At 41.1% G+C, this 72,089-nt stretch overlaps 1 long non-coding RNA gene and 13 other non-coding genes across 14 annotated transcripts; 1 reads left to right on the top strand and 13 right to left on the bottom strand.

The window, feature by feature from the left end:
• Positions 1 to 26,717: 26,717 nt before the first annotated feature.
• trnas-gcu lies at positions 26,718 to 26,799 on the bottom strand. Its single transcript has one exon. It is a non-coding gene; the product is annotated as a tRNA-Ser (tRNA).
• A 456-nt stretch (positions 26,800 to 27,255) lies between these two features.
• On the bottom strand, positions 27,256 to 27,337 carry trnas-gcu. Its single transcript has one exon. It is a non-coding gene; the product is annotated as a tRNA-Ser (tRNA).
• A 2,453-nt stretch (positions 27,338 to 29,790) lies between these two features.
• Positions 29,791 to 29,872, bottom strand: trnas-gcu. Its single transcript has one exon. It is a non-coding gene; the product is annotated as a tRNA-Ser (tRNA).
• Positions 29,873 to 31,286: 1,414 nt separating this feature from the next.
• Positions 31,287 to 31,368, bottom strand: trnas-gcu. The gene has a single exon. It is a non-coding gene; the product is annotated as a tRNA-Ser (tRNA).
• Positions 31,369 to 32,047: 679 nt separating this feature from the next.
• On the bottom strand, positions 32,048 to 32,129 carry trnas-gcu. The gene has a single exon. It is a non-coding gene; the product is annotated as a tRNA-Ser (tRNA).
• A 570-nt stretch (positions 32,130 to 32,699) lies between these two features.
• trnas-gcu lies at positions 32,700 to 32,781 on the bottom strand. The gene has a single exon. It is a non-coding gene; the product is annotated as a tRNA-Ser (tRNA).
• Positions 32,782 to 33,309: 528 nt separating this feature from the next.
• Positions 33,310 to 33,391, bottom strand: trnas-gcu. Its single transcript has one exon. It is a non-coding gene; the product is annotated as a tRNA-Ser (tRNA).
• A 912-nt stretch (positions 33,392 to 34,303) lies between these two features.
• On the bottom strand, positions 34,304 to 34,385 carry trnas-gcu. Its single transcript has one exon. It is a non-coding gene; the product is annotated as a tRNA-Ser (tRNA).
• Positions 34,386 to 35,746: 1,361 nt separating this feature from the next.
• Positions 35,747 to 35,828, bottom strand: trnas-gcu. The gene has a single exon. It is a non-coding gene; the product is annotated as a tRNA-Ser (tRNA).
• A 2,824-nt stretch (positions 35,829 to 38,652) lies between these two features.
• trnas-gcu lies at positions 38,653 to 38,734 on the bottom strand. The gene has a single exon. It is a non-coding gene; the product is annotated as a tRNA-Ser (tRNA).
• Positions 38,735 to 39,215: 481 nt separating this feature from the next.
• Positions 39,216 to 39,297, bottom strand: trnas-gcu. Its single transcript has one exon. It is a non-coding gene; the product is annotated as a tRNA-Ser (tRNA).
• A 1,416-nt stretch (positions 39,298 to 40,713) lies between these two features.
• trnas-gcu lies at positions 40,714 to 40,795 on the bottom strand. Its single transcript has one exon. It is a non-coding gene; the product is annotated as a tRNA-Ser (tRNA).
• Positions 40,796 to 41,323: 528 nt separating this feature from the next.
• Positions 41,324 to 41,405, bottom strand: trnas-gcu. The gene has a single exon. It is a non-coding gene; the product is annotated as a tRNA-Ser (tRNA).
• A 14,383-nt stretch (positions 41,406 to 55,788) lies between these two features.
• Positions 55,789 to 59,007, top strand: LOC122990710. Its single transcript, XR_006405453.1, has 4 exons — positions 55,789 to 56,451; positions 56,524 to 56,596; positions 58,344 to 58,441; positions 58,536 to 59,007. It is a non-coding gene; the product is annotated as an uncharacterized LOC122990710 (long non-coding RNA).
• Positions 59,008 to 72,089: the final 13,082 nt, after the last annotated feature.

Here is a 72,089-nt window from a genome sequence, read left to right as displayed (position 1 = left end):
TAGAATCACATGATCTGTTCAACTGAGGATGTGGGTGATTTTACCAGAGGTGACATCATGAGGAGATGAATTTAGGCAAAAAAAACCCCCCATTTTTGTCAAAAAATTACTCGGGCCATTATTTTAGGAAGGTGACGATATTGAAACACATGCTGTTATAGTTGTCTCTGGGTTGTATTTCTCCTGACTTTTACTCCGTCTGTGTTTCACTCACATTTACTGACCAATTAAAGCTTCCAAACGTAGCTGAAATATAAAGAATCCCAGCGATAAACAAGTGATACATGGAAAAAAAAAGACAAAGCCACTTACAAAAGCAAGTGAAAGCAGGTAAGTTATGTGTCAGTTTCCATGAGAGTTATATTCTTGTAATGCAGCATCAAGCTCAAGTATCGTTGCTATGGTTACGTTTGATGTAAGTTTGATGTAACCTATTGATGCTGATTTTTTTTCCAACAACATGACACGTGAAAGATCTGGAGATCAGATGCTTTAATTAAGGGAAGTTGAAAAGTTATTTTTCCTTCAGTTGTGAAATGTTTCTGGACTCTTTAATTTTTAATGACGTAACGTGAGGAGTAAAGTGTTGGTGACATGTTTGGTGGGAAATGAAGGTCTAGTATGTACAGTATGTATCTGCTGCTGAAACACGGTGCATGTGAACAGATGGTCTGGTCTATTTTTGTTGATGTTGTTTAACCTTTACTCAAAATAAATGAAAACAGACAGAGCCATCTGTTCGCAGACTCTGTCACTAAAAACCTCCCAAAAACTCCCAACAACACTTTATCATCACAGGTTCAGACTTCAGCTGCTGAAGAGACGCTTTACCCAACATCTAACTTTTTTTCTAAGTTTTTCAGGTTGTTTTTTTTTTTTCCTCCCATGATTTTCATATTGTGATTTCAATGTTGTTGTTTTTTCTACTTTTGTGGGTATTTTGAACAGTTTCTTAAGGTGCTAGATCCAAACAAAGATGACAAATAAACTGCTTTCAATTGTTTTGTTGCCGAGTTTCCATCTTTGTTTTGCTGAAGGGACTCATGTTGACAGACAGGTATAATTTTCCTTTCAGAGACTTTTTTTTTTTTTTTTTTTTGTCACAGCGGGATGTGAGTGTTTGGAAGTTATGTTCATGTCTTTGACAAAAATGTAGCTCTTTATATCATTGGAAATAAAAAGCTTATTATTGGAAAACTTCTTGGGCCTCATTTATAAACGTTGTGTAGGCAGAAAAGAGAAAAGAAGGCATACGCCACTTTCTAAGCAAACTTTGGGATTTATAAAAAGAACAAACCTTACTGCAGAATATGTGGTCCTCCATGGAAACTCTGACCCAGGCGTATGCATATAAACTGGATAGTTTTATATAAATCAGGCCTCTGAGCAGCAGCTAGCACAAATGAGGAGAAAACAGAATGATGCTTCATTCCAGCTTTTTATTTGACGTCACCCTCAGTGGACTTTGTTGCTCTATTATTATCTATTACACCTCCGGGGCTGTAAAATGAAGCTGATGTAGAAGTGCCAAAAACTGCAGTTCCTTGAATGGCTACTTGAGGCTACAAAAGCGAGTCATTCCCCATAGATCCCCATGTTAAAATGTCCAACTTTACAGCAGAAATAAACATGTTTACAGCCTGGTACAAACAACGGTTTTGGTCTCTGTAGCTAATTTCCTCTTTCATGACAACTGTACAGGGGGAATTTTTTTATAACTCACCTGTTTAAATTTTATTAAGCAGTAAAGTTATGCATAATGGACATGGCTGCTTTGAGTGACAGGTCCACCAGCCGCTAGGTGGCTTGTTTCTGCCATTCGGCCCCGCCTCTTTGCCTATTTTTGGGTGGCTGGGAGTTAGGCCGAGTCACGCACTGCCAAGATGGCGACGGCCAGAGCGGCTTGCTTTGAACTTCAAAACTGCTCTTCAGAAACCAACAGGTGACGTCACGGTGACTACGTCCATATTTTTATACAGTCTGTTTTTTTTATTTCATACATCCTCCTCCTTTGTCAAAACTACATTACCCAAAATTTAACTGGACCACGGACAGGTGTGTTATGCTAGTAGTGGCTAATGTAACCTGGAGCTGCAGCCTCCAGCAGAGATGAGCAGCTACAGTTGTCTGATAACCTCACTTCTTTCTAACTTCACATCCCCCAGATTTTTTTTTTTTTTTTTACCTTTTTTCAAACTTGTAGTCTTTAGTCCCAACCAACGCTGACTGAAGTGACATCACTTGAGGCTGTTTATCAGATTTCACCGAGCTCCCTCTGGAGATACAAACGATTTTATTCTACTTTTTTTTACACACAAAACAGCTGGAAACACACATCAAGTCAAATGATTCCATGAAGTACAAACAATCTTCTGGAGATGCCGATTCCCAATTGTAAATATGGTTTTCTTTAATATTCAGTCTTTTTGTATTTAAATGCCTATAAGTGTATGATTAAAGGAAGGTTTTGTGTTTTTTCTCCCGCTCAGGTCTTGTTCTGGTTGTTTGTTGTGTTTCTTCCTCAGCAGCTTTTCTTTCAGATGTGACAACACATACGAGGTCCACGTTTCTGACACATAGATAAACACAAATCCTCATATATGCAATTAATTGTTCAAACCTAGATGAAGAAAACTAACTGAACTCCTGAGCTTCCTCATCAACCTGAACACTTCACCCATCAACATAATGAGTCAGATCCTGAGAACTGCGTGAAAATATTTTCTCTCGCTTGTCATCTTGGCTGACATGTGACAACATAAGAACGCCAATTACAGTTGAGAAAACACGCCGCTTCCTCTCTGATTGTTTTTTTTTTTAACTCATTAATCACGGGTCTTTTCCATCTGAGACACATTTTCCAGATCAGAATGTCACCTGAGGAAACGTTGCTGCAGGGTTTTCTGTGCTGACAATACAAATAAATTAAAAAAAAAGTTTGTGCAGCAGCTTAATTTGAGGTTGTGAGCTTTTTAAAAACTTGTCTGCTGGAGAAATGTGTGTTTTACCAGTTGAAATCATTGATTCATCCATAACTCTCTCTGTTCTTTAAGACGGAAAGAAAAGAGGAGGATGGGAAGAAATACAGTAAAGGGAAGAATGAAGTAAAGAAGTGGGAAAGGAAAGAAGTGACGGAGGAATAAAGTGAAGAGGAGGTAGGGAAGATATTCAAAAAGCGGAAAAGGAAAGGAGGAAGTATAAAAGACAAAGATGTGGTAGGAAAGGAGGTAAAGAAAAAGGAAGTAAGGGAAGAAAAGAAGAAGGCAGGAAGGAGAAAAGAGTTAAAATACACACACTCCAAAAAAGTCATAATGTCACATTTCTGATGCATATAATAAATAATTATTGATCAGAGGAACCGCAAACTGTTATTACTGTGTGAGAGCGACTCTGCAGTTTGCAGTCTGGTAGTGTGATAATGTAGTAAATATGGCGATGAAACCACAGACGCTATATATAGATGGATATATCAAGTGTAATGTCACCCATTTGTTTGCATTGGAGCCGTTTGGAGACTAGAGTTGCTGCTTATCTGCGTTGCTGTCGCTGTTTGGAGACAGGAGCTTCTAAATAAGAAGTGCAGGGTTTTGTCTTTCATAGTATCAGTATCTTAATCAAGTCATATTCAACTTAGTGAAATATTGTGACAATAGTCTGACTCAGTGTGAGTCCCGGAGCCTGGAGAGCAGCAGGTGAACCAACTGTCATCACAGACATTAATCAACACAACCCTAACCCCAACCCTAACTCCTAACTCTAACCCCAACCCCCTACCCCTAATCCTAACCCCAACCCCCTAACCCCAACCCTAACCACAACCCTAACTCCTAACTCTAACCCCAACCCTAACCCCAACCCTAACTCCTAACTCTAACCCCAACCCCCTAACCCCAACCCTAACCCCAACCCTACCCCTAACCCTAACTCCTAACTCTAACCCCAACCCCCTACCCCTAACCCTAACCCCAACCCTAACTCTAACCCCAACCCCCTAACCCCAACCCTAACCCCAACCCTACCCCTAACCCTAACCCTAACCCCAACCCTAACTCCTAACTCTAACCCCAACACTACCCCTAACCCTAACCCCTTAACCCTAACCCCAACCCTAACTCCTAACTCTAACCCCAACCCTACCCCTAACCCTAACCCCTTAACCCTAACCCCAACCCTACCCCTAACCCCTTAACCCTAACCCCAACCCTAACTCCTAACTCTAACCCCAATCCCCTAACCCCAACCCTACCCTTAACCCCAACCCTAACTCCTAACTCTAACCCCAACCCTAACCCCTTAACCCTAACCCCAACCCTACCCCTAACCCTAACTCCTAACTCTAACCCCAACCCTACCCCTAATCCTAATCCCTTAACCCTAACCCCAACCCTACCCCTAACCCCTTAACCCTAACCCCCTAACCCTAACTCTAACCCCAACCCTACCCCTAACCCTAACCCATAACCCTAACCCCAACCCTAACTCCTAACTCCTAACGCTAACCCCAACCCCCTAACACCAACCCTACCCTTAACCCTAACTCCTAATTCTAAACCTAACCCCCTAACCCTAACCCCCTAACCCCAATCCTACCCTTAACCCTAACCCCAACCTCAACCCTAACTCCTAACTCTAACCCCAACCCTAACTCCTAACTCTAACCCCAACCCCCTAACCCCAACCCTGCCCCTAAACCTAACCCATAACCCTAACCCCAACCCTAACCCCCTAACCCCAACCCTGCCCCTAAACCTAACCCATAACCCTAACCCTAACCCCAACCCTAACCCCGACCCTAACTCCTAACTCTAACCCCAACCCCCTAACACCAACCCTACCCTTAACCCTAACTCCTAATTCTAAACCTAACCCCCTAACCCTAACCCCCTAACCCCAATCCTACCCTTAACCCTAACCCCAACCCTAACTCCTAACTCTAACCCCAACCCCCTACCCCTAACCCATAACCCTAATTCCTAACCCTAACCCCAACCCCCTAACCCTAACCCCAACCCTACCCCTAACCCTAACTCCTAACTCTAACCCCAACCCTACCCCTAATCCTAATCCCTTAACCCTAACCCCAACCCTACCCCTAACCCCAACCTTAACCCATAACCCTAACCTCAACCCCTAACCCCTTAACCCTACTATAAGACTTCAAATCTTATTAACAGAGAAATAATTTCCAAAATGACCACCAGCACACTTACTAGAGGGACTGAATTTATAGATTGAGATCAGAATGACTCTTTGAAAACAGTGACTGACTTAGTATTTCTAGAGAGAAGTTGAGGCTTTTTGAATGGGAGTCAGTTGGAGCATCTAGCAGCTGTCGTGGTAGTCGCTGCCTGGTCAAAGTTAAACATGGTGAACTCTGACCTGTAAAAATCACGCTCGAATTTGTCTGTTGGATGAGCTTTAATACAAATGAACAGGAAACACAACAAATATTTGTATGACAGAAATATAACATGACCGCACCCTCAGGAAAGAAAAGAGGAAAATGGAAAGGAAAGAGGAAGGAAGAAAAGGAGCTGTAGGAAAAATGAAGGAAGACAAGATGGGAGAATGTGTGAAAATAAAGGAGACAGGAAGGAAAGGAGGTTGTTGGGGATAAAATAAAGCAACAGAGGGGCATAGTGAAGAAGAAAAAGAGGAACTACTGAAGGAAGAGGGGAAAGTGGTCAAACAAAAAGATGAGAGACAAAAGTAAGTAAGGAGGAACGAGAGAGAGGAGGAAGTGGAGAAGGAAGGAGGGAATAAAAAGAAAAAAGTTGTGGTAATGAAAGAAAATGAAGATAAAAAAGTAAGGAGGTTGGAAAGGGAAGGATGATGACAGTGATATAATAGGAAAGATAGGAAAGATATAAGAAAGGAAAAAAGGGAAAAGGTAAAGAAGAAAGAGGAGCTAGGGGGAGAAAGAAGGGATTACAGAAAGAAGGAAAGAAAGTAAGGAGGACTTAGGAAAGGAAATTAGGCGAATGGCAGGAAAACAGCAGTATAATTAGGTCTATGTTTTGTATTAAAGAGCTGTCAATCAAATTTGGACTCACAGCAGGATCCAATCACACGCTGTGAATGTTGGTGGTGGGCGGGGCTTTTTTTTACAGCAGAATAAATGTATGTCATGAAAATTTAACCAATGAAGCAAAAATAGTTTTAATGTCATGACACACAAAAAAATCATATTTCTCCTGGAGATGTGTTTGCTTGAGTGGGAATGTTTGTATGTGTGTGTGTGTGTGGGCTTTGTGGTCTGGGGGGGTTTCTGGGGGACCTCCAGCCCCCGTCGATGCCGATTATCAGACCTCCTTCAGATCAGCTGAGAGTAATTTGATTATGACGTCCCTGGGGGGTTTTCCAGCAATCACTGATTTACTTAAAGAAAAGAAAAAGAAGAAGAAAAAAAAAGGGTTTCATTTTATTTCTCCCTGAAGGAAGCGTTCAGTCTAATTTGATAACAAGCAGGACAAACCTTAGGAGCTGCGGGAATAAACGCTGAGATGAGACGCGCTCTGACGGCACAATTTATACAGAAAAGCTAAAGTTATAAGCTAAATATCATTTAAAGGACCAGCCCACATGTTTTTTGGGGTTTTTTTTTTACCTATTTCATTTCAACTGATCAAATTTCCAAAGAATATCATCACTTTTAGATTGATTTCCTTCCTTCCAGGCAGCTTTTGGTTCAGTTCATATCTAGATAATCCATCACAGTCAATGTTTAGTCATGTTTGTTTTTTGGTAAATCTGTCAAGGATTCACTGGCATTTGAGTCTTAAGACAGGAAGAACCAGAAAGGGGGGAAAGTAAAGTAAGAAGAAGCAAAACTAAAACAAAGTAATTAAAACTGTAAAGTTTATCCTGATGGATGCGCTGGAGGGAAGGTCCGACGGTCCCCAAAAATTGATCATTTGATTAAACACTTAGGAGCATTAAAATTCTCTTATGTGAGCTGCTAACAACAGCGGAAGGTCAAGACGACGATGTTGAGAAAACTGAAAACACAATCTGCAACTTAAATCGATTCATTTTAATATTTTGTGTCAAATGTGGATGAATTCAGTCATTTTCGATGCGTACGTCTGACTGGTTTTGTCTCCATAGCAACAGCAGCCGAAGCTCATGGGTACTGTAGTATTTTTAGCCATATAAGAAAGACAAAACACAATTTCTCGGAAACAGTATTGAAATAATTAAAATGTGTGTCCATAACAAAAACATATATGATTGTTATATCATCTGTTTACATTTTCAGAGCAGATCATTGAAAGTAAAAACGCTTCAGGAGCAATTCTGCAACTCTGTTATGACTTTCCTCTCTCAGAAGCCAAAGAGGTGAGTAGTTGGGATGTTCTTAAAGAGGAAGTTGCACTGATTGTTTTTAAAGCAAAGTCAGTGTTTCTCGTCCTGTCAGGTTGCAAAATCAATTCACAAGAAACTCAGATATTCTGACTTTTATGTTGCGTTCATGTCATTATCTACTTATTGTACTTATGAGTTTCTGTCTTGTAAATAGTGTTGATATCAGCATCCAAGTCCCTGTCAAAGCAGGGATTAAAAACATGAATCATGGCTGTATTCCATTTAGGTGAGCTAGTGTTTAGGGCTCTGGTGTTGTGCAGGCTCACATGTCTTACTGGGACGATTAATGGAACGGAGCCGTTGTTAATGCTGTCTGAGTTACAGCTGTGCTTTTCCTGCTTTGAAAGGTCAAATTGCCTGCCATGAGAAGGGTCTATTATTACTGGGAAACTCAGATTTTCCTGAAAGTGTTGATACATCTGACTTAATAACACCAAAGTGCCTGAAAACCAAACAAACACAGATGCCTCACATCAGCCAGAGTCCAACGTTCAATGTGATCAAACACAAATATAATGGATATGTTGTCATATTGTCAAATTTAATCCTCACATGACCAACTCTGGTAGTCATACAGCCATCTTGATGATGCTTGCAGGTCATAGGAATCTTTCCCATCCCTACCTTTATCACTTGAATGCAGCATCAGCACCAAGCAGGGTTCAAGCTCCAAAAATGATTCTACATTTCTCATAATTTTTCTTTTCTTTACACTCTTTCTGATACACAAACTCCATGAATCCAGTTGGTAAAACAGACTTTCTGTCTCAACATTTGTATCTTTTGATGAGTAAAATCAGTGGATTTGACCTTTTTAAGAAACATTGTTAGATTATTTATATACTTCCCAGCATGCATTGCATCTGAGTGAACTCTCCAAAAAACTGTTCTTTGAGGCAACAGCAAGCGTCGTTCCATCAGAAACAAAACACGCTGAGCCAAATGCTACCAAAATGCCAAAGTACATAAGCCCTGCCAGCACGCCCAGTGAGTGTGTGTGTGTGTGTGTGTGTGTGTGTGTGTGTGTGTGTGTGTGAGCGAACCAGGAGGTTGATGTCTGAACAAGGCTGTACTTTGATTAAGAGCTGGATTTCAGAAGCTTTGACAGTAAACTTTGTCCTTGAGCGTTTGCCTGCGACTGCTACTGAGCGAGCAGGGGAGGTTGTTGGGGCTCTTCCAGAGTCCCGCAGGCGTGCAAATGAAGCGCACCCTTGGCCGAGCACTGATTAGTATTTGACGATGGCCATCTCTCCCTGGGGCAGTTTAGATGGCTGACCTACTTCGGACTTGATGGTAGACGGAGACGTTTGGTCCTCTGGCCTTAAAAAAAAAAAAAAAACTCCATCGTGGTCGGACGGCGTCTCAGAAACATCTCAGTCCTTCAAAGGACAAACACGGCAGCTGGAACACGAAGCCGAGACGGATTGTGGTTTACAGAGTATGTGAGCTCAATGCTGAAATAGTATTTGCAGCTTCCTGGCAGCGCTTTCTGTTTGTGCTTTTGACAAATGATGATGTATTTTCACCTTTTGATTTTCCTCTGAAATTGCTTTTGGTAATTTGGGTCTGACAGCAGCTGCATGTTCTGTGTATGTATTTATGAACAGGGTGCAGAACATTCAGTGCTCAGACGACAATAATAAATGTCCATCTTTAACTAGACAGCAAACTGACTAAATGAAGTGAGAATAAGAAGATACAGGATGAGTACAAAATACAAACAGCAAGAAATAACACCCTGCATGTGATTTATTATAAACTGCATTGTTAAACATTAGCTCCCAACTTTTTTGTCTTGTGACCCCTGACAAAAAGCAAGTGTTGTATCTCTTGTATAAAAGCAGTCGGGGTCACATTTCACATGTCTATGAGTTGTTAACAGCTCCACCAAATAGTGATTTTTCCCTCTAAACTTCTCACATGCTTTCATTTCAGTAAATGTTCAAATGATCCAATATTTCAGCAAAAATCAAAGACTAGAGAAAAAGTCCAAAAAACTGAAAACAGATTTGTGTATCAGAACTTTGTTTTTCCCTCTTTCCTCTCCCATTAATCATCTCACGACCCCTCAGATTTATCTGCTGACCCTTTGGAGGGGCCGGACCCCTAGGTTGGGAACCACTGGACTAAACTAGCTAACTGTATATAAAGTAGTGAGTCGTATTTGTGACAGTGTGTCTTCAAAGTTGTACTTGACTGCAGCTCGTGTTGCAGCCAGCACAGGCAGCAGAATGTGTTTTCTGAAATCACACTGACAACGCTGGTCATTAACACTGAGACCACAAACGGCATAAAAGACTTTCAGCTCTGTCAGAGAAAACTCAGCTGAGTTCAGACTGTTTACTTACAGCACAGCTACACTCTGGCGGCTGCTCGCTCTGCCTGCATGCTGCTGCTGCTGCTGCAGTTCAGAGGCTAACAAGCAGAGCTAACTGCTTTCAACCACCGCTGCAACCATCAAACTCCACAAATCCAATCAACAGCTCCACCATCCACAGTCAGACATACACACACTGCTGCTTATTTACCATCAAATTACAGCTAAAAACTTGTGCTAACAGCTGACTCATGTGATTGTTCTGCAGGCTAGCAAAACATCCGGGTGCCGATTATTTACTGGCATTACTGGCAGCTCATAACCCCCCACCCCACATTCAAAAAAATGATCAACTTCTATAAAGATATCAACAGTAATTTCTACAAAATTCTTGAAAAAAAAGCAGAATCTCCATAAGTCATTGCAGTGGTTTTGAGAAAAGAACTCAATAATGAACAAAACTTAGTAAAATGTAAAGTTTAGCAGAGGCCACAGTGAAAAGGTCATCTCAAACACTGAACATGGAAAGATTTCTCAAGGCAATTAAAACATTATTAGTCATTATAAAACACTTTTAAATGTTTTTTTTTAAGTCTTTTTGGGGACATTCTGAATGATATTTTGGAAATAAAGGGCAACAAGCCTCTGGATGATATTTACTCACCTTCAGCTTTGTTTCAGCCTGTTTTCTGCCAGATTTCATGCTTCTGTGACTGAATGATGTCGCAGCAGCTCAGTATTTGAATGAATACAGAGTTCCGGGCACATGTCTTGAAAAAAGAGGATTTTAACAAACAGCCCCAAGATTAACAACAGAGATAAACACTCAACAGCAAAACAATCTTTAAAATCCATTACTTAACCTAATTATATTTCAACTGCTGTTTTCCAATACTGAGTCATTTACTCTCATTACAGGACTTTAGGACTCAATAACAGGCCGAGTTATTTCTTTCAGTGTGCATGAAAACAAAATTTAAAGTCCCTTTAATGTATTTATTGCAGAGACTCATATTGTTCCATTACAGTGTACATTTGTACACACTTGTACACACTTTGAACACTTGCACTCTTTGCATACTATTTACATTTAACAACATTAAACAGACCTTTAATCTGTCTGTAAACTCAGCAGTAGGGAATGATTCACCAAGTTATTTGCTGACTTTTTTGCCGCAGGTTTCAAGTGAAAAGAAAACCTGCAGACACTATTCAGGGCTGAAAAAATACCTCCACCTCCTCTGCATGTCTGTATTTTTAGTTACAGTTAATATTCTCATAAAAGACTTCAACTGTTGACAATCAATCAGAAGTAAGATAGTAAAGTATTAAGAACACTTAATATATAACACTCAATATAAAGTACTGCAGCATCACCACCTGCTTTTACCTCAATAATAAAAGTAAGTAACTTATTTATTTTTATTTTTATTTATTAATAACACCTTTCGAGAGCAGAGACGTCACAAAATGCTTCACAGGAGAAATAAAGCCTAAAGATACATACAGACATAAAACACAATAAAAACAGAATTAAATAGAAAAATAGAAAAAGAACACAAAGGCAAGTCTAAACAAGCTGCTTTTTAAAGGTGTCAACAGATCTTAAATGCAAAGAGAGAAAGTTCCAACATTTAGGAGCCACAACCTCAAAAGCCTTGTTCTAGTGACAACCATCAAACCCTCATCAGAGGACCTTAGAGACCTGCTGGTGGTGCAGTAGATCTCTGATGTAGGCAGGAGACTGACCATGCAGAGCTCTATGGGTGATCACAAGGACTTTGAATTTGATGAAGAGCAATCACAATCAGTGTCACGTGAGACCTTTTGGAGGACCTGGTTAAGACTTTAGCAGCAGCATTTTGGACAACGTCTAAATGAACCAGGGGTGTTTTGCTGATGCAGGTGAAAATAGAGTTACAGTAGTCAAGACGTGACAATATAACAGCATGAATTAACATTTCCGTCTCTGCTTTAATGGGCCTGAGCTTTGCAATGTTTCTCAGCTGGAAAAAACAAGAGAATCAGACACTTGACATGTTGGTCCAGAGTCAGAGTCTGGTCCGTAGTGACACCTACATTTCTTATGGAGGATTTAACTGACGAGGTAAGACACCCGAGACCATCCTTTACCTTAAGGACAAGACCAGGAGGGGCAGAGATGAAGGTTTATGTTTAGTCTTCATTTAGCTGTAAGAAATTATCTGCCATCCAGTTCTTTTAGCATTCAGGTAGTTATTTAAAACTGACAATTTAGTTGTTTTGAGGTTTAAATGAGACTGAATATCATCTGTGTAGCAATGTCTAAGGGGACGCATATACAACGCAAACAAAACAGGACCGAGGACTGAACCTTGGGGTACACCACAATACAGAGTTTCAGATTTCAGGAGGTGAAGCTGCAGCAACAGAACCTGCAAAACTCCTATCAGAGAGGTAGGAGAACCACTGCAGGGCTGACTCAGAGATCCACTGTCCAAGTCTCTCAACCAAGATTTGGTGGTCCACAGTACCAAAAGCTGCACTGAGATCCAACAGCACCAACACCGTCACCACGCATCAAGATATCATTCGAGACTCTGAGAAGAGCTGTTTCTGTTGAAGCTGTCAAAGATATCCTCAAAAACAAAAATAAAGTTAAAGAAACAGTTATCATAATAATATCATTGTACATCCTGTATACTGTATGTATTCATATTTATTTAAGCCCAATTTAATCCCCAAATTACTCAGATTACTGATCTACAATCAGGAGGAATTTCTACCAGATCAGCTGTTGTCTGATGTTTGATAATATTGGAATATTGGTCAAAACATCCATTATAATCTGTAGTGAGCTTGTTTTAATATTAATGGCATATATTGGACATTAGGGATGTGCAGAGGGCCCATTATTTGTATCTGTATTTGTTGAGGCAGCAAAATTATTTGTATTTGTACTCGAATAAAAATGGAAAGAGGCTTAAAAATAATGTTTTTGTTTTTATTATGCTTATAATTTTAGAAAATTAAAAATGATAATTAAAGTGATGTCCAAATTAAGAAATGTGCGTCATGTAGCAGGTGGATGTGACTCCCCTCATTGAGACCTGCTGATAGACGTCACAGCGGAGCAGAGGAGAGACACTGAGATAGCGACTATAACTGACGTGCTCTCTGGTATTTGTTTTGTGTTTTTCTTCCCAAAAACAAATAACTTTAAAAATATTTGTATGAAACAAATATTTGTATAAAACCCACTATTTGTGCTTTGCCGAATAACATATTTGTATTCGGGCACACCCTTATTGGACGATACATGCGACTGCTGTGATATAAAACTGAACTTCAGATCAGATTGATGCATCGTCCAGATAAATTATTTCATTCTGTTCTTATGTTTTTAAAACAGATTCATTTACTTGGTGAACAAAGTCTGATTCTGATGGTGAAAACACCTCAAACATGTGAAAGTGCACTTGAGACACGTTGAATGATTTTACCTCACAGGTAAAAGGTTTGTTTTCATGCATGAAACAGAGTCGGTGTCGGATGTTGAATACGAGGCTGAACGACACGTCAGGACAGATGTTTTCTTCAGCGAGTCTGTCTGTCAGGACGCCGATCGTCCGTGCAACTGCACCGCTTCGTGTTTTCCTCCATATGTTCTTCCTGCGTGGGTCTGATGTGAACGTGCATGACCGCCTCATCGGCTCTGATACAATTGCCTCGGTTAGCGTTGTTCTCCTGTTGTGGGTTTCTCAGCTCGTCCTGTACACACACACGCTACACAGAGGACTTCCTCCCCTGTGGGTTTCTGGGAAACGTTACAGTCAGCTTTGGAAACCAAGCATTTGATTGGCTGAGTGAATCATCGTCTGTGGAGCTGTAGAGTGAGTAATCATGTTGCGTGTAAATAAATCACTTGTGATTTTGCTGCTGCCATGTTGCATTTCATACTGAATACATATTTGGGTTTTGGGGTTTTTTTGTTTCTTTTGAGATCATTAATTGGCCTCTGTATGTTTTTTTTTATTACTTTATCAGTTTATAATATTTCTGCAAATTTGAGGGTTTATAATATAAAAAGAAATTGAAATAAATTCTACACTTACACTCATATTATATATATATAAACATGCACATTTTTAAGGTTGATAACTTAAATTAAAATGAGAGGAATTTAATATTGCATACCAGAATTACAAACCTGGCACCAGATCATTATGTAGTTAAATGAAAATTACAAAAATTTACAATTTAATAGTTACATCAACTAATAAAATATGATTTTTACAAATGTACATTATATATTTGTAGATACATAGTTTTACATTTCAAAATATTAAAAAAATTGGACTTGTGACATCAGGATTTCTAAAACTTTGTCCAGTTCTTAAATCTTCATATTTTTTTATAATCCCACCGTCTGTCAGTATGTAATGTCAGAGAAGTGACTCTGCAGCTCCTCTCAGCTTTACAGAGCTTTATAGTGAGTTTCAGCTCATTGTTTATCTGTCCGGCTGCAACTTTACGATTCTGGTTCACTCTCAGCGCTCTCATAGCGTCGTTTTGGGCCGCAGCAGGCAGCTGTTTTCAGAGAAAAATCTCTAAAAAGCCGCTGTACACTTCCTACCAACCATGAGGTCAGACAAAGAAAAGCCTACATGTAACCTCTGAGGCCCGGCCACAAGACTGCCTCTTTCCTTTGTTACCCTGAAACACAGGAGCAGCACCAAAATGCTGCTCACAGACTCCATTTCCACTGATGCATTGCAATTTCGCACCTAGGTGTCAGGCTCTCGTCTCTGATAGAAGCATCAATATCACAGGGAGTCATGGCAACACAGCCGTGACACATACATACACCTGTTTACCTGTTTTACCTTTACACAGCTGCTGTTTTTATGTGTGTTTTTACTTAGTATTAGTTGGTAGCATAGTGTTTTATAGCTTTAAAGAGAAGTCGTCTTGTCATTATTGTGCATATTTTATTGTGGCTGATTGAGAGAGTCAGAGCTCGGACTGTCACCTTCACTGTTCACTTAGTGGTGCTGATATTTCAGGTATTAGCTTGTTTATGAGACTACTTGACAGTTTGGTTATTGGTCTCGGTTGCTGGGTGGTGCCTCACACTATTAATTAAATTTAATAATTTCTTAACTTCATAATTCTTAATTATATCTGATAACACTGCTCAGCACCAAACGGCAAACAGACACAGTTAGCTGTAGACTAGCTGGTGAACATAGTGGAGCATTTAGCAGCTAAAGAGCCAGATATTTCCCTCAGGAGTTGGTAGAGAGTAAAAACAGAGCTAAAAGAGAGAGAATATTGGACTTACATTCACCAGGTGGACAGAAACACGACTCCAAATGAATGATAATGTTGCTCCGTAACTGCTGGATGTGGAAATAAGCAACTGTTTGTTCAACATATCAACTTAAAAGCTGATGATATGTCAGTGTTGTGTTCACTACTTTGTCCCCAAGTGGCCCAAAAAAAAACCCTAAAAAGCACTTTTTGCAGTTTAAATAAATCAGTCACCCTAAAATGTTTTAATATTACCTCACTTGAGGAGGACATCCAGGAGCCAACATCATTAGCCATCACTGAAGTCATCGGCCATTTTTGTTCAGTTTCACTTTCTTATAAGATAGTTTTGTTGTTTGTAAAACTTATTGTGAGATTGTTCTCTTTTAAACAGTCATTAGGATTCAGAATCTGCTTTATGTGGATATTATTTCTGCCTTCACTGTTCAGCAGTACATAATACTTAACATACTTTAACTTAAGGAATATTTGAAACAGACTTCTCCTCCTCCGCTGCTCATTATGTTGTCGGAGTATTTCAACCTGGACGACAGTTATGTTCACAGTCATACAAAGTCTGCAGAACAGTGAATTCATGTCGGGCATCCACTCATCTTATATACCCAGGCTCTGTTTGCTAACAGTGCTAAGCTAACCACACATTATCAGATAACACACACACACACATTCCACTCCCCACTGAGTCAGTCAGGCAGATCAGACGCCACAACAACAAAAGGCAGCAAGATGGAAACAAACTTGGAGAGCATCTTAGGGCAGCTCTCGCTCTTTCTATCCACTGTAGGTCCTCTGATAGAGTTATAATCAGAAACACACTTCAGTCTGCAGCTGTCAGTGTCGACTGGAGGAGTCTAGAATAGATCCCACTTATCCTCAACCTTTTCTATTGCAACGGTGCACTTTTGAATATTTTGAGTAACTGCTTCTGTAGCGCCGAGAATCAAAAAAAGTCAGTTCAGCTCAGTCAGATTCTCCTTGAACAAATGGAAAGTAGCTAAAACTCAGCCTTGCGGTGCTGGAAGAGGAACTCTGATCCATTAGTGAATTTAAAGTAGCAATACCACACTTTGAAAGTATAACAAGGAAACGTCCTGCATTTCAAAGTAAAAGTATGGAAGTATTAACTTATTGACTTATTAGCTAAATTAACTTAATGTATTAGAAACAAAAGTACTCGCTTTGCAAAAAATCATGTTAAATATCTTTAATATAGTACATTATTAATACTGAAGCATCAATGTGTTAGCAGCAGTTTGAACTACTTTATATACAATTAGCTAGTTTACTCCAATGGTTCCCAACCTAGGGGTCGGGCCCCTTCAAAGGGTCACAAGTCAGTTGTCTTACATCCCCTTTTCGTAGTTTTAATTTCCCTGTTGATCTCCTCATTTTTCCCTTTAACTTATTCCTGTTATTCCTACATACATAAAATTATTATAAGATAAATCTGAGGGGTCATGAGATGATTGATGGGAGAGGAAAGAAGAAAAAAATAAAGTTCTGGTGCACAAATCTCTTTTCAGCTTTTGGACTTTTTGCTAATTTTCGGGGTTTTTTGTGAGTATTGAAGAGTTTCACCTCTTTGGGTCTTGAATAGATATCTAAATGACACCATGTGAGAAGTTTAGAGGGGAAATGTCTCATTGGTGGAACTGCTGGAAGTTTATTTGTCAATACAAGTTTATACAAGAGACTCAACTACAACTACTTTCTTTTTTGTTAGACCGTTCCCTTTGTAGATATAAAAGCTCATTCTAAGGTAACGAACACACAATGATTCTTATTTTCAGGTGATTATACACTAATTAAAACATACTTATGAATATTATATTCCATTTCTGCTGGGTCTGTTCTGCTTGATGCCACTAAATTCTACATACTGGTCCTTTAACTGTGTTAGAAGACGTTGCTTTCTGACGTTTTGGGTTTTTCACAATGAGAGGAGAGGAGAGACATACACAGTGAAGCTTTCCCTCACATATCATTATTCTGCAGACTAAGACATATTTTTAAAATGCATAGATTAATTAATAATCAGGATAATTGTTCATTTTAGCCGTGTTGTGTCTGTGATAGTTCCAGTTTGAAATATAAAGCCCCCCATGACGTTCTCTCTCTCTCTCAGTCTGTGTGGGTAGCAGGTGGTGTGGTAAGTGTCCTGGTGTTGTTGGCTGGCCTCTGCCTCCTGCTTGGCCCAGGTTCATCCCTACACCTCCACCCTCCCCTCCACTCCCCCACCCCCCACTCTGGAGTCACTCGGGGTCAGGCAGGTTTAATCACATCCAGCTGGGTTGAAGCAGAAAACATCTCTGAAGCTTCGAGCTCGTCCAGCTCAGAGTGTCAGGACGGTTTACAGTCTGTAACAACATCAACAAGTTCTCAGTGTTGAGCAGAAAACAGCTTTGTGGTTTGTCTTAATTAAAACTAATGTACTACTTTTGGTTGTTGGGCCACTGTGGCTGTGACACTGTCAGAAGTTGCCATATTTCTCTAAGTTGCCTTTTATTACGCCTGGACAATTATTAAATCAGGTTTTTCTTTTTTTTTTTAATGAAAAAGGCTGAAAAGACAAAGGTGAAATCCATTAAGGCTATGTTGATGAAATGTTGCGTGTTGTGTAGTGTAAAGTGGCTTTTTAGAGCTTTTTCTGAAGTGACGCTATGATTGACGCTCTCAGCAAAGACACAACACATTACACACTGACATTTCGTACTTTATTATTATTATGAAAAATATTGATTTTAGATTCTCTTTGAACTTGAAGACTGACTTCTTACACTGTAGAGAGAGAGAGTCTGGTCAGTGGTTGTGGTTACTAGGGAAGTGCAGAGATCCCAGTATTTGTATTTGTATCTGTATTTGTTGAGGCACCAAAATTATTTGTATTTGTATTTGTATTTGAATAAAAGTGGAAAGAGGCTTAAAAATTATTATGATTACTGAGCTAAAACTTTACTCATCGCCTCATTGCAGCCAGACTTATCTATTTATACACCCATAACACACAGACAGTACAGCGTAGAACGTGTAGGGAGGAACTTCAAAGGCAATTATTGCTTTGCACTTTTCATTTATTGCCTATTTTTACAACCTAACTTTGTGGAAAGAAGAAGGGGAACAACAGGTTATGGAGAGTCTTTAAGAGCACTTTGCTTGTGTCGGCTTTATCTCTGGGGAACACCCCCAACAAATACTTTTTAAAATATTTGTATGAAACAAATATTTGTATAAAACCCACTATTTGTGCTTTGCCGAATAATGTATTTGTATTTGGGCACACTCCTAGTGGCTACTGTAAAAAAAAGTGTATTTTCAGGGACGTCCAGCAGCCAAGTGGCGAAGACACGTACCATAAAAACCATTTCTGGTCAACTATTTCTGCTGTCTGTCAATTAAAGGTGAAATGTGTAGTTTCATGCCAACAACTAAACTGTAACAAGTCAAATTTCCTCATATCAGACTTTAAAACTACAATAAGTGTGTTATTTGAGGAGGGAAAATGTGTAGTGAAAAAAATAAAATAACATTTTTACAGTGAAAAAATGTACATGGCAGATGATTAAAAAGAATTTTGCTGGATCTTCTACTGCTGTGTGTGTGTGTGTGTGTGTGTGTGTGTGTGTGTGTGTGGTGTCGGTTAGATAACTCGCTGCCAATCACTGCACCACGCAGCGAAGGGATCGATTCAACACCTCCCTCCAATTATTCAACCCGCCTCACAGCAGGTCGCAGTGAGAGCGCGTCATCGGGCCTCCCGCCGCCTCTCCCGCTCCTCTCTGCCATACGGTCATTAACCCGGTCGCCCAACCGGAAAACGCCGGCGAGGGACGAGAGAGAGGAAGGAGCCGCCGCATGGAGGCGGAGAGGCGGGGGGGGACCTTCAGCACCCCGGGGATCCTGCTTCCGGGTTCCTTCCCCTCATCGCCACCCCCTCCCTCCCCGATCGCATCCCCAGGCCCAATCACAGCCTCCTGAATAATTCAGCATGTTCATCAGCTGTAATCTGATTATTCACCGGCTCTGAAATATGAATAATGAAGGAGCAGAGCGGCGGCCATTTCCATATTCTCGCTCTGTCTGTGTCTGAGTTTTTCTGCAGACGAGGACAGATGGACAAACAGACAGACTGATGGAGAAGTGAGAGGTTTCCTCTTTGTTCTCCAACAGATATGGCCAAAAGTATGTGGACATACTTCAGTGTACTTTTGGTTTTTCCAGGTTTGTGCACCATAGTTCCCATTTACTCAGGGGCCTTGACCAGCATACAGTAGTACACAAAGCCAGCTCCATGAAGAAATGTTGTTTTTTTTCCAATTTGGTGTGGAAGAACTTGACTGGTGTGAACAGACTCATGATCTTAAAACCTATCCAACACCTTTTGGATGAACTGGAACACTGATTATCACCCAGTATCAGTGGTGGACTTCAATGATGCTCTTGTGGCTGAATGGGAGCAAAATCCCTGCAGCCAGGTTCCAACATGTGGTGGAAAGTCTGAAACCAGAGGAGTGGAGGCTGCAGATTAATGAACATGGTTTTGATATCACATGTTCATCAATTACATACAGTATAGGTAGAATAATTGCATGTCCACATACTTTTGGCCATGTTGTGTAAGAATGTGACAAGTGGAACTAATAATTTATAAGGACAACAATCTAATCTCTGGCAAGAAGAGTTGAGACTAGTTTCAATACTGGTGAGTTTTTCATTTGTTTGTGTCTTTTAAAGAACAATGTAAACAGACAAATGCATCAACATTTCACCACAATTAAATAATTATAATATTACACTTGTTTACATAGATGTTTATCATGTTCTGTTCCACTCATTATTACCTATCCCAGTATAAAACAGCCAAACAAGAACACTAACCCTAACTCTCCCTGAAGAGCTGAGAGCTCTTAAAGGTAACTTTCTTTAAAGGCTCTTTCTCTGTTTTTATTCTTAACAAGGTGCAATTCTGATTTAATGTTTTGATGTTCTTATCATGGCTGAGCGTTGTGTAGATTAGATTAGTGTAGAAAGTTATTTTTATTTTATAGCCTATAAAGTTACTTATAGGTCACAAAGAGATTTGTACCTTGTTTTGTTTAAAAAAAAAAAAACTGTCAGAGAATGTGAATGTGTCACAGTCGGCCATTTAGCGGCAGCCTGCGCTTGTGTACACTGATAAATACTTCGCTGGATTTTGAGAGACAAAAAACAATTTTTTGTCTGTTGAGACGCTGTCCATGGTGTTGAAAGGTGTGCTTGGTAGATGTGCTAAGCACTGAAATAACTGTCTCCCATCCTGATGAAAACGCCTACAGAGCGTGCATAAGTGCACATGCATGAACGTTCGGTACACTTAACGGTTCCAATGCGCAGACTTGTTCTATGGTTAGCTAACGCAGTTAGTTTAGCTAACACTAGCTAGATGTTAGTTTGCCAAGTTGATTATGCTACTTAATTTGGCAATAGTTAGCTAGGCGAAGGCACATAGTAATCTTGCTAACTAGCGCGAGGTCGCTAACTGACTTCAGTTGAACATGCTTGGGTAAGATGTAGTAAATGTAGTAGAATGGGATAGACATACATACGTGTCTGTGTGTGTGTGTGTTTTACATCAAGTGTCTAAGTAACCTTTTTAATTCATATCCCACTCATTAGTATGGAGAGTGGTCTAGCTTGGAGTTTATTATATTAAGTTAATATTTGAAAATGTTAATTAACATCTTCCTTATTATTATTCAGGTCTTCTTACTCTGGAGGTATATTTACTCCTATTGATAGTGTAAAATCAATAAAGCCAATGACATGTTTCACTTATGTTGGTCTTTTGAATTATGAATTAGAAACTTCTTGAAGGAGAGAGGCGCCGCAGCAGTGTCTGGATGGATGGACGCTACATAAAGTCCAAGTTGCCTTGTTATTAAGAGTCTATATGTTTGTGGGTTAAAGCCACACAAATAATTAGTAAAATATTTAAATGTATTATGCTTAAAGATGGCGATCCTGCCGTGGTCCAGCAGGAGCACATGGAGAGCCTCAGGGGGGCTACATGCTAAATCAGCTGATTTGGGCACAATTACAGAACTGATTTGTTAGTCTGTCTGTTATCTCACTGTTTTAACAGTAATTTTGCTTATTTTTTGAACAATAACATTCGGTGGGTCCTCCTCAAAAATCCCTCCACAGGTGGGTCTCTGTGAACCTGTGACCTTATTACATCGACTCCAGCCTTTCTTTTAACCATCCCTTGTGATACAATTTTGAATATAAACAAACTCAATTTCCATATCTCGTCTCCTACGTTTTTTTCAGAGTATTGTGGCAGATGTCTGCTTTCTTCTGTATGAACAGAATTTACATACATATTATCAAAGTTTCAAAGGTGAGTTTTATAACCTGAACTTGACTTTATCCATTGGTTCTTGTGACATACATGATTAAGTAATAATACCAAGGCTCTGCATGTTATGTGCTCGCAGCCGAAGGCCAAAGTGTGAATATAGTGCTCCTTTGCCATTTTCATGCAAAAATGACTCATAATAGCTAATACAAGGTATTCTGGGTGTTTCTAGTATCAGCGACATACATTTACAGAGGCTGTAGTAATAAAACTGAAACTTATTGATGAATGAAGTCATTACTTCACCAAATCAAAGCATGTTTACCATGTAATAGTCAAAGTACATGTAGATGGATGCAAATAGGATGTGGGTGTGCAAATTTCATACGATTCAGTTCATTCACTTTATTATCCCAGATGGGAAACTTGACTTGCAGTCAAGACAACACAAGTACAAAAATGTTTGCTGTACATACAATATGTAGAACACAATAATACTAATAAGATTGAGCAGGGCTATTGCACAGGGAACAAAGGACTGTCTATTCCTATTGTACTGTGTAGTCCAGTATGGACCTGGCCCTGCAGAGAACCTGCTGGTCAAAGATAGCCATCAAAGGGGTCTGTGGGACACCACCTTACCCGCCACATTCATAATATAGCACAGGTAGTTTTTGTCATTGATGTTCAGGTTACCAAGCAACCATAGAAAAAGTAACAGATACATACAGTACAATAGTATACAAACACCCAGATATAAAGATCCACATTGCTTATTCCACCCTGGGTGCAAATAGCGTTGTTGGCTACTGACACCTGGGTGCTAATAGCATCTGACAATGTTTTAGGGTTGTGTTTAGACTCTGGCAGCACTTGGCTATTGTTAGAGAAAGATCATGATCTTACAAAAAATTAACTGGCAACTATTTTGATAATCAAATAATCGTTTCAGTCATTTTTTAAGAAAAAATGCCAAATGTTAGCTGGTTGCAGCATCTGAAATGGGATGATTTTAAGGTATTTTGTGCCTTAACATGACAGCAAACTGAATATCTTTGGATTTTGGACGGTTGATCAGACAAAACATGAGATTTGAAGATGTCATCTTGACTTCTAAGACATTATAACGGGCATTTTTCACTGTTCTCTGATATTTTATAGACAAAAGGATGAATTGATAATGAAATTAATGGTTAATTGCAGCCCTAATTATGTAGGAACACAAATGTTTGTATAAAATTGCACAATAATCCATTCAGTAATAATTGAGACATTTCAGTCTGGATCCAAACTAGAAAGAAATCATTTTAAACTCTATGATGACATGTCTCCAGTTGGTAATTGCTCTAACTTATTTATGTCTTTCTCTTCATTATTTTTTGTATTTTTGCTCACTCTTCTTCCAGTTTCTCCCTGCAGGAGCCTCTATTTCTCCCGTCTTTATATATTCTTTGGCCCTTTCTGTCTTTCATTCACTTTCTCTGTCTTCTTATGCATTCTTTGTAGGTACCCCCACCTCTCTTCTTCCTCGTTAACATTCAAAGCAGCATCTGAATAATTCCCATTGAAATAATTGATTTTCTTTTTTTTTTTTTTTGGCTGCTGGACTGCTCGGTAAATAATGGATGGCTTCATCATCAGGGACTCCCAGACCCTGCAGGCTGAGTGACGGCTGTTACTAATAAAACACACACACACACACACACACACACTGATATATACCTGGACATCTTGGCAGGGTGAGACTGTGTATTTACAGAGGAAGCAGACAGTGAAGATGAAGAGAGGACGTGACATAATGTACCAGAGGAAATCCAGATCCCAGGTCTGCTGAGAGGAAAAAAGGTACATTAGAGAAATGTGATGCCAAGATTGTATTCATAAACTTGATTTGTTAAAATGTTAATTACTTTAATTTGTTCATTTTATTTTTGTTCAACTTGAAACAGCATAATTTAACTTTCCTCACATGAAAAAGTGTGTTTTTTTACTGCCAACAGGTCAGATGAATGTAAATATATTGTAAGTGATGATGTTATAATAAACTGGCTTGTGACCATTTGCTATCAACCAATAAAATAAAGTATGGTTAACTCAAAAAGGTTAATTTTGCTGCTTTACAAGTTCTGCCACTAGGGGACAGGAAGGCTCATCAGTTTTCTGCCATTTATCCTGGACCAGATCATGTTAATGGGTATTATTAGGAATTATTGTTATGTACACCCAGGAAGTACTGACAAAAAGTGTGATATAAATGTCAATAATTTCATGTATTTAATACATAATTTAAAGCTTTATTTTCCACGCTGTTTTTGTCAATCTTTGTCTGACATGACAGTGAAAAGGGTATTAAATTATATTATATGTGTTATTTAAAAAGATCTCATAATGTCTTAAAATTAATTTGGTGAACACTGCGGAAAGCCTGGCTACAGATGTTTCGTAGAAACCAATTTACACTTTACTAAGGTATTTACTAGATTTCTTAAGCTTTAAAGAGCTGGTGTTGTGGACAATAACAAAAATGAGATTTGGGATGGATCAGGATTATGGTGGGGCCTTGTGTGCTGTAAAATTACTCAATTCTATGTCCTCAGTCTTTTGAAGTTATTTAAAATTTGGAAATTTGCGGCACAAGAGCGAGTGTTGTTGAGGTGGAACCAAGCGGCAACCTCTGAGGCTGTAACATGAAGCCAATGTGGAAGTGCCAAAAACTGCAGTTCCTTGAATGACCACTTGAGGCTCCAAAAGCGAGTCAATCCCCATAGACCCCCATGTTAAAATGCCCAACTTTACAGCAGAAATAAACATGTTTACAGCCTGGAACAAACAACAGTTTTGGTCTCTGTAGCTAATTTCATGACAACTGTACAGGGGTTTTTTTTATAACTCACCCATTTAAATTTTATTAAGCCGTAAAGTTCTGCATAATGAAGGACATGGCTGCTTTGAGTGACAGGTCCGCCAGCCGCTAGGTGGCTTGTTTCAGCCATTCAGCCTCGCCTCTTTGCCCATTTTTGATTGGCTGGGAGTTAGGCAGCGGCACACACTGCCAAAATGGCGACGGCTGCAGCGGCTCACTTTGAGCTTCAAAACCAACTTCAGAAACTAACAGGTGACGTCACAATAACTGCATCCATATTTTTCTACAGTGTATGGGTGGAGCCTGTTACTACGTCACACCAGGAAGTCAAATCAAATATTCAGGAAGCTTTAGCATGAGCCCACCCCTGTAGTGACTTCTGTAGTCAGAGTTTGCATCACAGCCACATGACGAGCAAAGCAGCAGACTGGAAGTGTTGCTGGTTGTTCAGCAGCTAAAAAGTCTTTACAGCCTTCCGGAGGATGGAAAGTGACGTCAGGAATGGCTGAAAATCATTTTTGGAGACAGTCTTCCCTCCGTTATCGGTTAGTGATTGTGTGTGTGTTCGACACATTATACAATTGATTGTCTGCTCAATGAGATTCAGCAGGCCGCAGGATTTTCTACTGTTTCATCTTCAATCTCTAGATGTAGTTTTAATACATTTCTTTCTGTTAATCAGCAAAAGGAATATGATATACCTGTGCTAAAGCTAAGCTAGCGACCTCCAGCTTCATTTGAAAAAATGACTTTTACGTTGTGAGGAAACTTAGACACAAGCTCACCGTTCTGAAACATCCTGTTGAGTCTCAACTGTGCAACAGGAGCTTCTTCCTTCATTCAGGATCAGACTCTGCTTCATAGACGCTATATAATGTCTTACATCTCCGGCTGCAGACGTTACTCCAGGTAAACATGCTGCTGTAGTCGTTAGAGCATATCCCGATTGACTGGGGGTGAAGGTAGGGGCCACATCTCCTGCCAATCAAAGTAGGTGCTCATTAATTTATTTATGATTAGTTGGTAAAATCCAGTCCTGGGGTCTTACTTTACTAAGATAAGCTGTTGCCTCTTGAAACCAGCAGTCTACCAGCTATTAAGATTAATAGCTTAATTAATGAGGTGTTATAGTAACTCAGTTATCTGAATAAAACAATCATCCAAAGAGAATTCAGGATGCTGTGTGAACATGGTTTGAAGTTATCTATATAGTATGTCTATTATGTCTAAATTTCAACATGTGCAACTCAAACTTCCAGACATAGATTCTCATCATGGAGGAAATATACAAACAAACAACCCCTGTATTAACCAGAAGGTGAAAAAATGTCTATACAGATGTATCGACATAACACCAAAACCACAAATTTCCTTTTTAACCCCCTATGACTGCATTTGCTTACTGTAATCATGCTTTCAGCTTCAGAACACAGTTTATTTTTGTGGACCCTTATTCTCCTCTTTTTTTTTTTTTTTTTTTTTGCCTTTTCTCAAACCCTTTGAACAACTTTTGAAAAGCAGATCCAATCCCTCAGTACGACCTTCCTCCATCACTCCACCAAAACACGTCTGGATTCAGCTCAAAGATTTCAATAGATGCTGTGTTACTTCAAAGAGCCGTAAAATGTTTAATGGGACTCATTCCAGAGTCATCCAGGTTACATAACAGGTGTTTTTTTCTATCATCTGCTGGAAATCTTTTTTAAAAGAAAAAGCCAGGAGAAGAACCCAGCACGAAATGACCTCTGACCCCTCACTGAGATTGAGGTTTGGATAAGTAGTCTCCTTTAATCTGACTGGATGTCCTTTACTATACATCGTCAGACCATTTTCATTTTGTAAATAAAGAGCTCTTGCTTTAATCAACTCAATACCTGCTGTCAGTGTGTTTGGGGTCGGGCACTGCCGCCTCAGATCACCATCGCTGCTCGTTTGGGTATTTTTCCTGTTAAAACATGTCAGCAGGCCTCTGCATGAATTCCTTAGAAAATCTAACCTGCTGCTGCTGGTTCTGAGTCAGAGCTCGCATTTCACTCTAACACAGACAAATGCCTTATTTCTTAAAAACCAGTGGACGGCTCTGATGTGAGCAGAGTCACAGCTGCTGAGAGGAGACGACTATCACAATGGTCATCAGTTTACAGAAAGTCATGTATGAACATTTTCCCTTTCAAAGCAGCAGTAGAATCTTCCCCCGCAAACTTTATTTAAATAAATTACTAACTTTACAACTGCAGGAAGTCGATTCTCTTGGAGAAGTTGCCTTTTCAATATGAGTAGTACATTTTTTACCCCATTAACTTTATTTGAATAAGTTAACAGACCAAGCCAGGAGTGCTTTTCTGCATCCCTGTCATTTCTCAGTTTTACATTAACCACTCGGCCACCTTGTCTGTTGATGGTGATCAAACATCCATAAAGTCGTGGCATTTTCTTGACAATCTGTGAAACACAGTGAATGCTTTAATGAAGGAGCCAGTTACGTCGACAATATGTAAACACCACAGACCAAAGTGAAGTTAACTCGACGAGGATGGGATTCGAACCCACGCGTGCAGAGCACAACGGATTAGCAGTCCATCGCCTTAACCACTCGGCCACCTCGTCTGTTTACAGGGTTTAAATATCCATACAGTCGTGGCATTGTATGGACAATCTGTGAAACAGCGAGGTCTGGTAACATGGCAGTTGTGAGAGTGGTCAGAGTCACATGACTGAAGGTATAAATAGTTGCATAACTCCTTTGGAAGGATTGAATCTTAGCTGACAGTCTAACAGCCTATTCACACATACAGACTTGAACACTGGAGACACAACATAACTCATAACCGAGTGCAAACCACGTCTCTGTTGTGGAGTAGCTTTTCTCTGACAGAGGAGGGTAAAAAAGCAAATAGTGCAACACTTCCAACACACTATGATAACATTTTGGGCTCTCTGTTCCCTCATAGGGAACTCTTTCAAGAAGGGTAGCGATTACTGCTTTAAATGCTGCGAGGCTTTAACGATGGAACCGGTTAGCTCGGCGATATTCTAACACAGCAGATCAAAGTGAAATTAACTCGACGAGGATGGGATTCGAACCCACGCGTGCAGAGCACAATGGATTAGCAGTCCATCGCCTTAACCACTCGGCCACCTCGTCTGTTGTTGGTAGGTAATTGTCCATACAGTGATGGCATTGCATGGACAATCAGACAGCAATAAAGTCTTCTGGAGAACGCGGGCATCGATCCTGCTACTTAGCGAGCGCTCTACCATTTGAGTTATTTCCCCTCTGATTGTAGTGACGTAAAGACAGAAGATTGAATTGAACATGACTTGACGAGGATGGGATTCAAACAGATGCTCTGTGAGCACAAGTCTTTACACAGACCTGGAAGGTCCTGAGGGCTTCATTGGTAACTTTTCTAGGTGGATACACCAGATAAAGATAGATTTCTCCAGGAACACAAATCCACCACAGGGGAGGAAGAAAGAGGAGTGCAGCACAGAGTTGGATGTCTTCATGCTCTTGTAGGGGAATTAGCTCAAATGGTAGAGCGCTCGCTTCGCATGTGAGAGGTAGCGGGATCGACGCCCGCATTCTCCAAAAGACTTTAACTATTTCTACAACTTCCGTTGGGAACTTCTAGGTAACCAATTTCACAGCTGAACGTGGGTAAGATGATCAGAAAGGTCTGGATTAATCATCGATAGGATCCAAACGACACAAAGTCCTGAGTAAAAGCAGGAGAAGGAAAGAGGTCTCAGGAGACCTGACTGTCCAGCACAGAGAGGCCTAGCTGCTGGGGCTGTTTGGTGGTGCCAAAAACTCGGCGACATAGTGACACTAACAGGGCTTGTTGTTAAAGTGTTGTAGCTGGCCAGTTAATCACTTAGTCGCTAGCTGGCTGGATCACCACTAGTCAGTCACAACAGCTGCTGGAGTTTTTCTCTATTTTCTCTCTGCTGTACTATTTCCTCATCTTGACATTTATACACAATTTATCCAAAGAGGTAGCAGTATCGTGTCCTCTTCTCATAACCGAGTGCAAACCAGGTCTCTGTTGTGGAGCAGCTTTTCTCTGACAGAGGAGGGTAAAAAAAGCGAACAGTGAAACACATCTAACACTCTACGATAGCTTTATCCGATTTGGATTCTCTGTTCCCTCATAGGGAGCTCTTTCAAGAAGCCTTGTGATTGGTCAATGGTGTGTGGATTGATTTTGCGTCTTTGACCGAACAAATTGAATTTACTGCTTTAAATGCTGCTGCATCGAGGCTTTAATGATGGAACCGGTTAGCTCGACGATATTCTAACACAACAGATCAAAGTGAAGTTAATTCGACGAGGATGGGATTCGAACCCACGCGTGCAGAGCACAATGGATTAGCAGTCCTCGTCTGTTGTTGGTATGTAATTGTCCATACAGTGATGGCATTGCATGGACAATCAGACAGCAATAAAGTCTTCTGGAGAACGCGGGAATCAATCCCTCTACCTCTCACATGCTACGCGAGTGCTCTACCATTTCAGCTAATTGCCCTGTGACTGTAGTCACATAAAGACAGAATATTGAATTGAACATGAATTGATGATGATGGGATGCAAACAGACGCTCTATGAGCACAGGTCTTCACACAGAACCTGGAAGGTAGGGAGGGTTTCATTGGTAACTCTTGTAAGTGGAGACACCAAATAAAGACAGGTTTTTCCCCCTCCAGGAATCTGCAGGGGCAGAAGGAAGAGATGTGCAGCACGGAGTTGGATGTCTTCAGTTTTTGTAGAGGAATTAGCTCAAATGGTAGAGCGCTCGCTTTGCATTTGAGGGTTAGCGGAATCGATGTCTGCATTCTCCACAAGACTTAACTATTTCTTCTACTGCTGTCGGGAAAGTCTAGTTGATGTCGAAAAACCAATTTCACTGCTCAACATGGGTAAGACGATTTTAATCAGAAAGGTCTGTAAGAATCATCGACAGGACCTAAACGACACAAGGTCCTGAGTAGAAGAGGGACAGAGAGCAGAAGAAGGAAAGAGGTCCCAGGAGACCCGACTGTCCAGCACAGAGAGGCCTTGCTGCTGGAGCTGTTAGGTGGGACTGAAAACTTGGTGAAATAGTGACATTCATAGGGCCGGTTGGTGAAATGTTGTAGCTGGCCAGCTAACCGCTAACTCGATAGCCGGCTTGGTTACTGCTAGTCAGTCACAACAGCTCCCGGAGTGTCTATCTGCTAGTCTGTTTCGTCGCCTTGACATTTGTACACAATTTATTCAAAGAAGTAGCAGTATCGTGACCTCCTCTCATAGCTGAGTGTAAACCACGTCTCTGTTGTGGAGCAGCTTTTCTCTGACAGAGGAGGGTAAAAAAAGCGAACGGTGCAACACATCCAACATGCTAAGATGGCTTCATCCGATTTGGATTCTCTGTTCCCTCATAGGGAGGTCTTTCAAGAAGCCTTGTGATTGGTCAGTGGGGTGTGGATTGATTTTGCATCTTTGACCGAACAAATTGAATTTACTGCCTTAAACGCTGCTTAAAACATTGAGGCTTTAATGAGGGAACCTGTTAGCTCGACAATATGTAAACACAGCAGACCACAGTGAAGTTAACTCGACAAGGATGGGATTCGAACCCACGCGCGCAGAGCGCAATGGATTAGCAGTCCATCGCCTTAACCACTCGGCCACCTCGTCACTTGATAGAGTTTAAATATCCATACAGTCGTGGCATTGTATGGACAATCTGTGAAACAGTGAGGTCTGGTAACATGGCAGTTGTGAGAGTGGTCAGAGTCACATGACTCAAAGTGTGAATAGTTGAGTTGCCCCTTTGTAGGATTGAATCTTAGCTGACAGTTTAACAGCCCATTCACACATACAGACTTGAACACTGGAGACACAACAGGGCGCCTTTCATTGTGACGTGGAATCTCAAAAACTAAAACTGCTACTCAAACGGAAGTTGAGAAAAGTTCAACTTCGATTGATCCCGCTACTTATCGCATGCTAAGCGAGCACTCTACCATTTGAGTTATTTCCTCTCTGACTGTAATCACATAAAGACAGAAGATTGAATTGAACATGACTTGACGAGGATGGGATTCAAACAGACGCTTTATGAGCACATGTCTTTACACAGACCTGGAAGGTCCTGAGGGCTTCATTGGGCTTTCCTAAGTGGATACACCAAATAAAGACAGATTTCTCCAGGAACACAAATCCCTCACAGGGGAGGAAGAAAGAGAAGTGCAGCACGGAGTTAGATGTCTTCATGTTTTTGTAGGGGAATTAGCTCAAATGGTAGAGCGCTCGCTTTGCATGTGAGAGGTAGTGGGATCGACGCCCGCATTCTCCAAAAGACTTTGACTATTTCTTCTACTTCCGTCAGGTCGAAAGTCGAGTTAATGTGGAAAACCAATTTCACAACTGAACGTGGGTAAGATGATCGGAATCAGAAAGGCCTGAATTAATCATCAATAGGATCCAAACGACACAAAGTCCTGAGTAAACGAAGAAGAGAGAGCGGGAGAAGGAAAGAGGTCCCAGAAGACCTGAATGTCCAGCACAGAGAGGCCTGGCTGCTGGGGCTGTTAGGTTCTGCCAAAACCTTAGGAACATAGTGACACTAACAGGGTTTGTTGGTGAACTGCTGTAACTGGCAAGCTAATCGCTAAGTCGCTAGCTGGCTGGACCACCACTAGTCATTCACAACAGCTCCCGGAGTTTCTATTTGCTGTTCTGTTTCTTCATCTTGACATTTATACACAATTTATCCAAAGAGGTAGCAGTATCGTGGCCTTTTCTCATAGCTGAGTGTAAACCACGTCTCTGTTGTGGAGCAGCTTTTCTCTGACAGAGGAGGGTAAAAAAGCGAACAGTGAAACACATCCAACGACAGCCTCATCCATTTTGGACTCTCTGTTCCCTCACAGGTATCATAGGGAGCGCTTTCAAGAAGCCTTGTGATTGGTCAGTGGTGTGAGGATTGATTTCGCGTCTTTGACTATATGAATTGAATTTACTGCTTTAAATGCTGCATCGAGCCTTTAACAATGAAGGCGGTTAGCTCGACGACATGTAAACACAGCAGACCAGACTGAAGTTGACACGACGAGGATGGGATTCGAACCCACGCGTGCAGAGCACAATGGATTAGCAGTCCATCGCCTTAACCACTCGGCCACCTCGTCTGTTGTTGGTATGTAATTGTCCATACAGTGATGGCATTGCATGGACAATCAGACAGCAATAAAGTCTTCTGGAGAACGCGGAAGGTAGAGAGCAGAAGAAGGAACGAGGTCCCAGGAGACCCGACTGTCCAGCACAGAGAGGCCTTGCTGCTGGAGCTGTTAGGTGGGGCTGAAAACTTGGTGAAATAGTGACATTCACAGGGCCGGTTGGTGAAATGTTGTAGCTGGCCAGCTAACCGCTAACTCGATAGCCGGCTTGGTTACTGCTAGTCAGTCACAACAGCTCCCAGAAGTGTCTATCTGCTAGTCTGTTTCGTCGCCTTGACATTTGTACACAATTTATTCAAAGAGGTAGCAATATCGTGACCTCCTCTCATAGCTGAGTGTAAACCACGTCTCTGTTGTGGAGCAGCTTTTCTCTGACAGAGGAGGGTAAAAAAAGCGAACGGTGCAACACTTCCAACACACTATGATAGCATTTTGGACTCTATTCCCTCATAGGGAACTCTTTCAAGAAGGGTAGCAATTGGTAACTGGGATGTGGATTGATTTTGCATCGTTGACTGGATCCTTTGGGTGGTTGAATTGAATTTACTGCTTTAAACGCTGCTGCATCGAGGCTTTAATGATGGAACCGGTTAGCTTGGTTAACTTCACAGCAGATAAAGTGAAGTTAACTCGACGAGGACGGGATTCGAACCCATGCATGCAGAGCACAATGGATTAGCAGTCCATCGCCTTAACCACTCGGCCACCTCGTCTGCTGTTGGCATGTAATTGTCCATACAGTGATGGCATTGCATGGACAATCAGACAGCAATAAAGTCTTCTGGAGAACGCGGGAATCAATCCCTCTACCTCTCACATGCTACGCGAGCGCTCTACCATTTCAGCTAATTCCCCTGTGACTGTAGTCACATAAAGACAGAATATTGAATTGAACATGAATTGATGATGATGGGATGCAAACAGACGCTCTATGAGCACAGGTCTTCACACAGAACCTGGAAGGTAGGGAGGGTTTCATTGGTAACTCTTGTAAGTGGAGACACCAAATAAAGTGGAGCAGCTTTTCTCTGACAGAGGAGGGTAAAAAAGCAAACAGTGAAACACATCCAACGACAGCCTCATCCATTTTGGACTCTCTGTTCTCTCACAGGTATCATTGGGAGCGCTTTCAAGAAGCCTTGTGATTGGTCAATGGTGTGAGGTTTGATTTTCCGTCTTTGACTGGATGCATACTGCTTTAAATGCTGCTGTATCGAGCCTTTAACGATGAAGGCGGTTAGTTCGACGACATGTAAACACAGCAGACCTGAGTGAAGTTGACTCGACGAGGATGGGATTCGAACCCATGCGTGGAGAGCACAATGGATTAGCAGTCCATCGCCTTAACCACTCGGCCACCTCGTCTGTTGATAGGGTTTAAATATCCATACAGTCGTGGCATTGTATGGACAATCTGAGAAACACATTGAAGTCTGGTAACGTGGCAGTTGTGAGAGTGGTCAGAGTCACATGACTGAAGGTATAAATAGTTGCATAACTCCTTTGGAAGGATTGAATCTTAGCTGACAGTATAACAGCCTATTCACACATACAGACTTGAACACTGGAGACACAACACAACTCATAACTGAGTGTAAACTACGTCTCTGTTGTGGAGCAGCTTTTCTCTGACAGAGGAGGTTGAAAAGCAAATGGTGCAAAACATCCAACACACTATGATAGCATTTTGGACTGTCTGTTCCCTCATAGGGAACTCTTTCAAGAAGCCTTGCGATTGGTAAGTGGTGTGTGGATTGATTTTGCGTCCTTGACTGGATCCTTTGGGTGGTTGAATTGAATTTACTGCTTTCAATGCTGCTGCATGGAGGCTTTAATGATGGAACCAGTTAGCTCGGCGACATTCTAACACAGCAGATCAAAGTGAAATTAACTCGACGAGGATGGGATTCGAACCCATGCGTGCAGAGCACAATGGATTAGCAGTCCATCGCCTTAACCACTCGGCCACCTCGTCTGTTGTTGTTATGTAATTGTCCATACAGTGATGGCATTGCATGGACAATCAGACAGCAACAAAGTCTTCTGGAGAACGCGGGGATCCTCACAGGGGAGGAAGAAAGAGAAGTGCAGCACGGAGTTAGATGTCTTCATATTTTTGTAGGGGAATTAGCTCAAATGGTAGAGCGCTCGCTTCGCATGTGAGAGGTAGCGGGATCGACGCCCGCATTCTCCAAAAGACTTTAACTATTTCTTCTACTTCCGTCGGGAAAGTCGAGTTAATGTGGAAAACCAATTTCACAGCTGAACGTGGGTAAGATGATCGGAATCAGAAAAGAAGAGAGAGCGGTAGAAGGAAAGAGGTCCCAGAAGACCTGAATGTCCAGCACAGAGAGGCCTGGCTGCTGGGGCTGTTAGGTTCTGCCAAAACCTTAGCAACATAGTGACACTAACAGGGTTTGTTGGTGAACTGCTGTAACTGGCCAGCTAATCGCTAAGTCGCTAGCTGGCTGAACCACCACTCGTCAGTCACAAGAGCTCCCGGAGTTTGTCTCTTTGTTTCTTCATCTTGACATTTACACACAATTTATTCAAAGAGGTAGCAGTATCGTGGCCTCTTCTCATAGCTGTGTGTAAAGCACGTCTCTGTTGTGGAGCAGCTTTTCTCTGACAGAGGAGGGTAAAGAAGAGAAATGTGCTACACATCTAACATGCTACAATAGCTTCATCCATTTTGGACTCTCGGTTCACTCACAGGTATCATAGGGAGCTCTTTCAAGAAGGTTTGCAATTGGTCAGTGGATTGATTTTTCATCTTTCACCGGACAAATTGAATTTACTGCTTTACATACTGCTGCATGGAGGCTTTAATGAGGGAACCTGTTAGCTCGACAATATGTAAACACAGCAGACCAGAGTGAAGTTGACTCGACGAGGATGGGATTCGAACCCATGCGTGCAGAGCACAATGGATTAGCAGTCCATCGCCTTAACCACTCGGCCACCTCGTCTGTTGATGGTATCTAATTGTCCATACAGTCATGGCATTGTATTGACAATCTGTGGTCTGGTAACATGGCAGTTGTGAGAGTGGTCAGAGTCACATGGCTCAAAGTGTGAATAGTTGAGTTGCCCCTTTGGAAGGATTGAATCTTAGCTGACAGTTTAACAGCCCATTCACACATACAGACTTGAACACTGGAGAGACAACAGGACGCCTTTCATTGTGACGTGGAATCTCAAAAACTAAAACTGCTACTCAAACGGAAGTTGAGAAAAGTTCAACTTCAATTGATCCCGCTACTTATCGCATGCTAAGCGGGCACTCTACCATTTGAGCTATTTCCTCTCTGACTGTAATCACATAAAGACAGAAGGTTGAATTGAACATGACTTGACGAGGATGAGATTCAAACAGACGCTTTATGAGCACATGTCTTTACACAGACCTGGAAGGTCCTGAGGGCTTCATTGGTAACTTTCCTAAGTGGATACACTAAATAAAGACAGATTTCTCCAGGAACACAAATCCTCCACAGGGGAGGAAGAAAGAGAAGTGGAGCACGGAGTTAGGTGTCTTCATGTTTTTGTAGGGGAATTAGCTCAAATGGTAGAGCGCTCGCTTCGCATGTGAGAGGTAGCGGGATCGACAACCCCACTTTCTCCAGAAGACTTTAACTATTTCTTCTACTTCCGTCGGGAAAGTCGAGTTAATGTGGAAAACCAATTTCACAGCTGAACGTGGGTAAGATGATCGGAATCAGAAAGGCCTGAATTAATCATCAATAGGATCCAAACGACACAAAGTCCTGAGTAAAAGAAGAAGAGAGAGCGGTAGAAGGAAAGAGGTCCCAGAAGACCTGAATGTCCAGCACAGAGAGGCCTGGCTGCTGGGGCTGTTAGGTTCTGCCAAAACCTTAGCAACATAGTGACACTAACAGGGTTTGTTGGTGAACTGCTGTAACTGGCCAGCTAATCGCTAAGTCGCTAGCTGGCTGGACCACCACTAGTCATTCGCAACAGCTCCCGGAGTTTCTATTTGCTGTTCTGTTTCTTCATTTTGACATTTATACACAATTTATCCAAAGAGGTAGCAGTATCGTGGCCCCTCTTCTCATAGTGAGTGTACACCACGTCTCTGTTGTAGAGCAGCCTTTCTCTGACAGAGGAGGGTAAAAAAACACTAAGATAGCTTCATCCATTTTGGACTCTCTGTTCCCTCATATGTATCTTTTTCAAGAGGGCTTGCAATTGGTCAGTGGTGTGAGGTGGTGAATTGAATTTACTGCTTTAAATGCTGCATCAAGGCTTTAACAATGAAAGCTGTTAGCTCGACGACATGTAAACACAGCAGACCAGAGTGAAGTTAACTCGACGAGGATGGGATTCGAACCCATGCGTGCAGAGCACAATGGATTAGCAGTCCATCGCCTTAACCACTCGGCCACCTCGTCTGTTGATAGTGCTTAAATATCCATACAGTCGTGGCATTGTATGGACAATCTGTGAAACAGTGAGGTCTGGTAACATGACAGTTGTGAGCGTGGTCAGAGTCACATGACTCAAAGTGTGAATAGTTGAGTTGCCCCTTTGGAAGGATTCAATCTTAGCTGACAGTATAACAGCCCATTCACACATACAGATTTGAACACTGGAGACGCAGCAGGATGCCTTTCATTGTGACATGGAATCTCAAAAACTAAAACTGCTACTCAAAGGGAAGTTGAGAAAAGTTCAACTTTATGCCAAAGTTAAGACAGGAGGGGGAGATTGAAAAAAAGGACGTGGGAAGAGAAAACATGCAAGCAGAGTGCTTGCAATAGATGTAAGAGGACTCTCTTTATCTCAATTCTGAATTAATTGTACAGGTTGAGTTGTTTGTCACTGCACACAAAAGTTCCAGGGAACATTACGTACACACAACAGGAAAGTCTCCTGGAGAATGCGGCCATCGATCCCGCTACTTAGCGAGCGCTCTACCATTTGAGTTATTTCCCCTCTGATTGTAGTCACACATTCAAACAGATGCTCTGTGAGCACAAGTCTTTACACAGACCTGGAAGGTCCTGAGGGCTTCATTGGTAACTTTTCTAAGTGGATACACCAGATAAAGATAGATTTCTCCAGGAACACAAATCCCCCACAGGGGAGGAAGAAAGAGAAGTGCAGCACAGAGTTGGATGTCTTCATATTTTTGTAGGGGAATTAGCTCAAACGGTAGAGCGCTGGCTTCGCATGTGAGAGGTAGCGGGATCGATGCCTGCATTCTCCAAAAGACTTTAACTACTTCTCCAACTTCTGTTGGGAACTTCTAGGTAATGTGGAAAACCAATTTCACAGCTGAACATGGGCAAGATGATCAGAAAGGTCTGGATCAATCATCGATAGGTTCCAAACGACACAAAGTCCTGAGTAAAAAAAGCGGGAGAAGGAAAGAGGTCTCAGGAGACCTGGATGTCCAGCACAGAGAGGCCTAGCTGCTGGGGCTGTTAGGTGGTGCCAAAAACTCTGCGACATAGTGACACTAACAGGGTTTGTTGTTAAAGTGTTGTAGCTGGCCAGTTAATCACTAAGTCGCTAGCTGGCTGGACCACCACTTGTCAGTCACAACAGCTGCTGGAGTTTTTCTCTATTTTCTCTCTGCTGTACTATTTCCTCATTTTGACATTTATACACAATTTATCCAAAGAGGTAGCAGTATCGTGTCCTCTTCTCATAACCGAGTGCAAACCACGTCTCTGTTGTGGAGCAGCTTTTCTCTGACAGAGGAGGGTAAGAAAGCAAACAGTGAAACACACCTAACACGCTACCATAGCTTCATCTGATTTGGATTCTCTGTTCCCTCATAGGGATCATAGGGAGCTCTTTCAAGAAGCCTTGCGATTGGTCAATGGTGTGTGGATTGATTTTGCGTCTTTGACCGAACAAATTGAATTTACTGCTTTAAATGCTGCTGCATCGAGGCTTTAACGATGGAACCGGTTAGCTCGACGATATTCTAACACAGCAGATCAAAGTGAAGTTGACTCGACGAGGATGGGATTCCAACCCGTCGCCTTGACATTTGTACACAATTTATTCAAAGAGGTAGCAGTATCGTGGCCTCCTCTCATAGCTGAGTCCAGGTCTCTGTTGTGGAGCAGCTTTTCTCTGACAGAGGAGGGTAAAAAAAGCGAACGGTGCAACACATCCAACATGCTAGGATGGCTTCATCCGATTTGGATGTGACTGTAGTCACATAAAGACAGAATATTGAATTGAACATGAATTGATGATGATGGGATGCAAACAGATGCTCTATGAGCACAGGTCTGTACACAGAACCTGGAAGGTAGGGAGGGTTTCATTGGTAACTCTTGTAAGTGGAGACACCAAATAAAGACAGGTTTTTTCCCCCTCCAGGAATCTGCAGGGGCAGAAGGAAGAGATGTGCAGCACAGAGTTAGATGTCTTCAGTTTTTTGTAGAGGAATTAGCTCAAACGGTAGAGCGCTCGCTTTGCATTTGAGGGTTAGCGGAATCGATGTCCGCATTCTCCGCAAGACTTAACTATTTCTTCTACTGCTGTCGGGAAAGTCTAGTTGATGTCGAAAAACCAATTTCACTGCTCAACATGGGTAAGACGATTTTAATCAGAAAGGTCTGTAAGAATCATCGACAGGACCTAAACGACACAAGGTCCTGAGTAGAAGAGGGATAGAGAGCAGAAGAAGGAAAGAGGTCCCAGGAGACCCGACTGTCCAGCAAAGAGAGGCCTTGCTGCTGGAACTGTTAGCTGTTTGTTGGTGAAAACTTGGTGAAATAGTGACATTCACAGGGCCGGTTGGTGAAATGCTGTAACTGGCCAGCTAACCGCTAACTCGCTAGCCGGCTGGGCTACTGCTAGTCAGTCACAACAGCTCCCGGAGTTTCTATTTGCTGTTCTGTTTCTTCATCTTGACATTTATACACAATTTATCCAAAGAGGTAGCAGTATCATGGCCTCTTCTCATAGCTGAGTGTAAACCACGTCTCTGTTGTGGAGCAGCTTTTCTCTGACAGAGGAGGGTAAAAAACACTACGATAGCTTCATCCTTTTTGGACTCTCTGTTCCCTCATAGGTATGATAGGGAGCTTTTTCAAGAGGGCTTGCAATTGGTCAGTGGTGTGAGGATTGATTTTGCATCTTTGACCAGATGAATTGAATTTACTGCTTTAAACGCTGCTGCATCGAGGCTTTAACGATGAAGGCGGTTAGCTCGAAGACATGTAAACACAGCAGACTAGAGTGAAGTTAACTCGACGAGGATGGGATTCGAACCCATGCGTGCAGAGCACAATGGATTAGCAGTCCATCGCCTTAACCACTCGGCCACCTCGTCTGTTGATAGGGTTTAAATATCCATACAGTCGTGGCATTGTATGGACAATCTGAGAAACACATTGAAGTCTGGTAACGTGGCAGTTGTGAGAGTGGTCAGAGTCACATGACTGAAGGTATAAATAGTTGCATAACTCCTTTGGAAGGATTGAATCTTAGCTGACAGTCTAACAGCCTATTCACACATACAGACTTGGAACACTGAAGACACAACACAACTCATAACTGAGTGTAAACTACGTCTCTGTTGTGGAGCAGCTTTTCTCTGACAGAGGAGGGTAAAAAAGCAAATGGTGCAACACTTCCAACACACTATGACAGCATTTTGGACTCTGTTCCCTCATAGGGAACTCTTTCAAGAAGGGTAGCAACCCTTTGGGTGGTTGAATTGAATTTACTGCTTTAAACGCTGCTGCATCGAGGCTTTAATGATGGAATCGGTTAGCTTGGTTAACTTCACAGCAGATAAAGTGAAGTTAACTCGACGAGGATGGGATTCGAACCCATGCGTGCAGAGGACAATGGATTAGCAGTCCATCGCCTTAACCACTCGGCCACCTCGTCTGTTGATAGTGCTTAAATGCCCCTTTGGAAGGATTCAATCTTAACTGACAGTATAACAGCCCATTCACACATACAGATTTGAACACTGGAGACGCAGCAGGATGCCTTTCATTGTGACATGGAATCTCAAAAACTGCCACTGCTACTCAAAGGGAAGTTGAGAAAAGTTCAACTTTATGCCAAAGTTAAGACAGGAGGGGGAGATTGAAAAAAAGGACATGGGAAGAGAAAACATGCAAGCAGAGTGCTTGCAGTAGATGTAAGAGGACTCTCTTTATCTCAATTCTGAATTAATTGTACAGGTTGAGTTGTTTGTCACTGCACACAAAAGTTCCAGGGAACATTACGTACACACAACAGGAAAGTCTCCTGGAGAATGCGGCCATCGATCCCGCTATTTAGCGAGCGCTCTACCATTTGAGTTATTTCCCCTCTGATTGTAGTCACACATTCAAACAGATGCTCTGTGAGCACAAGTCTTTACACAGTCCTGAGGGCTTCATTGGTAACTTTTCTAAGTGGATACACCAGATAAAGATAGATTTCTCCAGGAACACAAATCCTCCACAGGGGAGGAAGAAAGAGGAGTGCAGCACAGAGTTGGATGTCTTCATGTTCTGGTTCAAATGGTAGAGCTTTCGCTTTGCATGTGAGAGGTAGCGAGATCGATGCCCGCATTCTCCAAAAGAATTTAACTACTTCTCCAACTTCCGTTGGGAACTTCTAGGTAATGTGGAAAACCAATTTCACAGCTGAACGTGGGTAAGATGATCAGAAAGGTCTGGATCAATTATCGATGGGTTCCAAACTACACAAAGTCCTGAGTAAAAGCGGGAGAAGGAAAGAGGTCTCAGGAGACCTGAATGTCCAGCACAGAGAGGCCTAGCTGCTGGGGCTGTTAGGTGGTGCCAAAAACTTGGCGACATAGTGACACTAACAGGGTTTGTTGGTGAACTGCTGTAGCTGGCCAGTTAATCACTTAGTCGCTGGCTGGCTGAATTACCACTAGTCAGTCACAACAGCTGCTGGAGTTTGTCTCTATTTTCTCTCTGCTGTTCTGTTTCTTCATCTTGACATTTATACACAATTTATTCAAAGAGGTAGCAGTATCGTGGCCTCCTCTCATAGCTGAGTGTAAACCACGTCTCTGTTGTGGAGCAGCTGTTCTCTGACAGAGGAGGGTAAAAAAGTGAACAGTGAAACACATCCAACAACAGCCTCATCCATTTTGGACTCTCTGTTCTCTCACAGGTATCATAGGGAGCGCTTTCAAGAAGCCTTGTGATTGGTCAGTGGATTGATTTTGCGTCTTTGACCGGATGCATACTGCTTTAAATGCTGCTGTATCGAGCCTTTAACGATGAAGGCGGTTAGCTCGACGACATGTAAACACAGCAGACCTGAGTGAAGTTGACTCGACGAGGATGGGATTCGAACCCATGCGTGCAGAGCACAATGGATTAGCAGTCCATCGCCTTAACCACTCGGCCACCTCATCTGTTGATAGGCTTTAAATATCCATACAGTCGTGGTATTGTATGGACAATCTGAGAAACACATTGAAGTCTGGTAACGTGGCAGTTGTGAGAGTGGTCAGAGTCACATGACTGAAGGCATAAATAGTTGCATAACTCCTTTGGAAGGATTGAATCTTAGCTGACAGTATAACAGCCTATTCACACATACAGACTTGAACACTGGAGACACAACACAACTCATAACTGAGTGTAAACTACGTCTCTGTTGTGGAGCAGCTTTTCTCTGACAGAGGAGGTTAAAAAGCAAATGGTGCAACACATCCAGCACACTATGATAGCATTTTGGACTGTCTGTTCCCTCATAGGGAACTCTTTCAAGAAGGGTAGCGATTGGTAAGTGGTGTGTGGATTGATTTTGCATCCTTGACTGGATCCTTGGGGTGGTTGAATTGAATTTACTGCTTTCAATGCTGCTGCATCGAGGCTTTACCGATGGGACCAGTTAGCTCGGCGATATTCTAACACAGCAGATCAAAGTGAAATTAACTCGACGAGGATGGGATTCGAACCCACGCGTGCAGAGCACAATGGATTAGCAGTCCATCGCCTTAACCACTCGGCCACCTCGTCTGTTGTTGGTATGTAATTGTCCATACAGTGATGGCATTGCATGGACAATCAGACAGCAACAAAGTCTTCTGGAGAACGCGGGGATCCTCACAGGGGAGGAAGAAAGAAACTCGACTTCCGTCGGGAAAGTCGAGTTAATGTGGAAAACCAATTTCACAGCTGAACGTGGGTAAGATGATCGGAATCAGAAAGGCCTGAATTAATCATCAATAGGATCCAAACGACACAAAGTCCTGAGTAAAAGAAGAAGAGAGAGCGGGAGAAGGAAAGAGGTCCCAGAAGACCTGAATGTCCAGCACAGAGAGGCCTGGCTGCTGGGGCTGTTAGGTTCTGCCAAAACCTTAGGAACATAGTGACACTAACAGGGTTTGTTGGTGAACTGCTGTAACTGGCCAGCTAATCGCTAAGTCGCTAGCCGGCTGGACCACCACTAGTCAGTCACAACAGCTCCCGGAGTTTGTCTCTATTTTCTCTCTGCTGTTCTGTTTCTTCATCTTGACATTTATACACAATTTATTCAAAGAGGTAGCAGTATCATGGCCTCCTCTCATAGCTGAGTGTAAACCACGTCTCTGTTGTGGAGCAGCTGTTCTCTGACAGAGGAGGGTAAAAAAGCGAACAGTGAAACACATCCAACAACAGCCTCATCCATTTTGGACTCTCTGTTCTCTCACAGGTATCATTGGGAGCGCTTTCAAGAAGCCTTGTGAGCAGAGCACAATGGATTAGCAGTCCATCGCCTTAACCACTCGGCCACCTCGTCTGTTGAAGGTATCTAATTGTCCATACAGTGATGGCATTGTATTGACAATCTGTGAGGTCTGGTAACATGGCAGTTGTTAGAGTGGTCAGAGTCACATGACTCAAAGTGTGAATAGTTGAGTTGCCCCTTTGTAGGATTGAATCTTAGCTGACAGTTTAACAGCCCATTCACACATACAGACGTGAACACTGGAGACACAACAGGACGCCTTTCATTGTGACGTGGAATCTCAAAAACTAAAACTGCTACTCAAACGGAAGTTGAGAAAAGTTCAACTTCAATTGATCCCGCTACTTATCACATGCTAAGCGAGCACACTACCATTTGAGCTATTTCCTCTCTGACTGTGATCGCATAAAGACAGAAGATTGAATTGAACATGACTTGACGAGGATGGGATTCAAACAGACGCTTTATGAGCACATGTCTTTACACAGACCTGGAAGGTCCTGAGGGCTTCATTGGTAACTTTTCTAAGTGGATACACCAAATAAAGACAGATTTCTCCAGGAACACAAATCCCTCACAGGGGAGGAAGAAAGAGAAGTGCAGCACGGAGTTAGGTGTCTTCATGTTTTTGTAGGGGAATTAGCTCAAATGGTAGAGCGCTCGCTTTGCATGTGAGAGGTAGCGGGATCGACGCCCGCATTCTCCAAAAGACTGAACTTAACTCTGATTCTTTCTTCCCCTGAACATCAACCCTGTTGAGATGGAATTGGTCACTATGTGAATTTGCATGTCAGAGTTTTCCAAAGTCAAATAATGAAAACTCAGCAAAATCAAAATTATTTCAGTCTGAAATTCTGTTGTTACAAAGACATATGACCTGGCTCTTATCCAGAGAAAGATCCAGGCTGTGTTCAGACAATCTTTGCACTAAGACTGGAAACAGGGGGAATCTGGTAGCCTCGTTCCTTTTAAAAAAAGGAAAGCTGTCTGATTGACATGCTGTAGCTTGATTATTGAACACGCAGAGATAGAAATGGAAAAGGAGACATTGTGTTTTTAATAATAATAATAATAAGGATAAACTTTATTTATATAGCTTCAAAACACAGGTACAAAGTGCTTCACCAAAATAAAATAAAAATTAAAATAAAAGAAAGATTACAAATGCATATAAGAATAAACAAATATGTGTATACTGTATATACACATACGTACATGCACATATACATATACAACAACCAACAACAACTGCTGGTTGTAGTAACTCAATGAAGCATCTCCAAGTTAGAGCTGCAATGATAAATTGATTGACAGAAAATTAAATTGGCAACTTTTGTGGTAATCACATAATGGTTTTAGTCATTTTTTTAGGCAAAAATACCCTAAAGTGTCTGTTTTCAGGCTCTCAGATGTGATGGTATAATGCTTTTCTTTGTCATACTGATGGTAAACTGAATATCTTTGGGTTTTGGACTATTTCTCAGACAAAACAAGACATTTTAAGATATTTTCAGGTAGATGAATACGGTATGGATTAGTGACTTTCCTGCTGGCTAATGACAGATACATGATGGTAAATTGTGAGAAAAGTGGGTTTGATCTGAGTTCAGTTTGAAAAGTGGATCCAGAGTTCACTCCAGTGATGAAGCCAGATCCTTCAATAAAAGAGGAGGTGTGTTCACAGCTTGCAATTAACCACCCAGTACCTCCTCCACAATGACAGACCGAAGGAACAGCAGTCTGGAACATAAAGTACCCATGTGTCAGGTCTGAATGCCGACATGTCGAAGGTCAGCACTACAATGTGGGCGAGCAATTACTGATGAATGAAGTCTCGGCATGTGAGTCCTTCAGGTCAGAAACGCACAGTGGGACTTAATGTTTCAACAATGACAAGCGGCGTTTTCAGCTGACCTGAGAAAAAAGCTTCAAATGCAGAGAGGAAGAACCTCCACATGTTGTTTTCACCTCTGTTATTATCCGTCTGAACCGGCAGTTAGGAAACATTTCAGCTTTCATCAAAAGTGCATCAGCATATTCGGCTGATAGAGTCCTGCTAACTGGGTCCTGCTGCTGAGTCCTGACCTCTTCATGCCAATGAACACTCAACTCCTGATGATTCATCCTTCAGTTTCTCACTAGCACAGAGGCTCCGTGACTGTAACAATAATCATAAACTGTGTCTGAAATCACCACCTTGGTCACTCTCTCACTGATCCCCAAAACAGCAGCCTTTTTGGGTGTGGGTAAGGAAACTTTAACAAGTGATGTATTTTTACAGTGTGTGCATTTTGAATTTCCAGTAAATAAAACACAAAAATGAAGTACTGCAAAAAAGATTCTAGACTTTGCAGAGAGGATAGATTCAGAATGTTTGAAATATATCTTAAAACAGCAGTCAGGTGTCCATATGAAAAGTGAAAGATTCATTCCTTCTGTTGATACTGCATATTAAAAGATCCTTCAAAGGTGCTTTCAGTGTAAGTGATGGGGGATAAAATCCACAGTGTGTCCACACAGTCATTTAAAAGTAGATGTGAAGCTTATATGAGGTTTCAGCAGTCAGCAGTCAGCAGAGTTAGTCATATCAAGTGGATATCTGACACATTTACAGTCTTTTTAGCGTCAAATTTCCTCTTTGTGTTTGTTTCCCTGTTGAGCTGCAGTGGAAGTATAGTAACAAAAAGAGGGACTTTGGCATAGAAGTGGACAATTATATATATTTATTATATATTATATATTATATATCATAGTTATATATTTATGTCCGTCAGGTTGGGTCAGCTAGGTCTTTAGCTTTTTCTTAAAGATGAAGAGGTACTCTGTGGATCAGATGGAGTTTGGTAAGTCGTTCCACCACCAGGGAACTACAGAAGAGTCTGGCTACCGACTGGTACCAGACACCTTTCATTGGCAGAGTGTAGTGAGCGGGAGGGAGCGTACACCTGGATGATGGAGTTCAGGTAGGCAGGAGCTGTTTTAGTTGCTGTTTTGTAAGCGAGTGTCAGGGTTTTGAATTTGATGCAGGCAGCAACTGGGAGCCAGTGGAGGGATATGAACAGCGGGGCGACATGTGCTGTTTTGGGCTGGTTGAAGACCAGACACCCCACCGCATTCTGGATCATCTGCAGAGGTTTGAACATGCATGTAGGGAGACCTGCCAGTAATGAGAAGCAGTAGTCAGTGTGTGATATTATGAGAGTTTGTGTCCTTTTTAATATTTTTGGATGATGGAAACATACACTTGCACAAAAAGAGGAGGTGTAGTGGTAGAGACTACAGTACCCATAATGCAATGTAACTGACTTCTGGGTAACTCAGTAAATTGTTGTCGTCCCGTCTCCTTCATTACACATGGTGTCAGAGAGTGAAACAGAACTCAAGATCTCTGTGTTCTTCTCTGCTATAAACTAATCTTATGTTTTTCTCAGCGAGCAGACACTTGGGGAGCAGATTAGTAGTGAAAATAAGTGCAGAAAACCGCAACCGACGATGCATGCTCTCAAAGGCAGAGAGTCAGCTCGAGTCTGTGAGGTGCTAGGCAACGAGGCCTGGACAGATACTCGCACCAGGGAGAGAAGAGGAGAAACGACGGAGCGGCATGAACGTTTTCCTGAACATAAAACGATGGGGGGGGAAGACATAAGGACAGTGGCAGTTGTACAAATATCACACCCACATCCATTTGACTTCTTAAATCTGTCAGAATGGAGATGGATCAGATGATTTTAGAGATTAAAGGGAAATACCCAAAGAATATCAGGTGAATTTAATCCTTCATGCGATGGGAGATGCAGCAGATGATATTTTGGGAGTTTTGCCAATGACTGAAAATAAAAAAAAAATATGATGCAGAGACTGAATTGTGGTTGGGATAAAAGACAGGAAGTTGTCCAAACAGCTACAAATGGACTCAGAATTAACCCTTGTAAAGACAATACAAACAGTGAGATAAAGTGAGACTGTTAAGGGACAACAGACAACACTGCACAGCAATGTAGAGGGAGGAGACATGAAAACAAATGTTGATGCCAGTAAGACAAACATGAAAAAGTGAACCAGCAGTCACTAGTTTCAAGGGTTCCAGAGAAACTTCATTTATAAGTGAAAAGTGATGTAACTTAAGGTCATATAGGTCAAAACAAAAAACTCAGAAAACAAAAGGACTTGTTAAAGTGATTTAATACTGTTCCTAAGTGTTAAAGAAACCCTATACCCTTATTTTGAAAAGTCTGTTGCTGAGCTAAAAAGAGACTACAGTACCCATAATGCAATGTAAGTGACTTCCGGGTAACTCTGTAAATTATAGTTGTTTAGCTCCATGACTCCCGTCGCCTTCATCATACAGCGATGATTTACATTTAATTGGACCAAAATTTTAGAAATTGGTTTAAAATATGTGCAAAAATTTAGTGGAAACGTAAGAGTGTGATAACAGTAATTATCACATCAAATACAAAGTGTTATCTGTGATTTTTAGAGAAAATATTGTCAGAATTGTGAACACAACTTACTTTGTTTCATTGTGGGAACTGTTGTGAGTCACTAGACGCTGCATTGATTTTAAACTCAAGGCCGGTCCACAAAAAAAGTGTTTTTCACTCGTCTGTCTCACAGATCAGAAACAAAGTGTTAACCCACACTGACTCCAAAACATGAGTGAGATGCATGAGCACCTTCTTTTTCCACCTCAGGCACGTTTAGTGACGTTGAATCACCACAGACAGCTGTTTAAGGACGTTTTCAACCCTACAGTTGCTTTGCTCTGGTTCTTCAGAAAGAAATCCAAGCGAACCAAAATCATAAAAGCCACGTTCTCTCCTCTCATTGGTCAGGTGTTTCTGGGGCAGGAGTGAGAAAGTAGACACAGGAAGAAGGTCCTGAAGAGGCTCCTGTCTGCCCAAATATCAAGAAGACAACGTACCTGGTTGTCAGTCCAGGTCAGACCTCGATTCATTCTCCGTCGAGCTTCTAGCAACTGCTGATGTCACCCATCCACATCCCAGCATGCAAAACACACCTCACCTGGCTACCGAATTCGTTTGTGACCAGACTGAGACCACTTCCTCTAGAGGGTCTCTGTGTGCTTGATTTGGTCCGAGTATGATTGTTGTGTTCATATCTGCCCATCAGATCGTACCAATGAGGAAAACCAACCAGAGTCCCAATCAACTGGACTCTTAGTTACATGAGAACACACATCATTCATTTACAACAATCATAACACAACAAAACTGGACCAAACTCCACTTCAAGACCTTTGTTGCATGTCAGACTCCTCTCATTCTCCCCACAGTTCCTGTCTACATCTTCACTGCGATCCAATAAAGGCTCTTTTTATAACCTATAATCTTTCCTCATGATTAGTTTAGACTTTTAGTGTCAAAATGAATCCAAGTGATTGTGCAAACAGGAACTGATAGCAGCTAATTCATGACATTTAGTGGTGCAGATAAACCAAAATATAAACACTACTGGGTACAAAAAGAAATTAAAACAGGGCTCAGTTGTATCAACAGCCAATTCACTGACTTAATGACATCATCACACTGATATAGTACATTCCTTGCGTATTCTGCAAATAATATATGACATGCCTAAATAAGATAGTGACGATGCCATTAAGTGTCTTTACTGAAAGGTAATTAAGTCCTCATATATATATATATATATATATATATATATATATATATATATATATATATATACACACACACATATATATATATATGACTGGACTCAGTAATGAACACTGTGTGCAGATTCTAACTTTTAATCTTACAAAAAATGTTTCACCAAACAGCAGACAGATGCCTGTGATAAGCTCAACGGTTCACCTGTGAATAGGGAGCGCTTGATTTGATCTGCTGTGTTGCACCCGATCGAGTTTAATTAACCGTGAAAGGTCAAATCCTGATAGCTGTTGTTATACAGTTAAACGTGCAGCTCTGCTCTTATTGTGAAAGTCCGACAGATAGTTGATGAGCGGCAGGACGGCGAGTTCAACATCGACGCAGATCAGCAGCAAAAGCTTTAAATCCATCTCACGCAAACAGAATGACTGATGATTATTGATATTAAATAAAACATTTACAGAACTGTTGTGGGTCAGCAGAGCAGTTCAGTACTGTACTGGTGTGTGTGTGTGTTTGTGTGTGATGTCACTGGTGTATCGAAGCTGAAACCGGTCAACTGTCACAAACACAAACACACACAATCCAAACATGAAACATCTTGACTCACCTTATCAGCATTTTGTATGTATATTTAACATACACACACACACACACACACACACACACATATGTACACACACAGGAAGTGTCGCAGTGTGTCTTTGATGTGTTGGAGAGCGAGTACTTCACTGCCCGCCTAGAAAAACGGAACGAATCAGAGGATTAGGGAGGCCTGGGAGACACTGCAGGGTGTGTGTGTGTGTAGTCTGTGGGGGTCACGCTATGTTTAGCACCCTGATTGCTGATCCACTTCCTCTTCATCAAAGAGACGAAGAGGAGGAGGAGGAGTGACGCCGCCGGAGCGTGGAGACGTACGGGAAATTTGAGGGGGGGTTTGAGATGTGACAGTGTGATGGTGGGGGGTCACATTTTGGCAATTAGATAAGAGGAGGGTGGGTCACTTCCTGTTGACACTATGGGGTCGATAAAGATCACGTGAGGATCTGAAAACGTGGCAGCAGCATTTATTTAATTCAGATCAATATTATAAGGATCTTGTTGTGAATCAACAGCAGAGGATTTGTCGTTCTCACCCTGATTTAGAAGATAATTGTTACTGTATTAACGAGGTAACTGAACCATATGTGGTACTTGTGGATCTTTTCAGTGTGTGGAGGCTTAAATTTAGAACAGCTGATCAGATAATGTGAGATCCTCAGAATCTATTTAAATGGAAAGAGGAGAGATAAGTGAATGTATTTATCATTTTTGTAAAAAAATGCACAACTTATATAATTAACATCTACCATAATTAAATCTGAATGTCACAACTCTCAGTCAGTAATTTAGCAGAGGAGCAGCAGTCTTTGCTGTTGCTATGATATGGAGTCGAGAGCATTATAGTAGTGTTTTATTCATCTGTCATGTAAGAATTAATTTAGGTTGTTTCGGGCCGCTGGTGGTTATGACCTGTTGTGTTGCTTTTATTTTGAAGGACAGTCTTGAAAAAGATTAAGTTAATTGTGGGGCAAGAAAGTATATAATGAAAAAATACAGTTCATGATCAATTAAGTTTGTGGTTAAAAGAATGTTCATAATCAAGTTCACATGAAATTGTGATAGTGGGGTTTAAGTGATTAAGTCCAACATCTAAATTAGGCGCCAAAACTGGTAATTCTCCTCCTACTGGTCAGCCACAGAAAACCAGTGAAGAAGAAATAACCGCGGCGGCTTCGTGACATTTAGTTTATTGCAGCAGATTCCAACAGTTAGATTAGCTACACGATGAACAATAAATGACAATAAAGAGAACAATTATTGTCGTAGTGTTTCTTCTTCTTCTTCTTCTTCTTCCTCCAATAAAATGCCTCACTACTGCCACCATCTGTTATGTCAGTGATATGACAGCATTTCTCCTCATACACACTACAACACCAAGCCGGCGTTTTCACATTTAAACACTCTGGAGGCTGTTCAACGGAGAGAAAAAGATGTGTTTATGAATGTAGCCGGCTTAGTGTGGACGTGGTCTGTGACGTGCGTCACAGAGCCGGAGAGAGCAGCAGGTGAGCCACCTGTCAATCACAGCTGTCAATCAACATCCACACAGCAGACATCAAAGCTGCTATAAGTCTCCAAATCTTAACAGAGCAATAATTTCCAAAATGACCACCAGCACACTTATTAGAGGTCCTGAATTTAGAGATTGAGACCAGAATGACTCGTTGAAAACAATGATTCGCTTAGCATTTTTTACTGTACCATTAAACAGGATAAATCAGGTTGCTCAGTAGTATGCATGGGGACAATGTTACTAAATAATATAAAGTGAATATATGTTTGTATAGGAACATATTTATATCTAATCATAGTTTGTTAGGGCTCCTCTCAGTTGGGGCCTTCCTTGGTAACAGTAAAGTCCGTCTCTGACTGCCAGCCTTTGCAAACTTCTTCCAGTCATATTTAGCGAGACGTTCACCATCCGTGAATCATGTCACCGTCCAGATGAGCGTGTAATCCTTCAGCCGAGGCCGAACATCAGCGTCATGCAGGAGAGGTTTCACACGAGAGCGGCGGAGCTCTTCAAAACGAGCCCAAACATACAGAAAAAGAGGCTTCAAAAAAAGGCAGATGGCTCTGATTGGAAATCTAGTTTGAAATGAAAAGACATCTTACTGTGCAGTGATGCAGACAGTCTCTATCTCTGCCTCTCTTTTATAATCCCTGCGTGCCGCTTACAACTCGCTGTCAATTTATTAATAAAGTTTGAGTTTCAACTTTCTTGTCGTGTCTTAGAGGCTGTGTGTAATGAAGAGTCTGTGCTTTTCTTACCATCATACAACACAAGAAAATGTATAAATGTGCAATATACAAACTAGATGTACAATAAAAACTAAATACATGTACAGTACAAAAAATGAATGTGCAATTAAAAAATAAAATAAATATAAATACACAAGATAATTAAACATTAAAAACAGAATAAAATAAATATACAGTACATGATCCATTCGGTTTGATAACATTTGGAGAGTCTAGAAGAGCCGCTTGATTAGATTATTTTATCCCCATTCAAGTTAGCAGAGAGTAGGGATGTGCAGAGAACCCAGTATTTGTATTTGTATCTGTATTCGTTGAGGCAGCAAAATTATTTGTATTTGTATTCGAATAAAAGTGTAAAGAGGCTTAAAAATCCTGTTTTTGTTTTTATTACGCTTTTATATTTAGAAAATTAAAGTGTTACAATAAGTGTTCATGAAGTGTTCCCTTGGGAGCGCTTCATTTGTATCAATAGTTCAGCTTTATCTCTGGGGAACACCCCCAACTCGTCCAAATAAGGAAATGTGCGTCATGTAGCAGGTGGATGTGACTCCCCTCGTTGAGACCTGTTGATAGACGTCACAGCGGAGCAGAGGAGAGACACTGAGACAGCGATGTAACCGACCTGCACTCTGGTATTTGACATGTCTTTTTTTTCTTCTTGAAAACAAATAATTTTTAAAATATTTGTATGAAACAAATATTCATAAAAAAACCCCACTATTTGTGCTTTGCCGAATAACGTATTTGTATTCGGGCACACCCCTAGCAGAGAGCTAGCCGGATTAGCCGCCATTGGATCCATAAGATTTGACAATTTAAAACTGTAATTTTATATTTTCTTTTGACTTTTGCATATTTTTGATTATATCCTTGTGTTTTTTCTCATTTCATTGTGTGTATTTGCATTTTATTCTTTGCTTGATTCTCTTCCACGTCAAGCACTTTGCATCACTTCTGCTATCAGAGTGGACATTTTCACCTATTAATGACGGTGCTAGAAAAGGTCAGGAGGTCACTGAGAATATTCATATTCACCTTCTGGGATCCATGAATATTCACATCAACTCTCATGGCCGGTAGCTGTAGAAATATTTAACTGTGGACCGAAAGTGTTGGAACGACTTAATTCAGAAGAAAACACAGCGGCTGCGAGTCCACACGTGCAGCGGCAGGAATACAGAGCAGAGCGTTCATTAGGCTGGAGCTAGCGCTGTCAGTTTGCTACAGGGCATGTTTAGCCTCACCAAACTCATCCTGCTTTGTCTGTCGCTGATGTTAAGCTTCTGTTATTGCAGCCGGGGGGATTTTAATTAAATCAAGGGCTCTTCACACTATTGTTATGCATAAAAACAAACTATTTGGATTAAATAAGAGGAGAAAATGTTTCTCCATTCGCTGTCCACCTCATCTCCATGGTAGATTACAGGACTGCAGGTGAGGCTGCAGGAACTGACACACTGCCAACAGCATACAGAGTGCTCTGCATGTACTTCTTTTCATTTCAGTCATCTATCTGCTGCTGTTTCAGACTCATAATGAGAGCTGGTTGGAAGGCTTTGCTTTAAGGCACTGTGTGCTGTTATGATTAACAGGCCTGAGTATCTCTTCAAATTATCCAGTATAGTGCTGGTATAATATTAGTTTTTATTACCAATACAATGCTTTATTAGATTTTCTGAAATATAGACATAATTTTCTACAAAACCTTCTTTTCACATAACAAAAGAAGCCAAGTTATCAGTGTTATCAGAACACAACCAGCTGTACGTCTAAAATAACTAAAGTCTATGAAACGGACTCAATTTTCAATACCAGCTTCTGATTTAACAATAATGTTGCTTTTTTTTAAAACATCAGGTCATTCAATTTTTATTTATATAGTGCCAAATCATATTATCTCAGAGCTCTTGTCACATAGAGCAGGTCTAGACTTTACTCTTTACTCATAAACTATAATCGAGGTCGTAATGCTAAACAGTACAATTTAGAATTAATGTTCCTTTCATTCACTGAGCACAGTTTCAGCTGTGATATACTGTTGAAATATTAGCTGTTGCACTCAGGTGAAGTTTGTTAGGCCAGACAAAACTCTCAGGTAGCATTGCAGACCTTTTCAGATGGTGTTTGGACAGACGAGTGATGTGTCATTTGCGCAAATTTGACTGCTCATTTGTGTTTTTTTTGCCCCAAACAACCAAAGTACTAACTATACAGATGTTAGCTGTAAGCTAGCTAGCAACATGTGTGTTTATGTTCAGTTGAGCTTCTGACTCAGTTTCTTTCTGTATTTCTCTTTCAGTCTCTCTCATTTTTCCTGTCGTCTCTGTACGTTTATAAAGCAGATTCATACATTTTCACTCAGTTAAAACATTTTCAACTCATGCAGACACGTATTCGCACCAGTGTGTGCCATCCCTGGTAAATATGCATCTAATCTTTCTTTTTTTTCTTTCATTATTCCATGCTTTGTTTGCGACTTATTTTTACAAGAACATCATCACTGAGGTTTTCTATTCATAAAGTCAACAAAAAATAATACAGATAACATAAAGAGATGACTACATATCAACTGGAAAGGGTAATTAATCAATATTAAAGTTCAATTAGCTTTGAATATGTATTATATAAACAACCTCAAGATGGGTAAATTGTTTGTAAAATCTGAACTATAATAAGTAATTATATTTTTAATTTTCAACCTTTTTTTCATGAAAACAATATTGTCATGGAATACAAAGTGGAAAATATCTCCAGGAAATACAAAAGTGTAAAAAAATTTCCCTCGAAACAACCAGTTTTCCAGAAAATGTTTTTACTCTGTTACGACTTAAAGATCAGGAGATTTTTGAAAATGGTAGCTAGCCTAGCGTAAAAGCATAACAAATACACCTTTCAACAGCACCAACGCTGTCTGATTTTCTTCAGCAAACTGGCAACTAAAGATCCAGATATCTTTCTCAGGAGCTGGTTGAGACCAAATCAGAGCTAAAAGGAGAAGAAGAAGTGAAAATTGGACCTTTGCTAACATGTTAGCTTTCGTTTTCTGACCCCTAGTGGACAAAAAATATATTAATGTGGCTTTTAAATAAATCACCTGTCAACCCAAGTGTATATCAGCCAATCAGAGCGATGCTGGGAGAGAGCGCACCGAGCTCATTTAACTTTTCCCTGGATAAGATAAAAAAAAGGTTTCACATTGAGCTGTAACTGACACTCGGCGTGATCATAATTAACATGTGTTTCATATTTCACACAGCTTCTGGTGGAAAGAACGGGGGTGTTTGTGGAGCTGGTGCTGGTACTGGTGTGTGTGTGTGTGTGTATGTATGTGTGTGTGAGTGTGTGTGTGAAGCCCAGAGATCAATGCAGCGTTTGATCTGCATGTATCTGAGTGAAGTGAGCTTCCAGAGAGCTTCCAGAGCTACCAGCCCAGGGGGAGGCTCGGTATAACGGGCAACACCTCGCTCTGTTACACCACCACCACCCCCACCACCACCCCCACCACCATCCCCACCACCCCCAACACACACACACACACACACACACACACAGCGTTTCATCTACTGTTTCATCTCTCACAGACACACACACACACACACATGATGTAGCTGCAGTAGCATCACATCCATCATGTTCCTGCAGGAACAAAGACTCTGAAAAGCATCTGAAGTTGATTCTCATTCAGAGATTCATTCGGTCTGAAAGCTTTTAATTAAATTACAGCCTGTTTTGCTATTTTTTTGTGTACGAGTTGGCCTGATGGTGGCGCTAGAGCAAAGGTCAGGAGGTCAAAAAAATGACTGGACTGCAGATGAATTTTTTCTTTGCTTTATTTTAATGAGTTTGGTTGTTTTGTTTCCAGTCTCTGTGTGCACCGACTGTATAGACATTGCTGTAGCTAGCTAGAAATATAAGCATCGACCGTGTAATCCTCAGAAGCCATCGATAGCCCGGGAGTAGAGTGTAATTATTTGATTTGCTGATAGGTAGCGTTCGCCTTCAGCGTATTGGGACTGAAAGGGAGAAGATTCGTCACCCTGGAAGAAATCCAGTAAGAATGGCAGGAGGCTCCGGACACGGTGACGAAAGATGACCGCAGGGCATGTTTCCAGGAACGGGATAAGCGCTGGGACAAGTGTATCTCAAGGAGAGAACTTTTTTTTTTAAGGGGAATAGAAAAAAAACTGAAAAGACTGATACTGAAAGATTTATGACAGTTTCCGGGAAGTTTTGGGTCCCTGCTCCTGTATTTTATTTTTATGTGTGAGAGCTCTTCTGATTTCAGGACTTAATGTACCAGGAACTTTAGTTCTTTTTGTTATTATCCTCATTTTTCTCTACCTCTGGTCTCTACAGATTCATGAAACATAGTTGAGTTAATTTATGAAATGTTGTGACCTTTAAAAAAGCCCTTGATATAGCGTTATGCCTCTATAACACTATTGGACTCACGATTAACAGCATCTTTTTCATTCACATATTCTTTTCCTTTGTCAAAACCTGGCAACTACATTACCCACAATGCAACACAACTGTCAACAGAGTTTCCTGTGTGTTCTTGATCCAACAGCTCAGCTTATAATGACACCTTACATGCCTTTGTATATGTTTTACCAGAAGATGCATGTTTTTTAAAGTAGTGGTGTCTTGCAATCGCATGTGTTAAATGCTTTTATTTTGACACAATCTGTAACTTTGAGAAGTCTTATAGCTTATAGAAAGTAATATTTAATCAGTCCCTGTATATCAGAGGGGTCAACAGTTCATCTTTGCCCCCATGTGGCCCTTTACTGTGTTTATCCAGGCATGACGTCCGTTCACATCTCTCCAGCGACTTCTTCACCGCACACTGTTCATGCAAATATGTGCAGCAGCTCTTGTGATATTTTATTCTGAAAGCACAGACGGATCACAACACTACCAACTTTCAGCTGGTTAAAAATAGGACTGTTGTAATAATACGAACGCTTCATGATTTAATACTGAAAATAACAGACATACTGGTCAGCACGCACACACACACACACACACACACACACACACACACACACACTAAACTGCACATGTATAAATGTTGAAACCGGCAGCATGAATTCCTGCTGGACTGCTAGATATAGACCGAGAATAAAAACACACATCCACCTACAGAACTCACACACATGAAACACACAACACAGCACAGTACACACACGTACTGCGCACACACACACACACACACACACACACACACATATACACATTAAAAACTACACACTGGAGCGACATGAGTTCCAGCTGAAACCCAGCAAACACACATCCATGTGCACACACCCATTTGCTCACACACCATGCAACATGCTCTCCTGCTGGCATCCTGAATATTCAGACAAGGTATCAGACACACACACACACACACACACACACACACAGTGGACAAAAGCACACACACAAACACACACACGCCTGCACATGCACACTCATCTCACAGTCTCTCGACGCCGCTCGCAGCTTGTCACCACAGAGTCGGCGTCCCGCGATACGGACAGGTCCAGATGGCGCTGTCACGGCTGTCACCGAACCGCATCTCCCAGAATACACCTGTGACAGCTGGAACATGTGCGCCCAGTCAGAGCGGCGCCGCTACAGAGACTAATTATCACCAGCAGTCCAGCCACCACGTACACGGGGCCCGCGCCTCGCCGTCACCTTACAAGGTTGCCGAGACCGGGCGACAAATCAACGGTGTCGTTAGCGTATGCCAGCTCAGAGAGAGAGAGAGAGAGAGAGAGAGAGAGAGAGAGAGAGAGAGAGAGAGAGGGCCCGTAACCATGGAGACACACCAGCGTGCTGAGGCTAAGTGAGGCTCAGTCTCATAATTGTATCTCAAGGTTGGGCTAACTTTTCTTACATGACAGGGTTTTTTTTACAGTGTACAAATAGATAAAAAGATATTTTACACTTGAGTGTGAAGACTTTTTCTTCTCCAACGCTACATCTCGCAGGTGAATATTGTTCTTTTTTTTTATTCTTCTACATTTATCTGACAGCTGAAGTTACTGGATACTTTGCAGATTCATAATTTGACCTTATTGCCTTATTCTGTCTTGTTTCATGATACTGATACTCCGTAGAAAACGTGTGAATCAAAAGGCAAGCTGCACTGTGAACAGTAGAGATGTTAAACAGAAGGAGCCATGTGGATCACAAACATTTGTCCTTGAACCTTTTCTTTTTTTAAAAAAAAAGGTGCTTAACATATTTTCTCTGTGAGCTTCTATTATAAGTGATGGAGGTTCGACGGCGACATGAAATTGAGATTTTTCTGTATTTGTCTTTTCTTTACACTCATTTGAAGTAGACGGAGTTCAGTTGAAAAGAAAAGGTGATGTCATTTATCTCCCTGCACCAATCAGAGATCAGCAAATGTATTGACAGTTGTGCGGTTTGTTGCTCTGTTGATTAAAACTGAACAAACAATATCTCTGGATGTTCTTTTCTGAACCAGTGCTGATGCTGATGTCTCTCTCGCTCTTGCTTTTGTTTTTGCATGACGGGCTGCTCAAGCGGCCCACATAGCGACCGGCTCACTGGGATTTCTCCCAGTCTGACTCTGGTCATGCATACTGGACATAAAATACTAAAGATTTGACACCAAGTTGTCAGTAATATCAATGTTCCTCAACACAGACACACAGGGGTCTCCAATCGTGTTCATGGCGGCTCGTTCTAAATACTCCTGATGTTTATGACCCTCGGTAGTGTTGCTATGGAGAAGAAGCCAGTCAGAGGCGTTAATCTGAGAATTCAGAACATTTAATGATTGTAGAGGGAACAAAACACATCGCAGTATCTGCAGAATTCACCCAAAAGTTCAACTACTTCATCTTTAATCAGGTTTCTACAAAATAAAACCTTAAACCTCAGTTCAAAGTCAGCAGCACATTCCTTTCAGGGTCTGTGATTGGATGTTTTTGTACTAAAATGCAGCCTGAGAGTGTTTTTATGTTAACAGTCTTTGTTCAATCAAAGAACCGAATCTTTTCTAAGTGTTTGTACTGATGATTCAACCAAAAAAGCTTCATGTCCATCCAAGATCTGTTATTATTATTATGTTACCACATCATCAATGCAGAAATAGATGCAGACTTCTTACTTCATGAACTCTGGATGTCTAATAAACTCAGTGGGAATGATGTAATGATGATGTAATGATGATGTAATGATGATGTAATGACTGGAACTAAATTGATTTAATTTACATCTTGTAAAATTGTAAAATCTTTAGCTTCCACCTGCCGTTTAGCAGACCACATGACCAAATTTTAAACTCTGGGATCGGATGTTTCTCGTTGAAATGCATCTTGGGAATCGTAGTTAACTTGCCCCCCAAAAGTTTTTATGTTTACAGACTTGTACCTTTGACTTTTTTATTTTTTATTTTTATCAAAGGTGCAGATATTTTCTAACACAGATGATTCAACCAGGCACCTTTACCTCCAGAACCAGGGGTGCCTGAAATAGATCCTCCCACTTAACAACTCCGTTGAACTTATCTTATGATGGTTGAAGGTCAATTTGAAGGAAAAAAAAAAAAGAAGTGATATTTCTTTCTCTGTCAAGGTCGATAAGGCAGTTTCCTCCCACAGATGTTTTTTCTTTCTTTTCTCTTCGTCTGCAAGATGAGCTGATTGTCACACTGGGCTGAATGTGTTTTCTCTCTTTTTTTACCCTTCCTCTGTCTCCCATTAGCACGCTGTTTGCTCATTCGGTGGCTGCGGTTTGGGGATGGTGGCGGTGGCGGCGGCGGTGGCGAGGGGCTGATCCATCACGACACTGCGCCGCATATGGTAATTGTTATAATAGATGCGGAGCAGTTGCTTAAGGCCTGATGTTGGGAAACTGTTATTGAACTAATCACTCATTTGCATACTTTGTCTTCAGCATTTAGCTCCAGATTTTGTGTGTCTCTCTGGGGTCACATTTAAAGTCGCTGAAAATGGGGGAAACATCGAGGAACTCCGGCTGGCTGAGTAGCGTCTGCTCCCATCAGTCAGCTGCACACACAGTCGCAAGTTAAACACTCAAAACTTCACTTCTCCTTTCATTTTCGTTCTTTGTTTTGCATCAAACATTCAAAGTGTACTCTGTTTGTTTGTTTTTTAGTCATAAAACTAATTTTCACTCCATGTTTGCTTTATCTTTTGCACTGTAACATCTCATAAATTATATTAAAGCTACTGGAAACCCAAATCCACAACAGCATTCTGACTATGTAATTTAGGGTCTTATGTGCATAATAGTAAACATCTAAAAACTGTTACAAATTAGTTTCAATCCAAATTTGAAATATTGTCATTTAAGTTTTTGTAAACCTTCCTGGTATTAACATTTATAACAAAAATTATGCAATAAATTCCACGAACCAGTCATAAACAATGTGACATGCAGTGATTTTGTCTCATTTCCTGTTGCTGGAGTTTCTGTATCACTGGTATCGTTTCTCCATCTCAACCCAGCTAATTTTGCTATATCCTTCATTACTGCTGTACATTTAAACGCACTCTTAGCTTTCTCCTTCTTTTAGCGACTTTCTCGCAAGTCACACAGCTGTTTACGTGCATTTCAGATCAGCTAGCTACTTTAGCTTAGCATTTAGCGATGGTTTCCCTGTCTCCCTCTCGCTCTCCTGCTCTCTCAAGTTATTTAACAACATTATGTAAATGTCATATAATTAGATAATAATATGTAGCAGAACACACTCTTCAGTTTCAAAACATGTCAGATTATAAAAGTCAAGAGCTCAGCCTCATGAGCTGCTTCCTGTTTCGCAAGATGTTCCCTAGCGACCCAAACGACAGATATTCTGAGGCTCAGGAACTGAGTTTATACAGTATCAAAAGTTTGGACACTTGAATGTGAAAGTGTGAATCTGATTTGGGGGCGTGGGGACTGATGGGGGCGAGTTGGAGCGGATCCGTGACGTGTGTCAGTGTGATGGAGTCATGCAGTAAAATAAAGAAGAAGAAGAAGAAGAAAGGTTTGTGGTGTGAGAGAGCACTGACCAACTGAAACTGAGCTGTAAAGAAAATTAACGTCTCTACAACATCAACTTCAGGAGCTGCACAGCCGACCAGAACCTGAAGTTAGCTTCACTCACCTCCAATTACAGTCTCAGGAATCAGGAAACTCTGCTTTTTTTTCTCCTTTTTTAGCTTTTCAGCTGAAACTGCACAGCATATTAGCCATGGGTGTATTAATACAAGCGGCCTGTTGCCTCCATGTTGCTTTTAGTACAGAAACATGAGATTATTGGTATCACTCTCACACTCAGTTGTAAAGTTTATGCTTCTTCCTGATTGTCAAAGACTAAATATATATATATATATATATATATATATATATATATATATATATATATATATATATATGTATATTGGTGCCAGTTGGTGGAGACAATCTTTATGGATGGTCAGTCCAGTTTTGTAGGTTTCAACACCTTTTTAGATTTGTCTCAAGCTTAAGTGAACAACTGATATTCTTATATTTGGATACTCTTCATGTTGGGTGGTCATAACTTCATCCATTACAATCATGAAACATGTTTTATCCCTGAATATACTTTTAATCTCTAGTGGGTGCAACACACAGATTTGAGTTACTTTAACTAACTACTCTAACTCATTATAAGTTAACAGAGGTCAAATCTGCTTCTCAGAGGATGAACCTAATCATTTTGCTGATGTCACTTTAGATCTTTACATTTGTCAATCACCATCATAAAGATCTTCTGGATGTTTCATCCCAGTAAATTACAGCAATGACTTCACATGGAGATTTGACAGCGTGTTTCAGTGTAGTTTTGATGAGCAGATGTCGCTGCATGCTTCATACTTCATTCAGCTGCTGCCTTTCATGCCTTAATCTCACATCATTGTGATCCCGCTAACAGCTCCACCTGTGCAGTGGCTGTAATCTAAAGTTCAGACAAACACCTCCTGATGATTTGTTACGCACATAATTACAGGCGAATATGTCGCGTCCACGCATCCTGAGGCTTATGCTTTAATCTACTGAGCTGCTGACTGCCTGGAAACCTGAGTTATTATTTGTTTACCACATATAAAGTGTACATTGATCATGAGCATAGGGAGAATGCAGCCGGCTCACAAATTGTCAGAAGTGCTCGCCTCAGCAGAAATGAACCGATCACGTCCCTCGTTCTGTTTTGGTGACAAACTTGCCCCCCCCTCCCCCGTCATTAACCTCTCTCTGCATTAATAGCAGCGTAATTAGTCCCTCATCCTCAATCCATAATGTTGAGTCAAGAAAGTAACGCTAATTTAGATCTAATTAGGCTTTTTTTTTTTTTGCAACGCCATTACGCCGCTGCTCTGATAAGCCGAGGAGCTAACGACAGGCCGTGAGTCAGGATGTGAGATGCTGTCGGACGGCTGCTGCTGCTGCTGCTGCGCCGCTGCTGCTGCTAAATGACAGCAGAGTGACTGAAGCACAAAGGCAGCAGAGTTACAGTCTAAGGACTGAAGGCAAACTGCAAGTAAGCACTTCTGTCAGAGAGGCTCTGCAGAGGAGAAGCAGTCCGCCTGTCACGGAGAGTCTGAGGATCAACCGCAGGGACGTTCAGTCAAGTAGCAGCTGAGTTAATGCTGAGAGAGATACAAAACTGCCTTAAACAATACGGATTTAAAGCGGACATATGTTGTTTTCTGGTTTTCTGTTATGTTTATGTTGTTATGATGTTGGATATCAATGCTAAACATGGTCAAAGTGTTGTTTGTGTTGTCTCATATTTCAGATTTCAGCTCAAACATGTACAGATGTATTTGAGAAGTTGACATTCTGGGTAAAGAACAAAAAAAAAAAAAAAAAAAGCTGAAGCTGACCAATCAGAACAGAGTGGGCTCATCAGGAGGCGGGGCCTTAAAGAGACAGGAGCTAAAACGGCCTGTTTCAGACAGAGGCTGAACTGAGGGGCTGCATAAAGGACCAGTAGAAGATAAATAAGGAGTTTTTAACTGGAAATCATGCAAAGATATTCCAGTAGAGCCCCAGAATATGAATATAGAGCTGAAAAAAAAACCCTTTAAGAGATTATTGAGGATAAAAGGCAAAGTTGCTTTCAAATAAAAATATAAAATGCTATAATTGTAAGAACAACCGAAACTGATACTCTTAACTACGTTAGTCATTTAATAACACAACCACTTAAGATCTGGCAAAAGACATTTCCCATCAAAGCAGACATTAAATCCTATAACTTCTAAAAACTTCTCAAATGACACTAATACGAACATGTCATGTCTCAGAAACACAGAACTCAGAGACACCAGTAAAAAGCTCAAACAGTCAACAACACTTTTATTAAAATAACGCAGGCAGGAGCAGGTTTGAGGTCTAAAAACAGGCGTGATGGTAAAACGTGTACCTGTATATATATACTGCAGAGATAATGAGAGGATGAGGAACAGGTGAGCAGGTGGGTGTGAGGACTCAGGTGTGTGTGTGTGTGTGGGACGGGTCGAGGTTACTGCAGGGCAGACGGGTGTAGCTGAATCTGAAATGACAGGACAGTGAGTTGAGACAATGGCTGAACGACTGAATAAAAAGACGAATGAACTGTGACACAAACGTGTGTATAAATAAAAATAAACAAACCGCAAGGTACGCAGCGACCGTGCTGTTTATATCATGTATGATGTTTTATGATATACATATTTTTTAGTTTTAAAAGAATGTAGACATCTGTAATCTGAGGAGTTTTTTGAGGGGTTTTACTGGTGAGAATGTAGCTTTTATTGGTTGAAATGTGTGATTGATTTTAGTGACTCACTCTGTCTAATCATGGAGTTCACAAAAGGGATCTATAAAAGGAATTGATTAAGGTCGGGTCGTATTTAGGTGTTTAGATGGAGAAACTAGAGAAACTGTTCCCCATAACAACACATGTTGTAGGTATTACTGCAACCATGACAACAAAAGTCCCCAAAACCTTGACAAAGTCATCATTTTAACAGAAAACACAACGTGACCAGACCTTAACTGTCTCATTAGGTTTTATTCTGTCATAAAATAAACAAAAGCACCTTAAACATAAAACACAGACATGCAGAAACATTTTATATGTGTGTTTCTCTCTCTAATGTCTATGTAACAATAAAAGCAAGTTGTTAATATGAGTCATGTAGTGAAATAACACATTTAAAAACTAAACACTCATAAAACCCAGATGGGACTGAAATCTATTCATGTCAATGGAACCGCTGTGATTTATGGATTTGTACAGATAAAAAAATAAAAGAGTTCAACTTTAGTAAACTCGTACTGGTAAATCTGCACCGTTGACCGAATTATAAACTATCCTGACAGCGAACAGAGTGCTGAAGAGACCGAACCGGAGGAATCTATAATATTCACTGTCAGCTGTTTTATAACTCTGCTCTGCTGGAGTATAAACTGCTGCACAAAAGAGATGCAGCGTGTTATACAGTCAGTCAGAGTCAGGAGTCAAAGGTGCAGCCATCCTTTGAGAAAAAAAAAAAAAAACTAGCATGTGGTTGGTGACCGAGATCACACACAAACACACACACACACACAACCCACACACAGGTTCCAGTTTATCAGGTACACATCGCTGGAAATAACCCAGTCTAATATGAAATCCCTGTAATAATATCACACCCTGATAATTCATCTGTATGTTTTCAACACAGGACAAATATATGTATATATATGAATATATGAATGAACAGAGGAGAGAGTCTTTGTTCCTCATCTTGCTTCAGTTTTTGGGGATAAACATGCTCTCAGTTTTAGGATTATTGTTCCCATAATGCTTTCAGGGATGTAAACAGGATGTATAACGTTACCATGGATACGGTGAGTCAGCTGTAGGCTACTTGAGCCTCATTTTAACACCACATTTGTTTACATTTTTGGCAAATTGTCTCCATTAAAAGTTCTGCTGTTTTTCTAGAGATGCACCAGTTTTTCTTGGCTGATTCCAATTTCTGATTATTTTAAAAGTTATTTTCTTTCTAAGAACTATAACTGACAGCACACACAAACATTTTTGTGACTTATCTTCAATGGAATATTGAAATTCAACTGTATGTTCATTAACTATTTAAATAACTGAGCCTGTTCACCACAGTGACGCTTTTTTAAGTGTCTTAGAGGTTTTACAAATTGCGAGCTTTCTGTCTTCATCACTCACGCTGAAGAACTTCACAACAACAATGTGCATATTATGTGTCTGTGCTGTGTGCAAAGAAACGGATATATGACACTGATCACGTCCAATTAGCTGAAAACCGATCGATCGTTGCATCTCCACTGTTTTCTCTAGTACACAACCTCTCCACCCGGTGTGAATGTAGCTGTAAACAGCTGAAAAACATCTTGAATACAATTCAACAGCAGCACAAACTACAGCCTCTAAAAACTGAAGATTATAACCTCGACGAAGGCAGGATTTATTGCAGGCCTGTTGTATCAGACTGCATTATTTTTAATTGGTGTAACTAATTTACTTAATTTACTTCCTGCTCTGGCGGAGAGCTCTTGCACAGAAAATGTTAAAGGGGCTCATCAGGTGGATAAAACTCAAAGCACACCTTGCTCTTTTCTAATAAGAGAAGAAAAGACTTCAGTGGAAACTAACTGACCTCTTCGATCTTTAAACACATAAACACAGACGCAGCAGCACCTGTAGATGTGTGTGTGTGTGTGTGTGTGTGTGTGTGGTCTGTGTGATGTCCTGTTAGTGGTTTGTCTTTGTAAAGTGTCTGTTAATGATGAGCTGCTGTGATGGGGTCGAGCGCTCATCTGAATCAATACAACCCGGACCTTCCTGTGCTAATGATTAAAGCCGATCGCCCGACACATCCAGAGAAAAAAAAAACAGAGCAGCACAATAACTAAAGAGTGTATCGAGCACAAAATCAAAGCGTTGTGACACGGCGGAACAAACGGCGGATCCGCTCCGGTTAGCATTACACGCCACCGTATCTCTCATTGTGAGTAAATGTGACTGAATGTGTTTTCTCCCTTTCAGAGGCCATTAGCGGGCCGATAGCGATCAGTGGGGTTTACATCGTGCCGGGTTTAAAGAGCCCTGGCTGGATAGCTGGCTGCTGCTTATCTAATGGCCCACAGGAAGAAGAAGCCATTAGCAAATTAGCAAGTCCATCCTCATCAGGGCTATTAGCTCGAGCCTTTATTTCTCTGCTCGCAAAGTTACTGAGAAACACAAGACGACGAGCGCTATGAACTCTGGGGACTTAATGACTGGACTGCTCTTTGTTTCTCAGACAGTCTGTCTCCTTAAAGACAACATGAGATGCAGAACTTTCATCTCTACTGCACATAAACATAATATCTCACCCAGAAGGTCATCACTGATTTCACAGTAACTCTCCTATCAAACCAACCTTTATTTCCAATGGAAATAAAGGCCCTAAAATAAAGGAGTTTTTAACTGTAAACCATGCAGCGACGACCTGGAAATGTGCAGAATATGTCCCATTAACGAGGAGGTCATTATATATGTAGTTAACTACTTATTACTGATACCGGGTCGACCCATCCTACCCTGTTTGTCTCAGATTTCTCGACCCACCCTCCCTCTTTCCCTCATCCCTTCCTATTCAATCTGGCGCATACCTCCCCCACATCTCATTCTAGGCAGTGTCTGAGGACCAATGATCAGCTCGGCTGGATATATATATGCCTGAGACAGAACCCCCACACCGAGTCTCCCTCCGCCCCGGTCTTCAGTACCATCCTCTCAGACCGGCCTAATATGACGACATCTTTCCTCCTACCTTCAATCACATCACATTTATCTGTCCTCATCATTCAATACCTCCTTTTAACGACATGTTGCTGTGGCGTGGTTCTTGCTGACATGACGTTTCGATGCTGTTCAGAGTTAAGTTTTAAAATTTCACCATTAAACTGGGAGGAAATTTTGGAAAAGAGTGAGAAAAGATGAGCAAATGATCACTTGCAAAAACACTTTTTTAAAAATTGCTTTTTGGTGAATTCATGTTTTATTTTATGGCATTTTATTTATTCTGATTTTTTTTGTTTTCCTATAATATAAAGCTCTGTGTAACTGTGGTTTGAAAAGTGCTACATAAATAAAGTTTATCATCATCATCATCTTTAATAAACAGTTTTTTTGGTTTCCTGGATGTGGTTTCGTGATGCCGGAGCATCCTCCTCCTCTCTTAACCTCCTCTCTTCACCTCCACTGCAAAAAATGAGACTGTCCTCCTCCCCCCAAAAAAATAGACAGAATCAGCTGTTTCAGCGAATCTCCCAGAACGGCACGTTTATGTTCAAGTGACGTCAGCAAAGGAGGAAATCAGCAGACTTTTGGTGAGACAGTCACACATTAATCACACCGGTTTAACTGTTTTTTAAAGTGTGAATGTTTTTAAATAATCCTGTTTCACCACCTTTATAAAAAACCTAAATAACTTGGAGGTGAAAACACAATCAGCGAGCTGAACTTCACTAATCTGATCAGTTTCAAACACAAACCATCAGCGCTAAGAGAGAGGGGATGCGACACCGGGTCGTCACCTCCGACGCGATCCGATTGGCTGATCTCTTCAGCCTCGTCTGAGTGACATCATCCTGCTCTCGGGAGGTCAAAGCGTGTCGGATACATTTCCAGCGACACCCTCTTAGTCTCTCTGTTATCAGTGTTAGACAAAGACGAACCGCAGCAATTACAAACAGTCGGACTCTCTTCTGTCACTCATGCTTTTATTTTGCTGTTATTACTTCCTGTTTCACCAGCAGGGCCACACAGAGACTTTTCAGGGGGCCCGAAGCTGGATTTGATTGGACGCCCCCCCCCACCCCCTGCATTAAAAAAAGCTGTTGTTCCCTGAAGCCACGTTTGAGATGAAACAACCTGCAGATGACTTTTGTCTTCGGTTGTGTGGTTGTTATTGACTTATTTGTTTGCTTTGTCGTTTGATCTCGTCACATGCTGTCTCTCTCTCTCTCTCTCTCTCTCTCTCTCTCTCTGTATTGAAAAGAAGCTTTGAAGACGACGCGTATATGTTGGCACACGGTTAGGGATGGTTTAATTGAATTTGTGTGGTATCTCACAGGTCCCCTGATTACAACTGTTTGGGAGTTAATTGGTGTCGCTCGGCACTCAGAGGAGAACAGAAGGCGAAGCGACGCTGGCAAACACACACACACACACACCTCCGGCTCCTTTTTTTTTGTTTTATTGTCTTTTCATTCATCAAACGTGTCAGATCACCCGAATCCAATCCGAGCTCCGGTCTTGTTCTTTGCGTCGGGAACTTCCTGTTTTCTGACGCCGATGCAGAGAAATGTAGAACAGATCCGCCTGCCAAAATAAAAGCTGCCCAGAACGCCGCTTTATTTATTTCGTTCCTTTTTTTTTTTTTTTTTTGTCTCGTCTCCAGGTTTGAATCGCTGGTGGGGTTTTTTCATTTGAAATCGAATCGAGTTGGTTCACAGTCAAACTGGCAAAAAGCGAGAGCGCGCACACACACACACACACACACACACACACACACACACACACACACACACACACACACACTCACACTCACAGACATCGTTATTCAGCACCCGGCGATCAAAAGTAAAAAAGATGGCAGGACTCGTTCATCACAGCGTGGTGCCGTTTTGAACGAGATGGTCATCCAGCCTGAGCGTCGTCGCCAGCTCCGTTAGAGACGGACGACAATCAGCGGATCCAAAGCTTCTCTAATCACAAGCTGGAAGCAGCCGGGAGAGATCTGAGCATCTCCAATTTAAAAAAAATATGACTGCTGAAAAAAAACATAAAAACTACAAATGGACCCGATTAAAAAAAAACCTGACATTTAGTCCAAATTCCCTGCTGAGATTATTCATTACATTCAACAACACAAACATATCACATCAATATTTGGATATTTAACAAAGCAGATAGATCAAATTATGTTGTGCTTGTGCAATGAAAATAAATACATATAAAGATTTTTAGCAGCAACCATTGATAAAAATGAACACTTTTAAAGCTGCATATTAAAACAACTGTGTAAACTTTTCAGAACGTACTTGAAACATTTTTTTTTTTTTACCATTTATTTCTTTTTCAGTCATTTAAAGACAAATTTTTCATGGCAGCCTGAAGTTCCTCATCTTCTACAAGCTCTGCTTCTGCTCGGAGGAGGTCGGGATGAGTTTCCCCACATCTGTCGCAGCGCAGACGGATTCTCTCGACCCGCGTCATGAGCTAATTCTGCTTCGGAATTATTATTTTTTTCCGCCACTTTGCATAAAAAAAACATAAACCTCATCATCATCATCATCATCATCATCATCATCATCAGTTCCTTCAGATCCATTTCTCTGCAGCCTACGTGACGCCTCGATGCTGTGACATCAGGTTACCGTGACAGCGAGCAGATATAATACAAACTTCATCACGCTTGTTCCTGAATTTATTCATAGTAACGGTGAGACGACAGTACCATCATGAAGCCAAACAGACAAAAAAACACAATATTATATGTTGTAAACTGTTTATTAAACAAACACCTCATGTCTCTCAACAGACTTTCAATAATTTGGACATTTTGACATTAGAACGTTGTTAGAAACAGATTGAAGAGCTGAAGGCTGAACTGTATAAAATGAACCATCAGGTCACTAAAGATCTCTTAGTTCTCCTATTTAGCATTTATAATCAGTACATAAACATATAATAACTGGATTTTAACACACTGTAATGTAGCTATAAGCAGATGTGAGTGTTTATTAATATATTTCTTCTCCTCCTACTATAAGTGGAGGCTGCTGCATAAACAGATAATAAAACACTTGTAATAATATAAAACATGTTTTCATAGAAGTTATAATTGTGGACAAACTGTGCATTAATAAACACTTAAACTATCCTTATATCTGCTTATAGTTTATAGCAGTTTTGATTGGAGGATGCAGAGTTGATGTTGTTACCAATTTTTCCATTTTGTGCCCGACTGTAAACAAAAATCAGCTGTTGTTTGTCATCCTCATCTGCTTTGACCTTAAAGCCGCGCTAATCAATATTTCTCTATAAACAATGGATCAAACGACTGTGTGTAATGTGAAAGATGTCGCCCGTAGTGATGAACCCACAGAGAGAGACTCTCACCAGACTCTCCACCTCCAGATGAAATTAGAAAGGAGGGGCGATCACATGTGTGATCACATCACAAACAAAACCTGCGACGTTCACTGTTGACAGTCGACACACGTGGGAGCGTTTAGCACACAGACAAACAGGATGTTAGACAACATGACAGGAAATTATAAAAACCACAACAGCTACTGTTGACAAGTTAAACAACCAACCAGGTTTAAATGAGTCTTTTCCACTGAGTCATTTTATCTTTGTTTCCAAGACTTTTGTTATTCTACAGTATTTTCACATACATGTGTTATCTATAATAAAACATTGATCACCAATCCTGTCGAGCCATAATGCCAAAACTGTATCAAAATGCTTCTTTTTTATCTTCCTGTAAAAGGTTTGGGTCTCAGATGTTTATCAGGATATAAAACATTTCTAAAGCATCATGGTGGAGTCATTTCTGCATCCTGATCTGACAACGGTGGTGAAGGAGGCCGAGGGTCTCCTACAGCTCCGTACTGCTACATAAACGCTAAGTTACACCTTTAAAACGTCACGATAAAACACTTAACCCGACTTATCGAGGGTTGACACGTGTCAGGTCTTCAGAAAATCATCAGTTTCATTACAATCAGGCCGGATTGGTACATCTGAGCTACTGTACATTGACTGCTTCTTGTGTCTCAAGCAAGCATGTGCTCACACACAAATGCCACAAACTAGGTGTTGTGGATATTTTGAGCGATGGTCAGCACCTCAGTGGAGAAAAGTGGACACGAGCCTTTGATGTCTTAAAGCTGAAAAAGTTTATTGAAGCACTTGAGTCGCAGTCTTTAACCTCAGCAGGTCAGCCTACAGTATGAGAAATGAGTCTAATTGGTTCACTAGTTTCTAAACAAGGAACTGCAGTTCAGGTCACTGTCAGCACATTTTGGTTTCACATTCCACCTATCTGTGTTATCTAGGAAGGCTCTCTCCGACCTTGGTGACCATGGCGACACTGATTTACCCTTTATCAGAGAGGTTTCTGCTTTCCCCAAGACATCACAGACAGCTGGAGTCTTAAGGAGAGGAGAGGAGAGGATGGGAGGCATCCTCCTGCTTAAGAATTACAGTGTGACCTCAAGGCCCAGACTTGACCCAATGCAACCCAATTTATAACCCCTAAAGATGGAAAATCCATTACACAAGGGCTGGGTATCGTTGAAAAAATAACGATACCAGTTCCATACCAGTACTCTTAAAGTGACACCAGTACCAAGAGACTACTTCATTCAATACCTTTTTTTTCTCTACTTCATTCGATACTCATCATATGAATGGAAGCATTTAGTTGCTTAAAACGCCACCACTCCTCCCCGTCCAAATGATTTTTACACAAATTATTAAATTATTTATTTTTGTGGCATCTCGGCACGCTGAACTGCCAACTCCGTCAAATGCAAACCGCTCGACTTCACCACTACAGACTGTGTGGGTTGAAGCTGCTGCGGCAGTAGTGACTCAATCACATGTCACATTAAATCGAACAACGCTTGCAGTGATTGGCTGCAAAAAAAACCATAAAAACAGTCTCTTATTTCTAGATCTGGGTACAAAAATGATTGAATGCAGGTATTGTTTCGATACTACTTGGAACTGGATTATTTCGGTCGATACGTTTAGAAGCCCTTACAAAAAAAACACGTGAAACAGTTTTAACGTGAAATATTCAAGGGCACATGTGGTTTTAAAACATTTCACATGTGATGTATTCAGGGGTACATGTGGTGCAATCATGGGCACGTATGGTGCATTCAAGGGCACGTGTGGTGCATTCAAGGGCACATGTGGTTTTCGGATGTTTCACATGTGATGCATTCAAGGGCACATGTGGTTGTCGGACGTTTCACATGTGATGCATTCAGGGGTACATGTGGTTTTCGGACGTTTCACATTTGATGCATTCAGGGGTAGATGTGATGCATTCAAAGGCACATGTATATATACAGATACCCATCCCTACCACACATGCTACAAATATATATATTATTAAGAGTCTTCCACCATCACACTCCTATAACTTTTTACAACGGGATCATCGATGCAGCAGAACCAAATTTATCATCTTTTTCATTCCACACACTCTTCTTCCTTGTCAAAACCTGGTGCCTACATTACCCACAATGCAACCCGGCCACCAACAGTTGGGTGGTGGATTGGGGGTTTGTGATGCTAATAGCGGCTAATGATTCCTGGAGCTGCAGACGTCTGCTAACTGACTCCACAACCTCCAGATTGTTTTACTTTTCAAACTTTTAGTCTTCAACCCCAACCGACGCTGACTCAAGTGACATCACATGAGGCAGAGCTTCCTCTGAAGACAAAACAGGCTTTATTCTGCTTTTTTTTAACACATATACAAAAATTAAAATCTCGAAACTCACTTATATACTCCTCACCTTTTTAAAACTGATGTTTGCTGTTTTGTTGATATAATTTCTGTTTTATCATTTCTATTTTATTTTCTATTTTTATAAATATAGATCTGTGATGCTTGTTTGATGCTTTAAATGTTTTGTTCCTAATTAAATCTTTACTCAGTTACTCCCCAACACCTGGAAACACACGCTGATGCCAAAAAACAGGTTGTTATGTATTAATACCTCAACAGGCCACCAGGAATGATACAAATTCAATCCAAGAGGCTTTTTTGGGAGAAACACAGACTAGATAACTGATTGACTAGTCAGCTGTTTAGCTTAAAAATGAAACCTGCAGACGTTATTTTGGTCAGTTTAGATGATAAATGTTGTGGTTCTTACTCACAGAAACATACACCAGCCTGTTCACTCGATGCTTTGAGGCTAACGGAGCATTTGATGTATCTCTAAAGGCATTTTTAATAATGAAAGGTTATAAACAATACATTAGAAAATCCTTTTGATGTGAATTTTGCCTGAAAAAAAAAAGACAAGACTCATGAGATTACAGCTGCACTTTAAATGTACTCGGTTACTTTCTGCTTTCCTGCTTTTTGATTTCGATCAAAGATGCTAAAAGCTGAAAAGATCCGGACGTTTCTTCACGTCAAACATCCTGTCGGCGCCCATCAGCTGCAGCCGCCGTATGAAAAACAGCTACAGACGGACAGGCTGGTGGGCTGGTGGGCTGGTGGGCAGGCCGCAGCGCGGGCAGCTGCATCAACATGCAGAACGGCATTCTGGGAGGACGGGGGAAGAGAGACGCGAGGCTTCAAATTGAAAGTGGCAGCCGCCGCCGAACTCAGAGCTGTTTTTTTTTTTTTTTTTTTTTTGCTGACAGGAGGTCAGAGGTCACAG

Source organism: Thunnus albacares, chromosome 10 (genome assembly GCF_914725855.1).
Source record: "Thunnus albacares chromosome 10, fThuAlb1.1, whole genome shotgun sequence".
NCBI lineage: Eukaryota > Metazoa > Chordata > Actinopteri > Scombriformes > Scombridae > Thunnus > Thunnus albacares.
Note: the sequence above shows the minus strand (reverse complement) of the source record. Positions and strands in the feature narration are given on the sequence as shown.